This window comes from Amphiura filiformis, chromosome 5 (assembly GCF_039555335.1).
Source record: "Amphiura filiformis chromosome 5, Afil_fr2py, whole genome shotgun sequence".
Lineage (NCBI taxonomy): Eukaryota > Metazoa > Echinodermata > Ophiuroidea > Amphilepidida > Amphiuridae > Amphiura > Amphiura filiformis.
Window position 1 is genome coordinate 22,626,094 of NC_092632.1, and position 72,089 is coordinate 22,698,182.

Here is a 72,089-nt window from a genome sequence, read left to right on the forward strand (position 1 = left end):
TCTGAACTTTGGTAGTATTAAACGCCGTGTCACCAAAGTTCACGGACGCGAAAAGCTGGTGGCAGGGATTTCGCTGGTTTCAATATCGGGGTACCGTTACAGCGTAATAAAAAATCCATCGGGTATCAATATGGCTGCCGCCATGAATTGCAAAATGACCGTTCATCGTCGTAAGGAATTAAGAATTTCTCCTTTATTTGTAATGTATATAAGCTTGGGACTTTTTACTGTTTGTCGTTTTTATTATTACTGCAACTATATAGCCATTGATTAGTTTATGGTACAGATTTCCTTTAAGTTGAGAGTAATGCCATGTTGGATTTCAGTGGCAGATACGAATCAGTGCATTTACATGGTTGCGTCGCCTGCATACGGAAAAATCGCCTTCCTATACTATGATCAGCTCTTAATAGGCGGGAATTATTCGGTTTTTGTTACTGCGCGAGTCAATAAAGTTCCAACTTACGCACACGTAAATTCACAAAGCACACATCATTCACGCAAAGAGCTGTTCGCGTAGGTGCTGCGCTTAGCTGTGTGTACGCCATTCTGTATCAATCCACGATGTTATGAATCCCGCCTATTTAGAGCTGATCAGAGTATACATGTGTGCATACAACCCAGGGGATTAGATTAGCAAGCGTGATTCAAATCTGCCACTGCAAAATACATAATGTTTGTGTTTTTTAATAAACCTCTTTTCAGTTGTTTGAGAAAGACATTGTCCAATTTGTATTTTCTGGCAGTCAACAGCCCAAAATTACAAGACAGTGGCATATGGGGCATTGCAATACATGTAATTTTGCATCACTTCTTAATGCGATGTCAAAATCAACTGAAAAGTTTTTTTCATGGAGGAACCACACACTAAAAAGGTGGGTGCTAGAATCATCATTCAAATTTGATACTCAATTGCAGATGTCAGAATGTAATCCATAGAGATGACCTCCTCCAATGTGAATCAAGCATTGTAGTTCTGCTATGCTAACAGTGTAATGGAACCATTATCAGAGCCTACAAGTAATTGTTTGTTGAGGGGTAATACTTCCATAGCACTGATGACTCCCTTGCAAACATCAGAACGTAATCGGGTGCTGTAGTATCCAGCCTAAACAACAACACAAATTGTAAAGAGTGCTTTTGAATATTCAAACTACAATCATACATTTGCATTACTAACACTATCTCAATGTGCAAAGAGTGAAGGCAAAGCAATAATGAGATTGGTTTTACTTTGGCTCAAGGTGCAGCAATACTCAACTTGATGAAGATGAAGCTGGCTACCCAAACTCTATTTCAACTGAATTATGAAAGGAGGATGGTCTGAATTTGTCACATGCTATATCAACCTTCAATCTTGTGCAAAAATTGTGAGACGAGATGATGTTTTAAATATCAAATTCCTGTGAATTGAACATGAGGCTGAAAATACATGATACGTTTCATAGCTCAGGTTATGTACTTGCTTATTTCCCCTCCTCCCCCTGGAAACAATGTTGGAGCAGACATTGAGCGCAACCACTTTACTATTTTGCAGCATTCAACATTGAATAGGGGAGCGTGGATATGTGAAATAAACAAACTGTCCCAACCTTTATGCGCGGGATTGTTGGTTGGATCATCTTGTCCCCCAAACCTCACCTATGCAATATCACGACAGTATTTAAATTTCTTTTGATATCGGAATCAAATATGTGCATTTGAAGGCTCAATAGAATGATGTGGGAATAAGAATCTATGGGCATCCCACTTTTGACATATTTTGCTTACAAAATCCAAACACAAGCATCTTTCAGCCTAATATTCCACTGATACCAAAATCTCCATTTAGAAACAGCATGAATCATAGAGGATGTTGATCAGACTATTCTCCTTTTGCAGTTCTTTTGCTCATAATTCACATGATTTTATAAAGGATTCATGGCCTCATCAAAAGGGCCTATGACCCAGTCAAGCTTTCATTGTTTTTGTTTGCTCTCAGTTATCGTACCATTCTTAATTTTGTTGCAACCTGAGACTTTCAGCATAGCATATAATTAACACTTACACTGTAATTATCACACACAAGGAACTATTGTCATTCCTAACTTCAGACTGGATGGATTATACTCACATGTTGATCAAGAGAAGAGTGAATTCCAATCCTGTTGGCTGTTGTAGCTGATACAATCTGTCCATTACTAATCTGCAGGCAATGAACTGGCTCATTGGATCCTTATTGAGAGTAAAGTATGGAAAGTAAAACAAATTGCAGGTCATTAGTCGGAAGAGTCATTTGTTCGAAACCCAATAACTTTGTCATAAACCCTTACCCTAACAGTTCACCCTAACCCTAACCAATAACCTAAGCCCTAAAACATAACCCTAACCCTAATCCAAAATCTAACCATAACTCTGATCCTAACACATACCCTAACCCAACTCTATCAATAACACCAACCCTAATGCTTATCCCTAACCCTAGTCCTAAGCTAAAATGCCCTAAACCCTAACTATAACCCTTTTTGGACTAATGACCCTTTGGACTAATGGGCTGTTCCCAAAGGCACTGTCAGTGATCTATGTGTAAAACCTAATTAAAATTGGTTTGAAAATGGAGGATACATCTGAAGAAAATAGTATGAAAATATACAAAGCTCCATTGAATTGCATGTTTCATTAAATGTTTGCACTTTGCATGTATAGAAAACTCCATGATTGACAAAATGGCAGATTTTATCAATTTTATTGCTCGCCAGGGAAGTCAGGACACCTATGCTACTGAAAAAAAAATCCACTACCTATTGAGGGCTTGAACCTGGGTTCTTACTTGAATGATTTCTGCTTAGAAGAGTGTCAATCTGACATCAGCACATGTGACCATCTACAGTTTTATTTAGCTCCATACTTTGATCAATTTTATTGATTTTAAGAATATAGATATGGGTAAACAAGTTTTATCATTTAGTTGCTCTGAAGATGGCACTCACTAGAGTACCAAAAGCTCAACCCTCTAAAAAGAAAGAATCCTACTCATAATCTTATGTTTGCCTACATAAACCTTTGAATTCTCAAGTTATATCATATTCTATATCAAACATTTTATACCAAAAACAAATAAACAAAGATACAAAATGGATAAATCTGTTGATTCCATTCTCACCTCTAAAGGAGCATATTCTTGAGCCATCTTCTTTCCACATAGTGATGGAATGGTCTACTGAAGTTGTTATAAATGTATTATTGCTGCAAGATTTCATCTGGAAATCACAAATAGTAAAAGCAACACAAATTAGTTCACAATTTTTAAGGAATACAGACAAAGTTAATATAATTTCATACACTCTTAGAAAGCGAGAACCAAACAGAGCAAGCGTTAGCAAAATGTAAACCATGCACTGATTGTGTATATATGCACAGGCACGCACTCCGCATACTTCGTACAGTGCTTAAGGACGCATTCATTTTTCTTGCGGGTTGATGTATTTATATTTGCTTGTATTTTCCAACACTTTAATGACCATTTTGTTATAAAAATAGCACAAATTTTGGAATTTTTTTCTTGTGTATGAAATAGGTCAATAAATGTGCATCACTTCTTGCTCGAGAACTTGTACCAAATAATGCACTTGTACTGAGACGTTGATGTGTCTAATAATGCACTCACCCTTCGGGGCTTGTGCAGTAGACGCATCAACATCTCAGTACGCACGCATTATTTTGTACAATTTCACTCCTAACAAGTGATACGCATTTATTAACCTATAGGCTAATTATTGCCACAAGTGTTGAAAGTAATTTTAATAATTTTAGAAGTCAACCTGTAGAGAGCGACTAGGGTAAGCAAGAACTCTTGAGTAACCTAATTTCTAATGAGATTGAATGACACTAAAAGTGAAATATGTTCTCAAATGCATTGTCTTAATTGTTTTATACCAGGAAACTGTTCTAAGAACTATTAGTGAGCAATTTCACATAGCTTTTATTTGAGCAGTTGATTTAAAACCATTAATTTAGCCCAGGACAAATATTTTTCAACCATAGGGTTTAATGTTTAGTTATTTGAAACAGCAAAACTGCATAGAACTGTAGAAATTCCATAACAAATTATACCACTGAAATGCCTTGATATAAAGAATTGCATATGACTCGTATACAAAGTGTACGCTTTGCACAAGCCATCCAATGTGGTCAGTACAAAACAATGTGGTATGGTTGTAAGATGAATTGATTCATTTACCTGTAATACTTCGCCTTCATGTGCTCTCCATCCCCCTAGAAGTAATCCTGTTCTTATATCCACCATAGAAAGCACTCCAGATGACAGACCAACTCCTAGTGTGTTGCCATCTGGACTCACTGCTATGCAACGCACTAGACCTGCACAAAGTATTAAATTTAAAGTATGGCTTTAAAGGGGACGATTAGAATCTGTTATTTTTATGTGTGGCTTTAACAAAGCATAAAATAATGGCTTAACATGTAAACCATCTGGTAATATATCAATGTTGGATGGATTGGTGAATCAATTCCAAAGTTTTATCAGGGAGGTCAACTTCAAATAATTGCAAAAGAAAGGGCAAATTGCTATTTTCAATGTGAAGAAATTGCATTTATTACCTTGTGTAACATAGATATACCATAATTTATGGTGTAAAGCAATGTCAGCTATCCGCCTGATTTTTCTACTTATGATTTATAATTTTCTACTTATGATGATAGATGCACAACTGAGGTCAAAAAACAACACATTTATATCTAATTGCATGCATTTCACATACCTAATGGTCCAGCTGCTACTTTGAACTCATGCTGTACACTATGTTGCCTGGTATCAATAAACCTAACCGTTGCATCAGCCATGGCGGCTATTAGCATAGGACTAGGTGCAGGTAGCTTGACTAGTAGACTAGGAGAGCCACGAGTCAGGTCATATTGCCTTACTACTGCACCTGTAAATGGATCCCACACCTGCAAATCAAACCACAAACATTATATCAGTAATATGTTCAGTGCCCGTACTTTTTTCGTGCATTTTTCCATAGTGATAAAAGCTGCTTTTTCTGTTCTCTGTTGTGATTCTCAGTTCTCAAGCACAATATTTGGTTCTACGCTGTGATTTTCAGCTCAAATAATGAGCTTTCTTTATATTTAGTTTGTTCGTCTTCTCAATGTTTTGTCCCTACAGCATCTTTTTGCTGCAGTTGAAAAACAATTCCACAAAATGGCTACTGCTTTTGCTATTGCAAAAAATGTAGCAGCAATTTTAACACAGCATGAGGCAGCAAAACACACTTATAATGTTGACCTTTGTACTGGTCCTTATTCCTGTATTGATATACATGATGTTTAAATCATGAGGTACAGTACACAAAACAACATTTTGTGAAAAAAAATAATGTTCACCCTCCCCATAAATTGAACCTCACCACACAGGATTTCTACCAATTGAGGTGGCTAGTTCATGGGTGTTATGACATATTGAAGACTTTAATTTGACACCGCCACATTTAACTTGTCACTCCAACTGCACCACTGGTCAACAATTTAACACCAATGCCAGACCAATTGGCCTATAACAGGTGCATCTTGGATGAGGCATATTACTGTAGCCATCTTTAAAAGATAAAAATAAAATTAATATCCATCTTCCTGGATGATTGAGAACATTTACAAATTATATTCAAGATAGAAGTAATTTTGAAATCGGTCTTACATGTACTACTCCATCACAAGTTGCCACCAGCCTGGGTGCTTCCAAAAACGTTGCTGCAAAAACAGCCTTCCTGTGGTATGGATATGTGAAACGGCATTGCGACTTGTGTGTTCCATCGCCTTGGTTGCGAAGTGACCAGAGCTTCACCATTTTATCCTTGCTAGAGCTGACAAAGGAATTTTCATTACCCATGGTGCACAGAGCACGAACAGCTGCTGTATGACCTGAGTAGGCAATATCAGATATTCATCATCAAATAAAGTGGTGAGTATACATTTTACATAGTAATTTCTAATGAGGAATCTTTCCAGAATTTGTGAAACTTATTCTAAATAGTCCATGAATCTCAAAATAACTACCTGAATCAAATTCGGGCACATACAAACCAGCTTGAAAGGCCAAAATCCCAGTCATTGAGAAATTTGCCCCAGTTGGTAGTCCAATTGGCTCACTTTTGAAGATTTTCCTGCAACTTTTGACAATTTCCTGTCACATAGAAACCAATATTAAGAAAAATAATGGGCAAGTTTTCAACATTGGCTCCCAACTTTCAGAGTTTCCCATCCCATAGAAACCAATGGTTAAGTGAAAAATAATGTTTTAATGTTTTAAATTTGCCCCATGATTTGGGCTCAAAATATTTGGTGGCAACTGGTTGGACAGGAAGCAGGATCCAAAAAAGGCTGCTTAAAATTAATTTTCATTCTTTTAAGTTGATTTCACCTGAGAATATTTTTCTGAGGGAGCAGTTTGAACACCTTCTAACTTGCTTACTTTGCTTATGTCGACTCTTGTAGTCGGACTCCCATAATGGCTCTCCAAACTGCTCTGTCAAGCATACAATTCTTGATGTCCGGGCCTGTTAATCCTGTATCATCTGCCAACATCTTGATATAATCCTTCTTGGGTGCACCTCTTGTTCGCTTTCCATGTTTGGGCTGCCACATAAGAACACTTGAAGCTGCTTCCTCTTCGCTTCTTGCACAGTGCCCTGCAAACTTTAGCCTTCTAATCCTGAGCCTCTCAGAGATTGGTAACAGATTCCCATATAGTTCTTTGTTGGTGGTGTGAGTTTGCCATGAGATATCTAGTGCCTTCCGCAAGAGACGGGTATAGCAGCCATCCATAGCTTTTCTCATTTTGGTTGTTATTGTCCATGTTTCAGCACCATATGTTAGTACCGATTCTACAGTGGTGGTAAACAACTTGATCTTTAGATCTCTTGGTAGATTACTTTTCCAGATCTTGTCCATGCTGTTGCATGCTTTCCAAGCAAGTGCCTTTCTGATGTTGAAGTCCTTCTCGCTACTGGCAGTCCATGCACCTAGATATTTGAAGTCCTGTACTATCTCCAATTCGCTTCCGTCCAGAGTTTTTATTAAAGACGGTGTTTCCTTGTACAGCTAATCAATATCCTTCTAACACTCCCCTGATTATCCTCATCAAAAGATTGAATGTATCTTTGTGCTCATTTCAAATATAATAATGAAATTGTAAAAAAAAGTTCTAAACATCCTTAACAGACAAAAATGGGCTATTATAGACATTCAAAATACATACCCACAAATGATTGAAGTTTCAGTTGTGTAAACTGGAAGACATCATCAAGCTCTTCTTTTGCTGAAACATGAGAAAATTAATGCTGTAAATATAACAGTGTTTACAATGTTTCTCAGAGAAGTTTGTCACTTTTTGGTCAATGTAACCCATGTACTGCATAAAGTGTGGATATTGATTAGCTAATTGAATCACATCGTGACATAATTGACACCTCATTCCAGGGTTGCCAAACCCATGATTTAATAGCCCAATTGGGCGACTTTTGAAGACTTTTCCTCATGACTTTTGACAATTTCCTGTCCCATAGAAACCAATGGTTAGGAAAAAATTTGGGCGACTTTTCAACATTGGCTCCCGCGACTTCCGATAGTTTCCTGCCCCATAGAAACCAATGGTAAAGAGAAAAATTGGACGACTTTTCGATTATTTGACCCGCGATTTGGGCTGAAATCTTTTAGCAACCCTGCCTCATTCACTGAACAAGCTGTGTAGCAACACATGACCCTGGAGCAAATTTTGTTTTAATGTGATAAACAGGCCAGTGCTGAACTTCCCTGGTAGAAACTTTCATATATATTTGCAAGAAACTTTAGAGAGGATCATGGATGTAGCTTGTTACAATTACTTTTTGTGTACACCAAAGAATTATTCCTAATTAAGTGTAAGCTTAACTGCTGACTGCAGAATTCTGCACTTTGTTGCAGTTCATCATGATCTAGACTTAGGCATACACCACACTTCATCCAAGATTTGTGGCACCAGATACCTCAACAGGCGAGTAGCCTACTATGCTAACAGCACTGCCTCATTTCAAGTACTACTCTTGTCAATAAGTACTGTGTGCACAGCATGTTGTGACCACTTCCACCACAGATGCAGTGGCCTGTCTATGCAATAGTTCCACTCTCTGAACTCACTCGTCTGGACTTGCGTAACTTGTTCAAGTTCACTCCCACCATTTACAGACTCTTTCTTCGATAATTCTTCTGGTTCAAGTTTTTCAAAGTTTACCTTCCAGTTTCCTTCCATTACTGTTTTTATGAAGATCTTACTCATGACATTTTAAATGTGCTGGGTCTAAAACATTTCAAAGCAATAATCTATCCAATGGTGAAAGATGTGCCCTTCAGAGTTTGAGAAAAAACACCTCCATTGTTGTTAAACCGGCTGACAAAGGGGTGCCATCAACATTCTTGAAAAAAGTGACTACATCAGTGAGGGAAATAAGCAGTTGACCACCGACAACTACAAGTCCCTCAAAAAGGACTCCACTGAGAAACATAAAACAATCATCTCTGAGGAACCTGTCCATTAATGAAGAAACCAAAACTTCTCTCAACCCATAATGTACTTCTTACCAAAAATACATAAAGAGGGAAATCCTAGTAGACCTATTGTGGCTGGCTGTAATTGCCAAGAAAATTTCTTGGATATGCACCACTTGTTGACAGCTTACCCAGCCACTTGAAAGAAACCACACACTTCTTCAACCACATAACTCACAATTTGTTATTCCACAACACACCTTCATTGCACCTGCTGATGTCAACGCACTAACATTGACCATAGAGACAGTCTAACAGCTTGTACTAATGCACTAAATAATTGCACAGAACTCACTCCCCACCCCACACATCAACTGATTCATCTTCTGGAACTCATTATTGTCACTCTCATTCAACAACTTTCAATTCAACAGACCTCATTACTTGCAAAGTTGCAATTATGGGGTACCAGTATGAGGACCCCATGTGCCCCCAAATTATGCCAACATCATTATGGGGATCTTGAAGAACGCCTCTTGAAATCATCGCCAGTCCCGCTACTACAACTTTTTTAGAAAAGGTTCCTAAATGATGTTTTTCATAGAAACAATATATTAATTTTGCGAAACAAATGGATCACACTCAGATACTTTGTTACCAATCTGGAAAGCCTAACACCTGCAATCCACTCAGTCTTACCTACCACCCTACATGTAGCTTATCCAAAAGCATCCATCATACATGTACACACATACACTTTATTCCCTTATCCCTCCATTCTGGCCTTCTGTACCCCCTACAATTAAAAAGACCTTTTAGTCAATGCTGCTCTACCTCATGAGGAGGAAGACAATGAGTCAGAATGCAGATGTTCCAAATGTCCTACCAAAAATAAATTGTACACAAATTCATTGTTGAGGCTAAGAAATTCACCAGCACCACCACTCACAAATCCTACCACATCACTTGCAAACTTCATTGCAAGATGTCATGGCTGATATATTTAATCACTTGTAACCAATACAATAAACAGTACGTTGGTAAGACCACCACATCACTTTCCACACGGTTGTATAACACATGCTCTTGATGTCAAAATTTGCAATTCTAACAAAAGCAAATAATTGATGCTTGCATTCACCGGAGTACATTCCTGCAAGTACTTGTAACCCCCAGCCCATATTTTCTCTCTTTATGTTCATGCCTAATCTATATTTTTATATTATGTTTGTATATTTATTATAATATTATTTGTTATATTTTTTGCAAATATACTTTTTTTTTGTAATTATATAATTTTTTATCTTTTATTATCATTTATTTATATTATATTATAATATTTATTTGTTTGTTGTAGGACCTTGATAAAGGCTTGTGGCAGAAATGTTGGAAAAAAGTTTTGCATAATCAGGCCATCATATCTCTCTTCTGTATAATACAATTTGGACTTAACTATGTGAGTTGTGTATCATCTTTAACTCTTACACTTTCTATTAAAAATGACCTATATAATGCGTACCTGTAAACTGCTCCCAGTAGCTCAGCCATGTGCCTTTGAGTTGCCTCGTACTTTTGCCCATTTCAGAACTGTGTAGTAAATAAAATGTTTAAAATACAAATATAAACACTAAAACTTTTGATATTTCAAATTAATACTTTGTATGTACATGGTCATAGCCATAACCTGGGACAGGCGAATTGCGCGGAAAAAAATAGCAAATTGCACGGAGATTGCGCAGAACTTTTTTTTTTCAGTGCAAATCATGTATCCCTGCCCATAGGAAAAAAAATAGCCAATTGGGCGGGATTGTACGGAAAAAATGTTCCGCGCAAATCGCTTGTCCCTGGCCATAACTCGACAAAAACCATCTCAATTTCATTACAGCTCAACAAGTAAATCGATCACAATTTTGGGTATTGGAAGCGGAATTGTTAATCAATTTTTATAATTTAGATTCATAATTTTAAGAAAACAATGTGCAATTAAATTTCATCTCAGTTGAGAGTATGCAAAAAGCAAAAAATAGTATTCTTTTAAGATTTCTGCTACCTGTTTGTCAAGTTAATGCATTAAAGAAACCTTTCCTTCTTTCATAACACTAACAACATTGTCACATGAACAAACTTACCTCAAATTGACCTTCTTTTCAGATTGTGGTTTTGCTGAAGAACCTGTTAAGCGTTGCCGGGTCAACGTACCACCATCTTCCTCATCATCATCATCTGAGCTGTCTGAGTCACTGAATCCTGAGATATCTATACGGTTGCCAACCAGAGCCACATTTCTACCAAATTCACCACTGACCACATGAAGAGGATCATCATCTTCTAACTTTGCTGCTGGAACTATTCATATTCATAGGGTATGGTTGTGTTACAATTGATTTCATTTACGATGTCAATGTTTTATTCTTCTTCATGTTGACATAGTGTTGAAAACATTTGCATAACATCAAATACCTCAACTACCTTGTAAAATAGATTGAATTACCCAGTGTTTAGTGAATAATTGTACAAATGAAATAGACCAACCAATTCAAAGTTTTTACAGGTCTCAAACATTCATATTTTGAAATAAATTTGTAGACATAGATGAAAAGGACATAAAAATTGTTAACAACACAACTTTATAACTTCAAAAAAGGGTGACATTTTTGATCCACTGATTTTACTTAAAATATGACTTATATTTTCTTGACACTAAAATTTTGCATTTGGGTAAAAAAATGCAAAACACTTTTCTTACTTTTTTCCCATTTAGACTTACCTGATGCACCAATATCCACAAACCAAGAAGTCTGCCTCAGAGATGGATCATCTGTATAAGAACAAGCAGTTTAAATCATCATACATTGAACAAAATAAACAAAAAAATACCAGCATTCTAAAATGAATACAAACCGTAGCCCTGGAGTGAACACTTATATTATGAGTTAAATAAATGATTTCATGACTCAGGAGTTGATAACCGAATTGAGTCTCATCATAAAGTTGATCCGAGTTTCAAAGTTGGCACCTTAAATTACACTTTGTTTCACCTCGAATTGTTATGTGTAGCGGTATAGAATTGTGCACCCTTACCTAATCCAAAAGAGCACATACGTGTACACACAAATACAAGGACAGCATGTATGTACACTAGTAGTAGCATCACTTTCAATGCAGAGGTGAAACAAAGCCCAGGATTCATTATAAAGTTATTTCTTTTAGCTTAAAAAAAGTTGATAGGGCAATATGCCTAAACCATAAGCCTCGGCGCACTTTACAGAAAATTGCTGATTATGATGTCCATGAGACACACCATATCAAAAACCATCTAGCATTATTCAGGGATACAATAAGCAATAATTTCATTCTTTCAATTTCAAATTCAAACCAGCTCAATTCTTTCACAAGGGCAAACTGTTGGGACTACAGTGGCTCAAACTTGCATAGCCACACACTAATGCTATGGTGTGTGACACCTTATCGATTGAGCTAACTTCATTAAATAAGTTTTTGATAACATCACCATGTTTCTTAAAATACCTACCAGGATTTGCACCAGCAGTCTGTTGTGCTAATGCTGCAGTAGCTGCTGCCTCAGCAGCTAGTTCTTTCTCATGTGTACTTATAATACCTACCAGGATTTGCACCAGCAGCCTGTTGTGCTAATGCTGCTGTAGCTGCTGCCTCAGCAGCTAGTTCTTTCTCATGTGTACTTATAATACCTACCAGGATTTGCACCAGCAGCCTGTTGTGCTAATGCTGCAGTAGCTGCTGCCTCAGCAGCTAGTTCTTTCTCATGTGTACTTATAATACCTACCAGGATTTGCACCAGCAGCCTGTTGTGCTAATGCTGCTGCCTCAGCAGCTAGTTCTTTCTCATGTGTACTTATAATAAACGCATCCCAAAAAGAAAGTATCCAGTTTGATTTTGGTCCATAAATCAAAGATGGGGTCTTAAATCAAGACCTACCAAAAGTATGGTACAGATGACTTTATTCCGCACAGTTTGATACCTCATTTGTCCAAATCGATACAGAATTGATGACACAATGACCTTTTAAATGCAATCACCTTAATTTTAAAAGTTGCAGTAATCCCTATTGATGTGGTTTTCCTGCCTCTCAAGATTCTTCATAAAGGTACACAACGGTATAAGACTGTTTGACTTCACATCATGTGTTTTATTCGATACAGATGCTCTTTTACTCCTTCCTAAATGTTTTACCATTCACTCTTCACAGTCAACATGGTCAATATCTGGTATGTCCTCCTGCTGCATCAATGACTGCCAGCCAGACATCTGCGACGAATGCTCTCAGCGTGATGTCTGATGCGCCCTGGCCTTGATCTATCGCTGCCATATTGAGCATGTTGAGTAGCAGGACCAAATCAACATAAATTTACTGCAACTTTTAAAATTGAGGCGATTGCATTCAAATGATCATTGTGTCATCAATTCTGCATCGATTTGGACAAATGAGGTATCAAAATGTGTGGAATAACTTTATCTGTAACATACCTTTGATAGGTCTTGATTTAAGACCACATCTTTGACTTATGGACCAAAATCAAACTGGATACTTTCTTTTTGGGATGCGTTTACCTACCAGGATTTGCACCAGCAACCTGTTGTGCTAATGCTGCAGTAGCTGCCGCCTCAGCAGCTAGTTCTTTCTCATGTGTACTTATAATACCTACCAGGATTTGCACCAGCAACCTGTTGTGCTAATGCTGCAGTAGCTGCTGCCTCAGCAGCTAGTTCTTTCTCATGTGTACTTATAATACCTACCAGGATTTGCACCAGCAGCCTGTTGTGCTAATGCTGCAGTAGCTGCGGCCTCAGCAGCTAATTATTTCTCATGTGTACTTATAATACCTACCAGGATTTGCACCAGCAGCCTGTTGTGCTAATGCTGCAGTAGCTGCTGCCTCAGCAGCTAGTTCTTTCTCATGTGTACTTATAATACCTACCAGGAATGGCACCAGCAGCCTGTTGTGCTAATGCTGCAGTAGCTGCTGCCTCAGCAGCTAGTTCTTTCTCATGTGTACTTATAATACCTACCAGGATTTGCACCAGCAGCCTGTTGTGCTAATGCAGCAGTAGCTGCTGCCTCAGCAGCTAGTTCTTTCTCATGCGTACTTATAATACCTACCAGGATTTGCACCAGCAGCCTGTTGTGCTAATGCAGCAGTAGCTGCTGCCTCAGCAGCTAGTTCTTTCTCATGTGTACTTATAATACCTACCAGGATTTGCACCAGCAGCCTGTTGTGCTAATGCTGCAGTAGCTGCCGCCTCAGCAGCTAGTTCTTTCTCATGTGTACTTATAATACCTACCAGGATTTGCACCAGCAGCCTGTTGTGCTAATGCTGCAGTAGCTGCGGCCTCAGCAGCTAGTTCTTTCTCATGTGTACTTATAATACCTACCAGGATTTGCACCAGCAGCCTGTTGTGCTAATGCTGCAGTAGCTGCGGCCTCAGCAGCTAGTTCTTTCTCATGTGTACTTATAATACCTACCAGGATTTGCACCAGCAGCCTGTTGTGCTAATGCTGCAGTAGCTGCGGCCTCAGCAGCTAGTTCTTTCTCATGTGTACTTATAATACCTACCAGGATTTGCACCAGCAGCCTGTTGTGCTAATGCTGCAGTAGCTGCCGCCTCAGCAGCCAGTTCTTTCTCATGTGTACTTATAATACCTACCAGGATTTGCACCAGCAGCCTGTTGTGCTAATGCTGCAGTAGCTGCCGCCTCAGCAGCCAGTTCTTTTTCATGTGTACTTGATAACTTCCACACCATCTCATGATTATACAGCTTACTTTCCATATGTATACTACCAGTAAGTCGACACAATGGGATGTAGGCAGTGTGGGCTAACTCAGGGGTAAAGGCTTCTTGTAGTTCATTTCGGATGCCTGAATCACACCATCTGCCATCTTCCAACTGATCAAGGTGGTCTGGGACGGGAAAATAAAAATCACATGATACATATTTTTTTATTTTGATTACACCTGTAACCTTTTCACAAGAAAAAAAGGTTTATTTTTCTGATGCCAGAATTAATTTAAAATTAGACAATGAAAAAAACACCATGTTTTATGGGCTTACAGACTTTTCAAGTAGGGTTAGTCAGTCGGGATTTTTGTTTTAATTTTTTTTCTGGCCACTAAAATGAACCTATATCACTGAAAGCTTGAAAAATCTGGTAAAAATTAAATGCTTTTACATTTTTTCAAATATTATCAGTCAAAATCAATCCGTTTTAGTGAAAAATGGCTGATTTTATCAAAATAAAAAAAACCTCCCAAAACACAAAATCTGGGTCAGTCCGGCCCATAAAGTTGGTTTTTTTCTGTTGCCTTTTGTATTTGTATTGCTCTCCCTTTCTCTCTTTCCTTTCTTTGTCTCTCTTTCAAAATAATGATTACAATATCAATAATTAATGATGATGATGACAATGATGGTTTGGGCTATATCTATAAAAGCAAAAACGACTAACAAAACAGACAACACAACTGAACTGACATACATTAAATACTTAATCTTACCACCTGACAGTCTTGGTGACAGATTGGATGCTATCGGTGATTTAGCTAGATCCTCCCCAAACTCCCCTTTGAGATGTTCTAGTTTGGTAGGTGTACCAACTTTGTACTGATTACTGCTGGAATCTACCTTGATTTCACAGTACATCTCTTCACTATCTGTGCTATAACAACTTGTGTTCCTATCATACTCTGGGTAAATAGGAAAATATCAACAGTAAAAACAATTATATCAAAGATGATGCCAGGACAAAATCAGCTGGAATTAGAAATAGAACATGGACACAAAATTAGTTTGAAATTTAAAGAATCAAATGAGAATTGAATCAAAATTTGGATCACAGAGAGAGTTTGAATTCAATCACATTATGTTATTTATATTGAATAATACTACATCTTATGCATGATTTGTACAGTTTGTACACAGCTAAAACCACAAATCCCCCGGTAGTGGCATTGTAAGCAAACATCTAGGAAAATGCATACCAACCAATGATTTTCCTCTCAGTCATTGTCTACATATTTAATGTATAGTGTGATTAACAGAGAGGGTTGAGATAAAAGAAACAGAGCAGGAAACTGTAACCATGGAGAAGTACATATGTGACATGATCTGGTCCATGGGGGAAAATGTAGGCATTTTTGAAAATTGAGTTACTGTAATTATTACATTATACATACAATAGGCTATCATTTACTGAAAACATCAAAGGTCTATCATACTTGGTTCTAAGGTTATGAAGTTTTTTGATGTCTATTTTCTTATGTATTTTATTGCTTTTTTTACTCCATATTTTTACCGTTATCTCAGTTTCAAATTTGCCGCCTTTGGCCCCCATGGACCAGATTGTGTCACATATATGGTCAATGTGATCATTGCAAAAGGATTCCGATATATCTGATTCCACACCTTTCTTTCTACAGAGTGATTGAGAGGGAGTCAGCATTGACAGAATATGAGAATAAGAGCGGGAAAACCTAGCCGAAACCAAAAGGACAAAGGATATACACATACGCAAATGGACATATAAACACATACACACAGAAGGATAAGCTATCACAAGATCACAGTTCTTGCCTAAACCCAGGGGGAAATATCAATTTGTTTCATAACAGCACTCATTACCTGGTGAAAGAGAGAGACTTGCGGGTGGTCCATTCTCACCATGCACCAGCTCAAAACACACAAAGAACTGCTGCAGAACGCCAGTCATATGTTCACGCGTCATCTCCCGACCAATACGCAAAGCTATTGTGGTGATGATATCGACTAGTTTAAACGCAATCACTGACCTAGCTAAACCCCCTGTTGGGAAGCTCAGGTTTGAAGATATTATGTTGATAAGAGGTTGCAGAATTTTTCTGAATACCATCTGTTTATGACAAAGGAAACAACAAAATTGTAAACATTTCAAGCAAAGTGAGAAAAAAGTCTGGGAATTTCAATTTTGGCATTTTGGTAGTATGAGGAAAAAGATTTGTTTTAACTAGCTTGTTTTTATTTTGTTTTTGTAATAGTAAAACAGGCTGGCAAAATGTTGGCATGAAACAAGCCCATAGAAAAATGTTCATTTCAAATTGGGGGGGGCTTGCCCTCTGGTCGGTAAACCACTGGGTAACCATAATGCACAAAAAGTGGTAAGTAAGCTGTGCAAGTATTGCCTACCTTAAGGTTATCCATGAGTTGTGTGTCTTTGAGGTAGGGTAACAGATGCTTGAGTAAGACAACGCAGGCCACTAGGCTGGCCTCAGTTTTACTGTTCACTTTCTTCACCACTTTTACCTATGGCAAACAAAATATACAATGAATTAATTGATAAAATATGGTTAAGGCAGCTGTGTACTCTAGACATTGTTTCTTTCGCAAAATTGAGTTTTTTTGATATGTTTGTACTTTGTTATGTTTTTTATAAATAAAAGGAATGAAAATCCAGATTTGTAAACTCCAACTGCAATATTTTAAGGATTTTATTTCACTATTCCATTCGTGTTTGAAATTGAAAAGGAAAGAAAATCTTTGTTGTACCCAGCAGGGTACACGCAGCACAAGAACAACGCATCGCGTTGCGTATCGCGCAATTTGTTAACGCACAAATCGCCGACGCTTATCTGCATGCGCTGGCGCATCTTATGGAAACACTACGGAAGCACTGATTTCACAAAAACCTAGTGGTCAAATGGCTCCGCTTTAGCTGATAAAATGTGGGTTTTTTCAAGTTCTTTCCCGATTTAAATATCAAGTTATGAATGGATTTCGCTCAAACTTCTCAAGGGGCTGTGGATTTACCCGATGTTTATGCAACGTAAGGTAGAAAAATAAAAACTGCCGCATTCTCCTGCGAGATTCGATGAAAGTGCATAATGTGACCACTTTAAACTTCAACAGCCATTATTTCAATGTTCATTTTCTCGGTAAAATGACGATTTAGGTACACGATAACTCAATAAATACAGCATCTATAGGTAAGCAAATATGATCATCGTCAAAAGCATGATCGACTCAAGAAACGGTTTTCTCATTTTTTTATATTTTGGTCTATTTCCAATTTTAGGCATCATTTTGTGCAAATAGACATTTGTGAATTTTAAAAAGTTCAATTTGATGCCTTATATGGTCAATATCTCAAAAAATAAGGCCAATATCAAAAAAATTAAAAAAAAACGTCTTTGGAATGGAGCCTCAAGATTGAACTAAAAACAAAATAAAATATTTTGGAAAGAGTGTTTTTTTGTTATGATGTACCTAACAAATATTGCCAAACACTCACTTTTTTGTGATTTTCTTCATAATTGTTGTTTTTACCCCAAATCTGTATTTATATATATTAAGGTTTATTGATGTCTTGCCTTCATAAAAATGTATACTTTTATATGTCTTGCGCGAATAATTACAAAGTTATTGCACTTTTACTACATGCATGTCTGAGAGTACACAGCCTCTTTAAATATATAACTCGCTCTGACAAAACCAGGAACAAGTCGCATTTTTGACATTCCATGATTTGAATAAAAATGCATCCACTAGACAATGATAAAAATGTACGCACTAGACAATAATAAGCTTTAAAATTGTACCAAAATTATATACATAGCATTAATACTTTTCAAGATTTACTTATAATAAATGATACCTTGATATTTTTGCCAAATTGCTATTCTGAGTAATGGGCCAATTAGTTTCATGTCTTATACAGGGATTATCATAGTTCAACTATTTATTATTGATTAAATAAATCTCTTTTTAATAAGTACTTTCAAGGATTGGAAAGTCCACTTAGTCCCACAGTCAAATACCATGAAATTAAGAATTTCAAAATTTGAATATTTTTATGGGAATGTCATCTTCAGAAGCCAATAACTCAAAAACATGTCTGGCGATTTGTTCCGGGTTTTGTTGGTGCTGGTCACATATTTGATGACTGCTTATTTTCTACTGCAGACCTATACACAATGCAATACAATGCATTGCATTGCAATGCAATAATAACACTAATATATCACAACTAAAAAGATTTCTAAGCGCTTTTAAGTACACAATGCACCAGCTGTCTTTTAACACACTATCTTTTGAAATGTGTTATCAAAGTATAAAATCTAGACATTTTTTATAAAGTTACAGGTTGTATAGCTGAATGATGCAATGTGCACACAATATGCTGTTTCATCTTTTACTTTCTTTCTTTTGAAGTGAATTAGCCAGTAAACAACTGCCTTGTTTATGTTTGAAGCCAATCATTTAAATTCATTGAAAATGTGACAAAAATGTGTTATCTGTTTTATGCAAGTTCTCTTTAATTGCTTGCTTACTTCGGCTGGTTTTCCTGAACCATGGCAGCTTTCCATACCCTCCTGTCCAGCATTGCCATTCCCAGGTCAGATGATCTTTAATTAAAACCTGTTAAAAATATCTTTTGCACTATTGGAGTAATGCATATGAATTAAACTTGGCAACTATTGACTACTCACCGTTTCATGAATGAAAGGGAAATACTGCTGGAATAGAAACTGATCTCCATAGAGCAGAGCAATATCAGTGAGACAGCTAAGTACAGCCTTGGCATTCAGGTCTCCTTGTACAGTCTTTCTCTCTATGCTCACTCCATATTCATCTGAAAAATAAAATGAAGATAAATTGCACTGTTCATAAGCACATGCAAACATAATTTAAATTTGAATGTACTTCTCTAGATATATAATGTTCCTGAAAATGCATAAAGACTGACTAATCTGTTTTTCAGCAAGACACTAGGAAGCATTTAAGATTAAGATTTTCTCAACATTCATCCATATTTAAATTTCAGATGAGACTATATAGTTCAATGAACTGATAAAATTGGATGCAATTTCACCTTTGGATGCAATTTCTGTTTAGTCACTACTTTTCTGGCACTATTTCTAGTAAAATTTGAGCCCACATTAGTAATTTACTCACCATCACTACTTTCACTGTCACTGTCATCATCACTATTACTGAGTTGTTCTCTACCCACATAACACTCAGCAAGCGCCCTCAATAACTTGCCACTTAAATACGTTGCCGTGAGAGTAGGTCCAAGACGATGAGCCAGCCACATGACAGTTTCCACAGCTACATTAACCATGGTACTCCCTGGAGGCAGATCCAACAGAGAACTAACTGTTAACTCCATTGATGGACCATATGGAAGACCATCCAGTTCTTGGGTATCATGGGCAAACTGGACCTTTGCAGCAGGAAGTGGGTAATTGTCTTCTTCTGTGACATCCAGAGTACTTTTGGCATTGATGGTGCTACCTTCAGGAACTTTGACGGTCCGAGGTGATGATGTTGCAGCTGGAGATGACTGTAATGAAAGATCATAATCTTCTGTCTTATCATTGACATCATCTTTCGTCGCATCTTCAATTCTGCTTGTTGACTCTTCACTCGTAACACTTGCATCTTGGGTTAAATCATCTGTAGTTTCACCTACGTCTGATTTGATGATGGATGTTTCTTCGGTTTGACTGTTTCTCCTCTCTTCATTCAAAGATAATGCATCCAGGCTACTGCTGTCACCAGATGTACTCCGATCTTTCCTGGAATCAGATTCATCACCACCATCATCATCATCTGACACACCTGTGATCTCTAACCTAGGTGAATCTGCCCGGCCATTCTCAGCTGCCTTTTCTGGCATGAAAGATCTCTCTGGGAAGCTACCACCTTTGCTGCCAAAGAAATCAAAGGCATCTTGAGCTTCTGAAAGGAACCTAGTCCGTCCTGTTTCAGGCATCACACCTATCTGATCACCTTCGGCATCATCAAATCGTGGACAGTATTTCACTCCTGTAGTAGCCTTCACTATGAAATCCAGCAAGGACCTCAAGAACACCTTCAAGCCAAATCGAACCATGAGCTGTGATACAAATGATCTGTGAAACAGTAGTACTGCATTTGTTGATGTAAAATCCGAATCATACATTTTCATCAGTGGTTGCAAGAAGCTCTTCTTTGATGCTGCAGGTCCATAGTATTGCATTATCTTATTGAGTACAAGTAAGGATGCGTGCAAAGCTGTGTCTGAATTGGACAAGAGCTCTAGTAGGTATGGCAACAGCACACTCTTGCCTTCCAATTGAATACTGCGTAAGATTTGAGGAACCCATTTAGCAGCTATTTGGACTTTCTCTACAGCTTGTCTTCTACTACTGAGTCCATCACTGTAGACTTTTTCAATACTGCTGCTAGCTATATGTAGCTCACTCAGAAACTGATATAGAGGTGGGAAATATTTGGGAAATGGAATGATATCAGCAAAGGGTTGGAGAAGAAGACTTGGAGTCATCAGGAGCCAGGCATCTTTGAATAGCTCAGTGGTTGCTGTGGTGGTAGATGTCTCACCATTGTCTTGATTTAACAACAAAGTAATGACTCTTTTCACAGATCTGTAAAAAACAAAGTTATATTAAACAGCGACAGTTTCAGGAACTACCTATAAATTATGACTGAGTTCAAGACACATTGAGGGCTCAATGCAACAAAGTCTCATCTACATTAATGTTGTGTATAAATGCAATCATGCTCATGAATAACATTACCCAGACAATCTACTAGAGATAAGGCTTTGTTGCACTGAGCTCTTGATATTATGATTAGCTGAAAATTTCATCAAAATAATCCAAAATTTGTATTTGCTTGCAGACATATTTTAAAACGACTTGTAGCAACAACTTTACAAAGTTTATTGCTGAAGTGACAATCTGTATACAGCTGATGTTGACTGTTACTTAGTATCAGAGTTACCTGTTCAATTCTCTCTTGAGTATATTAAAAATGTCTAGTATTAAGCAATTCAATTTCTCTTAATTAATGACCTTCCTGTTACAAGACATTCAATGGGTAAAACCTTTTCCAAGCAGCAGTTAACATCAGCTACACACAAGTCATCACCTCAACAATACCATCGGCAAGCGCAAAATTATTAGTTTGGTAACAATTCCCTATTACTCATATCATGACCAGTTCTATAGTTTTATTAATCGGCAGGCCTTATAACATCACAAATTAATATCAATATATTTTATTTTGAGAATTGCCTTGTGATACTCGCCAGAAGTACCACAAATTATTAATTAAAGTCCTATAATTTGTCTACTTTATTTAACATGCACAATATAGACCAGACAGGTCAATTATATCACTCTTAGTGTGGGTCTACTTTTCGGCATAGTGGTAAAAGCCTAAGAATTCCCGCTGATTGCGTGCTGATCAAAGTATAGTGAATATCTTCAAGGCTATCGACATCCATTCACTGAAACACAAATGTTCACACATCAAGTCAAAATAAAGGTTCAATTTTCCATTAAAGGACACTTTTTCCATTAAAGTCAGCAAACTAACCCAAACCTAGAGTCCTTATTATATAAGGACTCTACCCAAACCAACCCACCTGGGTAAGTCTATGTTGTCCATCAGCATCATCTTCTGTAATATGTTGAATCTGTCTTCTAATGACGCTTGAGGATTTTGCATCCGTAGCTTGGGAGCAAGAAACAGCTCTGCGATGATGCAACCTACAGCACACATGTCCTTGCGAAGACATTCTTGACTGACATCGCAAGGTGCTACCTAAAATATAATGGAAGTGTACAATTATTTCAATGTCTGATCAGTTTTACAGGCCTGAAGTCAATTGTTAAATTGACACCTAATAGTAATGCAGTCAGAAGAAGTTAATGTTACACTAGTCCACATTTGTGACATGTTTTAAGACGTCAGGCTCGCAATCAACAATAGGTAAAGTCAAATACATGTAGGATTGATGTTGACGTCAGTATTGCGTCCATCTGCTAACTTGGAGATAAAATGTTAAGGGCTCAAAGGATATCATAAAACAGGCATGCAAAAGATGATTTAACTTAATAGTTATGACTACAGTTGCTGTCATTGCTCAAAGAGTAGCAAAAGAATGTGCACACACATTTTGATAGTGGCTGTTTGCTATGCACAAGGAAAAACCAGTGTTCATTAAGTACAAGTCCTGTAAAAATGTTCACTATGACCACATGGAAAATATAATAAAATTGTGAACAAACTACAATGCCAAAATAATAATGTTTGGACTAATTGTTCACATAGTGATATTACCTTTTCTGACACAGAAGGCAAGCCATGAAGTGCTTTGGAAGAGAAAGTATAGAATGTCTCCAGTTGATTGAGTGATGCTAGCGGATCATAGTCTTCTGGAAGGGCAATGATTTCATGCTCTGGGCGTGGCACGGATGGCTTGGTATCAACAACTTCACGAGATCTGTGTAAGGAAATAAAATAATTATTAGCCCTCAGCCGAATATACAGGTAGAGAATATTTGAAAATGATATGCAATCATTTGCAGAAGAAATCTGGACTAAATATGGATATGGAGTTATTGTAATCATGTGTCATCAAATTTCATTTTTTAAGCAGTGATCAGTTAAAATTTTAATGTTTTGTAACAAGTGATTTTGTTTCTTTTTACTCCTGATTCTGCCAGTATCACTGAAAAATAATGGCTTTATCTATTTTTACCCTGATCAATTTGCCTAACAAGACTCACCTGAAGAAAGGGAATTTTTTGATTGGGTTCTTGGTCTGCTGTGTATCATCAGTAGAAGCAGTTAGTGTACTGGATGTATCTGATGATGCAGATAAAATCTTTCCATTGGAATAGCTGCCCTCTATTGATATTTCACTCACTTGAGATTCTAGTGATACCTGATTAGAAAATAAAATATCAAAAAATAACGACAAGATTTCTTTACTTCCACAGAGAGCTGAAGAGAGTCTGTATTACTGAAATATCAATGCTGGTCTGCGATGTTTGACTGAAGAAATATGCAGCTCATCTTAAATAAACCTTACAAACATTTTCAGGCAAGAGAAAATGCTGCTTTTGTCCCTACAGTTTACTAGATAAAACAATAGGAATTCATTAATTTGGTGTGTAGCTCTCCAGCTAGTCCCAACCAGAAACCAGTTATATCTTATAGCCAGGTTGATAAAGAAGAAACCAAATGACCTTGCACACAGGATAAAACACTACCTGTTTTCTTGCTGTGATTTAAACAGCCCTGGAACTTCTGGAACAAGAGATGTATATTGTATAACACTGATCTCCTTAACACTCACAGAGGCACCCATATGTGAACTTTCTACCTAAAGAAGATCACACACTTGTGATCATTTTCCTAGATTTTTCCAAGTTTTTTTCCTTATGGAGCAAAATTATCTTCATAAGGTTGTACCTGAACCCATAATTGGCTCCACAAGGCATACCCAAGGACTAAACACCATAAAAACACCTACAACTCCACAGGATATACACCCTGGAGAAATTATAAAATTATTGAGGCAATCAATTTACAGCAATTTCTAATGCCCTGTGGAACATTTTGCCTTATATGGCACATCGTTTTGTGTCCCCACAAGGAAAATTATCTTCATAAAGTTGTTTCTTAACCCATAATTGGCTTCACAGGGCATAAAGATCATACTTTACAAATCTAAGTATTGGTTTCAAGACCAAGATGGCAACACTACAAATATTACCAACCTCTTTATCAGAGTCTGTCCCCAGACCTTCCTGCGTTGCTGCATTGAAGCTTTCTGCTTCTACTCCTTGTACCACAGCAGTAGATTCATTGAGGTCACTGCCCATTATTCCTTCAACTGATGCCACCAGACTACTGGATATGAAAGAAGGTGCTTCTTGAACGTGACTCTGGAAAGGGAACATAATAGTGATAGAACACATATTTATAGAGTAGCCTGCAAATAAAAAGGAGTAGTATTTGTTGAAGAAACCCACTTTCATAAAACAAAATTGTTGAACTAATCAACATTATTTTAAGTTATTCTCACATTTTTCCTTGTAATTTTACCTCATCTTTTTCTGGTTCCATTGCTTTGTTGACTGTGACATTTTCCTCCCTTTTGGGCTTCTTAGACTTTATGACAGGTGGTATGGATCCCATATATTTGGATTTGGCAAGTCTTTTTGGATGTGGTACATTGAAGAGTTGCACCACACCATGTGTGGTTGGATGAGTATGCTGGTCAACTAGATGTAGGCAGACATTCTTGGCTTTGACTGCTGCAGTGCCTGTAAGCTGTCAAGGAATAAGAAATCAAAAGTTGATTTGATTTGATGGCAATCTGGAATCCACAAACTTACTCTGCTGACTTCCATGGTTGCACCCTATATCTATCTGTGAATATCTACAAAGATAAACACTTGTACTTTCCTTAAAGGAAAACCAAAATCTTGCACACATTTCATGTTAATGCACAAATTGGAAACTTCCTATTACTTTGCAAATTGCAAAATATTTTTGAAATAAACATCAAAGGAATTTGATGGCCCAATTCTCGATGGCTGCCCTAAAATTTCCGACCTTAATATGGCCCTGACCTGCCATTTAACATGAGGTTTTAATATTCAGAACTTAAACCTTTGCCAATACAAAGGAAATAAATACACAACATCTTTATATTTACCTTGTAGCCAAATGTGAGATCAATCCACCTGTGCAATCTGTCCGACACATGATCACTTTCTAGCACCGCTCTATGCTTCTTAATGAAATCTTCCGTCCACTGCACCATGATGGTACCTCTAAATCAGCCATGTCTACATGTCTGGACACAAAAATATCTGGATCACTGAAAAACTCTGGAATGCATTCATCTGGAGTCCATTCTTGCAGCCTTTGCATACTGGAGGGGTACTCTCCCGGTACCCAGTTGGCTCGGACATGACTACACAGCACACTTTTAGGGGTCTTTCTGGCGTTATATACAAAGAAGGTTATTTCAGAAAGCACATCAGAGATATGGTGAGGAATGTGAATGGGCGAATCTATTGCACTACTAAAGGAACTTGCAGCCATGTTCAATGCTGCTTCATATGTCAAATCTAACTGACGATCGCCTTTGTTCAGGCGATATTTGGACTTGGTGAGATCGCGATAGCCACCTTCAGGTTTAGTGAAGTCCATAACCCAAGGAAGCACTGGATGGTAGTTGGGGTTGCCTTTGTTTCTCCCAACAAGGTGGTTGAGGATCATGAGGTAGTCATAATTACTAAGCTTGCCTGTCAACCATTCCAAAACAAGCTCTGGTAACGACTCAAGTTTCCACTCATGATGAAACTCATTCTCTCCTTTTCCACTACCACCTATGACCTTTTCTTCACTTTGTTCAATTTTACTACATTTCGTCATCTCCGAATCAGAGCTCTTAGTTTTACTTGCACACTTGAATAATGTCTCCCATCGAGGACCTCGCATACTAACCCATAACTTTGAATTCACTGCAAAATCTCTCAGACTCACATCGCCGCATGGTAAGCCAATCTGATGGCAATACTGAACAGCTTGTAGCAACTGGTAGACTACAAACAATGGCTTCGCGTATGACTGTCCTAACATTGCTGGGCTGAATGTCACACAGTCATGCAGCGTGTTCTCCAGGTATGGTTGTAGTATGTAGAATGCATTCTGGCATTCTATGATACAGATTGCTGGTGTAATGTTTGGATGTGGTACAGCTATTGTTGTGAAGTAGGATGCAGTTTGGGTGAAGTTTCGACTTCCTTTGGCTTGGATAATGGGGCACTGGTAAAATGCTTGCAGAACATCTTTCAAGTCTACAAATTGGTTCTGAAACAGTAATTATTAATACAAATTAGTCACAATGCATAGTGTATCTTTAAAGCAAAAGCATATTTCTATTTTAATTACTGCTGGGGTGAGTAACTACCCTCTGTTTGCATAAAAGCAAAACATTAGGAATTGCAGATCTGTAGGCTGCATACAAATCCATACCAAGACTGAACCTGTCATAAATAAAATTATGTCAAAAGGGTACAGTGGCTGGTTCAGCAGTACAAGCTGATTTTGATCATCGTGTAGTTGCCACTTTGAACCACAAATGTGTCATCACATTGTGTACTTACACAGGGCTCTTCATCTGCCTCTCTCCATAATGGATACCTGCACCTGCTTTCCTGCTACACACTCGCTAGGCAAAATCTGCACTGCTCGTCCTCCAGCAGCATATTATATTTTGCATGCTGCATGGCTTTGGTTAAGGTCTTTGCCTTTGGTGCAAGAGGTCCAGTGGCGGCGCCAGGAATTTTTTTCCGAGGGGCATTGAGGGGGCAAAGTGAATTTCAGGGGGCAAAATCAACAAATTTTGTGCAAAATTAACACAAAAAGGTGAAATTTCGTAATTTAGGGTTTTTACTGGGGGGGGGCAAGAATTCTGACTTGGGGGCATTTGCCCCCTCATGCCCCATTGGCACCGCCACTGAAGAGGTCCCAGGTTCAATTCCACGCAGGACAAAAACAAAATAATAATAATAATTTCCGCTCTCCCCGGGGCTCATCTGGTAATGGCGGGGCAGATGACCCACGATAAAAGACCTCGCTACAGTCGGTTCCGATCATGGTAACAAGCCCGATTGTTGGCTACACTTGACTGTCCTGCAAAAATTCCCCGACCAGCTATCTACGGAGACCCACTTCGTTCACCAGGTCACTTGTGCCTGGCCAAAGTTTAGTCAGCGTTATCTCCTAGATTTCAGCTGTTAATGCCTAGATATGCATGACATAAAAAACAATGCAGGGGGAATACAGCCCCAATGCTTTAAAAGAGAGATAGGTACTCCAGCCTGTGAACACAAGCATGAGCCTTTACCTAAAACTAAATCTTTGTAGAACTTCCAGTAAATCTTACCTTTGTGCTCTGTTCATTGTCACCATGCAGCACATCATACTTGGTATACTTATCATATGCTTTCCTCCAGATGGTCTCATAATTCTGCTTACCCATACAATGCATGAATTCCACAAAATTCAAATCCTGCATCATCAGCAAGTTTGCCTTGATTTTTGGTACTCTATGTATGAAAACATATTGAATGGTGATTTTGGTTATATTGGAAAAAACAAAGGATATGATGCTTTAAAAAAAAGCCATATTGTTACATTTGCTGAGCAGGATGCCCTCAATCAATATTTTTCAAAAATCTGGGTTTTTTTACACGATTGCAATGGTCTTTATTAAACTAACATACACTGCAATAATCAAGAATTTAGGTGTTGTAATTTTGTAAAAACTGAGATTTTGAATAAAGCGCAGGAACCATTGTTTAATTATTATGATGGAAATACATGCATTAGTCGAACATGTATACATTGTTCATAACCCAGTACGTACATGGTCATACACACATCAAAGGACTGTGCCGTAGTACGACTGACGGAGCGACACGCAGTGGCGACATCCCACAAATTGAGGCCGAAGGGGACAAGAACCAAAAAATTAGGAAAGTTAATGGAATTCATTGCTGGATGATAAGCACTGCTTAATTTTAGACACAGCTGGTATAAATCTGGGATTTTTCATAATACATGTACATACATTAGCAAAGAAACTCTATCATTTCTAGCATTGGTAATTATGTACATGTAAAGTGTAATTACAAATTAAAGGTTAGAAATCGATCTCTGATTATTACTTTATATTTATTTGATTTCTGCAGTAGGTGATCTAATTATGTGAACTTACTGTAGATTTGATCCATCACGGGGTTTAGCAATGGCTTGTACAACTAATTTCTTCCATGGTGATTCTATCTTGCCATTGTAGACATTAGGAGGAATCAGATCAGGTGAGGAGGTTCTCAAACTTCCTTTAGGTGGAACTAGGCCATGTCTTAACAAGCTGAACAACCATTCTTCTAAAACCTGGAATATAAAGTAGATAAAGGTTATGTTGCATAACAAGGATTTTAAATCATGGCCTCAAGATTTGCAAAATCTAAGTCGGATGTTTGAGAAGTCTAGCTTTGAATTTGCTCAAAGATAGCTTCAAATTTGTGGTTGCTTGAGAAGTCTAGCTTTGAATTTGCTCACCGATAGCTTCACATTTGAGGCTAGAGACCATTGCATTCAAAATCTAGTCGGATTCGCTGAAGCATGACACCATGTAAAGCAATGGAAGTTCAGAAGTAAACACAGCCGATCATGACCAGCGCTTGCATCAAAAATGTTGCTAAAATTGCACTTCAACAAAATTTTAGGCTGTTCAAAATTTTACTCAAATACAGGTGACTCATTGAAATAACTTTCATCCAAATGTCAACATTAACACAACAAATAACATCCGTTGCAAAAAATGTCAACGCTGTCTGCCCAAAAAACAATAGCAACATACTCTAGCATCGAATGCATAACTATTGTGTGCAAATTCAAAGCTAGATTTCTTGAGTAAATTCAAGGCTGGAGCCCTGAGCTCTTGAAATCTAGTATTAGAAATCAATAAAGTATGACACAGAAATGAAAGTTCAGAGTAAACATAGATAATCAGTGGCCGATTGCATAAAAATTGATGTTATTTAAAAATTGCACTTCAACTAAATTTTTAAACAGTACTGTTCAAAAGAGGCAACTATTGCTTAAAATGATACAGTTGACTCATCAAAATAACCTTCATCCAAATCAAAATAACTTTCATCCAAATTTAAACAGGCAACAAGTGTTGCAAGCAATGTCAACGCTGATCTACCAAAAAAAAACCACATAGCAATGGACTTGAATGCATAACAAATTAAAGCCAAATTATAACATTTGCTGAGGAGAACGCCCTAAAAAAATGTTAAATTCTGTTATTGGTAAATTGTGCTTTACAAATCCACTTGATTACTCATGTTTTTAAACGTTTCATCTTCCGTCGGAAGACTTCATCAGTAATGTGATGAACCAGCAACACTCCTACTCTCATCTCCAGAGGGTGTAGTTCTTTGTAATAGCTGGTCATATGATTGAGTGAGTATGTCCCTTCATCGCGGTTAATAACGTTTGCCCCCCATTTTCCGATCCACATTACTTACCATGTTTTGTTGTGATACATGGTCTGTGATGGCGGACTTGTTAATTTCATCGACCAACTCCTTTCGAACAGCGCGCATGAACTTCCTCCTGTTATCTTTTCAGATTCTTTTAAATGTTCTTTCAGTCTTACCCCGAAGGGTCTGCCGGTTTCCCCAATGTACCACTTCTTGCAGTTTTTGCATTTGCATGGTATTTCATAAACACAATCGCAAGTTTTGGTGGCTTCTATTTTGTCTTTGGGGTGCACGAGGTTTTGTTTTAGCGTATTGTGTGGTCTCATGGTTCAAGTGTTGCTGGTTCATCACATACTCATTACTGATGAAGTCTTCCGACGGAAGATGAAATGTCTAAAAACGTGAGTAATCAAGTGGATTTGTAAAGAACAATTTACCAATAATTGATATCTAACAGTCCTGATGAACTTATTCAAGATGTTAAATTCTGGTTTTTACACGATTGTAGTGTACTTTAGTAAACAAAGATACTCTGCAAAATTCAAGACTTTAGGTGCTGTAGTTTTGTCAAAATCTGAGATTTTGAATAAAACACAGGAACCATCGTTTTATTATTACGATGGAAATATTAGTCGAACACGTATGCGCTGTTTATAACATAGTACGTGGTACGTCGTACATGGCATACGGGACACACACACACACACACACACACCCCCAGACTATCGTACCGTCATTACAACCGCCGGAGTAACATGCATTGGCGCTAGTAGTAATTTCCAATTTTCTTTGCTTTCCCTCACTTGTTCGGCTCAAAATTAAAAGGGGACATATCTGACAGTAAAAGCTAACATTTTATGGAAAATAAATACTAATCTATTTTTAAAGAAAAGAATATGGCTTTAACTATCGTGTGCAAATTTGAAGCTAGAGTTCTTGAGTACAATGTGTTTACTTCCAAAGTTCCATTGCTTTACACGGTGTCATATTTTATCAATTTCTACTAGATTTTAACAGATTTGGACTCTAGCCTCGAAGCGGTAAGCAAATTCAGGGCCTAGCCCTAGATTTCGATGAGAATCACAGAATCGATTCTCGTATTAAAGGAGTATTTCATGATCCTAGCATCCTCTTTTTATGACATTTTTCAGTAGATATCCACGCAAAAAAGCTTATTCCCAAATTTTCAGTTGATTCCGATTTTGCGTTTGCGAGTTATGCATGATTATGTGTATTACACTGCTCCATAGACAATGTGTTATAATTTCGTTCTGGTATAACGAAATTCAAATTTCACGATATCTTTGCTAAACAAGTTAATCTGCAAGAAATTGTTTGTACATAAACATTATGATGTAGCCAGAGGTTTCCAGTGATATAAAAATCTCAACTTTTTTTGAGAAAAGTGGGGGGATGATGCTGTGGATCACGAAATACCCTTTTAAATGATTCTCATAAGATTCGGTTGCAAGAATCAACTTCTCTCCTTGTATCATCATACAGTATTGTGCAATGACTATGATGGATTTTGATTCTCGCAACCAAGACGAAATCTTTGCCCTGCTTTTCAAGTAATTTGGGATATTATTATATTAATTTCAATTAAAAACTTCCCAAGTTCAAGTTCCAACTTACCAAAATGACCAAATCCTTATCTACTGCTTCTACTTGCTTGGAGTCCAGGCACAGGTCATCCACTACATCTTGAATGATATGAGCCATTGTTTCTTGGCATGGCTGGTAAATACAAAACAAATATATGGAGTTGAAATTTAAAGTTACATTTCATTTTATCATGCAATTCAATTCATGAACAGTAAAACACTGTACTGACAAAAAAAACCTTAAAAAAATTATATTGGTATGGGTATGGTGTATATCTCTTAATTAAACAACTTGAGTGTAATACTTCCGTACCTTCTACAAGATTTTATTTCAAAATACTTTTTTTAGAAATCAGCTTACCGAAAATAAATGCGATAATAGCACTATTTCTGCCCCAGATTTCTGTACTCAGCTACTGAGATTTCCACAACATAGCCGTCTCTCCCACTTCCTGTATTGAATAGTGCATTAACCTTTGACCGGTTCGTCTACTTAAAAGAAAAGGATCAATTTGATTATTTATATTTGTGTGATAACGAGAAAATTGGATAAAATTTGTCTAATATGAACTATAAATAAAATAAAATTATGATCTTATTAAAGAAAGCAAAAACAATACCTTTGAGAAAATGTCATGTGCTGTTTGGAAAGAAATATTTTTGAACTTAGCCCTACATATGTAATAGACAAATCCAATACGTTGACCTCATGTGAACTTCTCGTCCCACGAGGTCATCAAGATTTGTTTTGTTTACAATCTGCCTACCCATGTTCCGCTCACACGTCATCTGCTTTTATTTATGACAGGTAGATGACTTGAAGCCAAAGCTGTTTTACTGAATGTAACGTGTTCAATGTGGCTTTTTAGGGGTTCGTGCTAGAAGTTAACTTGCAGGTGAGGGACAGGTGAGCTTCTCAATAGAATGATTTGTTTGAGTCTACATTGTCTTTGTCAAGAAATTAAGTAAGCTTAAAAAAATGATTTTTTTTTTCTAACATAACAATGACTTTTATTTATTTATTTATTTATTTATTTATTTATTACACTTTATCACAGGTATATACAATAGTTATAATATAACATCAAAATATATTGCACATGAATATTCAAAAGTACATACAAAAAAAAAGCTATTAGTATTAGCTTGATTCCGCAAAGCCTAAACGGATGTTGGCCAGTATCTAACAAGAAGAAGAAGAAGAACATCATCAATGAATACCGTAAAACCTCGTCTACACTAGCATATAGTGTGTTTTTTGATGAAAGTTAAATTAAAACGAGACGGTCGTAAATTTGCCAATACAATATAAATAGATCGGTCTTACAAATATATCATATGTTTGTATCGGTAATTAATTTGCTCAAACACCATATTTATAATTTTGTTGATGGATGGCGTCTGGATTAATTTAACTTTCATCAAAAGCATTCTATATGCTTGTAGATGAGGTTTTACGGTATTGCAACATTTCCATAAGACCATTTCTTTTCCGTAAAATGCTAATTTCAACTGTCAGATATGACCTTTTTTATTTTAGCCTGAACAGATGAGGCAAAACAAAATAAATCACTTTTTTTTCGAGTGCATATGACACCTATGCTAGGCATGTCCACATTGCATATAAAAAAATTCTAGAGATTGATCGACAAATCTATCTACATTGTACTATCCACGATGACATGATAGTTTACTGTGTGGATAGACGATAGAGTGTGGAACTATAACTATTAATTCAGTCACTCAATCGTCACCAATCGTCACCAAGTTTAATGTTACCGAAATTGATTTTGTCTTTTGATGACTCTTCAGTCCAGAGCAAAGTTTGCTAATGCTAACAATTCACCAATGTATCATCTCCAAATTTCAATTGCTTTCCACGGTGTCATGCTTCACTGATTCTACACGTTTTCAGGTAGCACCATGTTCTAACCTCATAGCCATCATCAGTTCAGTTGTCAGTGGCCTGCCAGAGGATAGACTTTTCGATCAAATTCTAGAGAGCTACCTTCAAAAAGTTGCAACCACACTAAATGGCATAACTGTATCATAGGGAAATACAAAACTTGCATGAATGGCATTGGCATGTATCATGACCCAATTTGTTATGCAAATATACCACCAATGACTCTTCACAAAAGAATGTCAAAGGTCATAAAACACCAATTTGGTGTCTTCCGCTCCCAAGAATATATACCTATAAAAGGCCTGTGGCTGGTCACAGCTCATAAAAATAATGAAAACAATAATGGAAAAAAGCCATTATCACACCCCAAAGACATGTAGGAGAGTGGAGTAAAATGAATTTTTTCGAAAAATAAAGATGGTTTTCTGTCAATTTTGAGGCTAGGTTAATGTAAAGAAAATAGCATCATTTATCATTCTCCATTTATTTTCCACTTTTGCAGGTCCGATGGGCTTGACGCTATACCCGAATGGCAGTATGGTGGCATCAAATATGTTATGTAATAATCTATGTAGCAGCAACTATCACCAACAAATATGTACTATCTGTACTCAATTTCACCTACCCAACACTGTTCCAAGGATGGCAGACATTAGTTGGCTTTGTCATCACCAGAATTGCTGCATCTCTAAATCAAATACACCTGTCTCCTCTTGACAGGACGAGTCTAAGAAATTGGCTTCCAGCAAGTCTCTTATACATCATAGTCATTTACTCAGGTTCCAAGGCGTTATCCAGAATACCAGTGGCAGCTTTTGTGGTTCAACATAACACCATCGAGATACTTGTATTTCTTGGAGAGTGGTTGTATACAGGTCGGTTACCGAGTTACCTCAACCAATCAGGTTTACTGCTCATTATAGCATCAGCTGTAGGAGTGTGGATTAGTGACCCACAACTCAGTCCTATTGGTTACACCTGGATGCTTATTCATGTCATCTCATCAAGTATCTATACCCTACAAACTATAATAAGACAACCGCTGAAAGAGGTCGACCAAGTACATTTCAATTATCTTACTAGCGTTTTAATTCTTATCCCAGCCAGTTTTGTAGAAGGGGATATCTCTGCTATGGAAGAATATCCACACTGGACGTTATATAGATTTCAAACAGGTTGTATTATGAGTGGCATATTAGGTGCAACACTGATGATGATACACCTTGCGTTAAAGCAACAATCAGGCACAATAAGTACTAATATGGCATTGACTGTAGCCAAAGCATTTCTAGTAGTCACATCTGTTTTTGTATTTGATGGTGTCATTTATACAGCTCAGTTTACTTTCAGTATAGTTGCTGGATTAGTTGGACATTGGTTGGTTTGTTATACCAAACCACAGTTTGATCCTGATAGTGCACATGTACCTCCAGAAGATAAGGAGGTCAAAGAATTGCAATAGAGGTAAATTATATTTTTCCCATTCAAGGGACTATCTGTAATCCCCGAAAAGGGGTAAACATATTTTTACAATTGTTATGTGTTTTTTTCATTATGAAAAATATTGACAAAAAAGGAAGAAAATGGCAGTGTTGATAAATGAAGCTTATTCAGTTACATAGCAACAAGTGTCCATTTGCACAAACTCCTCAAACATAGATTTAAAATGTGATCTTTCACATAAGGTCATGTAATATGTCTCATCACTTGCAGGGTACCCTGGTATTTAAACATCATTTTTCATGATTTTTGTGATTTTCTGATGTTAATAGCGAATCACAGATTGTGTCTTTAACACGGCTGTGTACTCAAGACGTTGTTTCTTTCGCAAAATTGAGATTTTTTGATATTTGTTACTTTGTTATGTTTTTTATAAATACAAGGAAAGAAAATCCAGATTTATAAACTCCAACTGCGCTATTTTATGGATTTTATTTCACTATTTCATTCGTGTTTGCAATTTTAAAAGAGAGAAAATCTTTGTTGTATCAGCGAGGTACGCTTGCGCAACAACGCTTGTCGGGCTGCGTGTCGCGCAATTTGTTAACGCACAGATACGCTTACGCATACGCCGACGCTTATCTGCATGCGTGGCGCATCCTTTGGAAACACTAATTTCAAGTGGTCAAATGGCTCCGTTTTAGCTGATAAAATGTGGGGATTTTCAAGTTCTCTCCCTCGATTTGAATATCAAGTTATGAATGGATTTCGCTCAAACTTCTCAACGGGCTGTGGATTTACCCGGTGTTCACGTAATATAAGGTAGAAAAACGAAAACTGCCGCATTATCCTGTGAGATTCGATGAAAGGGCAAAATGTGACCACTTTAAACTTCAACGGCCATTATTTCAATGTTCATTTTCTCTGTAAAATGACGATTTAGGTACACGATAACTCAATAAATACAGCATCTATAGGTAAGCAAATATGATCATCGTAAAAAGCATGATCGACTCAAGAAACGGTTTTCTCATTTTTTTATATTTTGGTCTATTTCCGATTTTAGGCATCATTTTGTGCAAATAGGCGTTTGTGAATTTTAAAAAGTTCATTTTTGATGCCTTATATGGTCAATATCTCAAAAACTAAGGCCAATATCAAAAAATAAAAAACCGTTTTTGGAATGGAGCCTCAAGATTGAGCTAAAAACAAAATAAAATATTTTGGAAAGAGTGTTTTTTGTTATGATGTACCTAACAAATATTGCCAAAAACTCACTTTTTGTGATTTTCTTCATAATTGTTGTTTTTACCCCAAATCTGTATTTATATTAAGATTTATTGATGTCTTGCCTTTATAAAAATGTATACTTTTATATGTCTTGCGCGTATAATTACAAAGTTATTGCACTTTTACTACATGCATGCCCATTATTACAGTGTAAAATTTGTTAGTTTTTAAGTTAAGTATTACAATCAAAAAAGAAGTTTGTTGACGTCCTATAAATGGAAGTGCTGGAGGCTGGCCCCTCCCTTCCTCTCTCAAACGTAAGTGTGAAATGATTGATATTTAAATTATTTTTTACAAACTTAATCTGACTTTTGACCCTCCCCAACAAATGGATAGTTTGTCAATTGTCATGAACTATTGATTTGTTGACTTACCATGATACCATCCGTAGCTTCCAAAGAGTGTGCAATTAGTCTTCATGTAATTATACTCAGAGTTGCTTAGTATCAAGACAGGTATTATACACAGCAAACACAAAAATGTTTTTAAAACATTATAAATGTGTCAGAAACACATTTTGGTTTTTGCCAGAACATTTTAATAACATTTAAATGTCAGGTTGTATAATGGTTGTGAAAATATTTTATATAGTTTTATTTGAATAAAAAAGTTGTGAAAATGTTATATTATAAAACAACCATGGCAAACATTTTTGCAAAATATTTTGTCATCACTTACAAAACATTAAATAACATTGTTATTGTTAGAATGTTTTGCCACAAGTTTTCAAAAATGTTTTTCGAATGATATTAAAACGTTTTATACCCAATATATAACCTGACATTTAAATGCTTTCTGTAAAACATTTTGTGTTTGCTGGGTACAGCTTATAAAATAAAGCTGTTTAATCCCTCAATGAAGTCTTGACAATAGGCTAATCTGGGTAGGCTTACATGAAAGATATAATCAGAGTTAGCCTTGTATCAAGACAGGGATTATACAGCTTAGAGAATAAAGCTGTCTAATCCCTCAATGAAGTCTTGACAATTCAGTATCAAAGTTACGTAATGTTACTATGTCAACGGGATCACGCTCTTGAGTAATGAACCACGATCGAAACGATCACCACACAAAGTATATGGCACTCGAAGGCATACCAAAAAAGCGTGATCCGGTAACCAAGAGAATTACGTAACCACTTCGATGCTGAATAGGCTAATCTGGGTAGGCTTACATGAAGGATATAATCAGAATTAGCCTTGTATCAAGACAGGGATTATACAGCTTAGAGAATAAAGCTGTCTGATCCCTCAATGAAGTCTTGACAATAGGCTAATCTGGGTAGGCTTACATGAAGGATATAATCAGAATTAGCCTTGTATCAAGACAGGGATTATACAGCTTAGAGAATAAAGCTGTCTAATCCCTCAATGAAGTCTTGACAATAGGCTAATCTGGGTAGGCTTACATGAAAGATAGACTGTGCAATGTAGATATATGTTGTACCCACAACCATATTGTATTACTACCCTTCATACTATAGTAAGAATTCCAATTGAATGAACGCAGCTTTCAATAGCGTGATGATTTTTTGCGTACACTGCGCGATGTACGACAGCGTGTGCGACTGTGCGTGAGTAACGCGGTAGTGAATCCAACCATGCCAACACACTCGTGAGTGGTTAGCATTGTATCCAAGGTTGTGCTTTCGCGTTGTAGTTTGAAATACGCGATATACGATCGCGGTTGTATCAGTGCAGCCGTTGAAAGCTGCGTTCATTGAATAGGAATTCTTACTACAGTCCAACCTCTTTTATCCGGCCATGATGGGACCAAGCATTGTCCGATAAGTGAAAAAATCCGGATAAGTGAATTACATGTAATTCTGTATTGAAAGTTCCAAGGACTGAAATTGTGACAACAAAAGATTGGGCTAATATGGGATAATAGCACTAAAAGATGGCTTTAGAGTGCTTTATGTAACATAGATATGCCATTCTAAGCATTCAGAGCATGGAATTAAGGTGTTAAATCATCAAAAACACATTTTCCTGTGAAGATTTCACAGCCGGATAACAGAGAGATCCATATAAAAGAGGTCCGGATAAGAGAGGTTGGACTGTATAAGTGATTACATGTAGACACTAAAATGCAGTGGCGGGGCCAGAATGTTTTTTCGGGGGGCATTGGGGGGGGCAAAGTGAATTTCAGGGGGGGCAAAATTTGCAAATTTTGCACAAAATTGCCGCAAAAAGTGGAAATTGATGTGATTTGGGGTTTTTTGCCTCAAAAGTGGCAAACTGGGGGGGCAAGAAAAATATTTGGAGGGGCAAATGCACCCCCTTGCACCCCCACCCCGTAGCGCCGCCACTGCTAAAATGATGGATGCAAGCAATTTGTTATACTTGTGCGTTAACTTGATTGGGACCAAATAGGTACTTGAACTTCTAGCTATAGTGAACTCACTTGAACTTGTTACATTCCGTATGATATGGTTTGTAGAGTGTGTAACATAGTTGCAAAACTGAAAAAAATATATTATAAAGAGAATGGTGTATATTATATATTCTGATTTCTTTCCAAGATTGTGGAAAAAGGTCATCAAAGTCCAAAGTCTATACAAGGGACACATTCATGATTCAAAATTGTTCTTAACTTGTTGAAAACCACACCAATGTTTTTCTCTGGTCATGTGGATTAAAAAAAACAAGTTTGACCTGTCTGTTTTGATACTTTTAGGGGGAAATGCACATTAGTTTCTGCATAAGTGTGTACAATACGGTCACGGTGTGACCATATATTTTTTGTAGCTTCTGTTACAGGGTTGAAAATTTACTAGGAAGCACCTGTATTTCCCATTCTGGTAAATACTTGTACAACAAAATATAGTGGAAATAAATGCATACCAGAGACTTGATTGAAGTTCACTGGGTTAATTTGTTGACCATTTCACATAACAACAATATCACATGTGATGTGACATACACATATTTTAAGTGAAATGGACAACAAATTGCTTTGTGTGTAGGTAAAACGTTTTTTTAACCTTATTTATGAACACTTTTTTGGTTTGGTTATAATTTGGGATGTTATCATTAGTTATAAACCATATGTCATGATTCTACCCCCTCCCCTGTCCCCTACAGACCTTAGTCTATTTCTTATGGGCCCTAACTGAAAATATTTAGCTTATCTTACAAATAGATTTTAAAGTACCAATAAAAGGAAACCAACATTTTCACAGGTCATTAGGTCATTCAAATGAAATTTTATATAGTTAGTGAGTCCTCAACTCATTGAAATCTCAACAGTCAACAATTAGGCCTACATGAAAGATAAACCATTGTTATGTCATTATCATTAATTAATTCTCATATCCCCAGTATAACAGCTTCAGAAGGACCTACATTTTGGCATATTTGTGTAGATGTACAATTGTAAAAACTCTTGTTTTGTTAGAATTTCTAAGTGATATTTGGAAGGCAAATTCATTCATGTATTTGATGCATTCATTTTCAGATACTATATACATCGTATTTTTCAAATAAATTTAAAAGCAACACCAACAAGTTCTCCTTGATGTGTATTTTGTATTGTCGAGAACTACAGGCACTTCAAAGCTATAGCAAAATATGTACACATGTCACCAGACAGGATCTTACCTAGGATTTAACAAGTGCCTGTCAGCTTCACCAAAACTCTCTCCATGTCCAAACTTTGAGCTTGAAGCATAAACCAGACCTCTGCACCTTCTGGGAGTTCAGTCAGTTCGAATTAGAGAAGGAGAACCGAGACTCGATCACCATCTTGATACAGGCATGGAGCAAAAATTGGGGGTATTTGGTTTCCTACAGAATGCACTTGAGGCATTCGTTGTCATGCAAGTACCAAGACGCTTCAGGTTAGACGCAGAATTGTTTTCGTTCGTCTCCGTGTACCGTCGGTAAGGGCCCGAATACCCCCAATTTTCTCCCCATAGCCGATGGCGTGATTGTACGTGGCGGTATAGGAGTCCTTCTCTACTTCTGTGGTGTTAATTGATTTTGCCTGTCCCAGGAGCAAACTGCCTGCCCAAAATGATAGGTGGCTGGCTAACACCCTTTCACCAGGCCCATCAACAAGGGGTCAAGTAGGCAAGTAGACCTATATTGAAACTGAGTGAAATTGTCTATTTTTTCAAGAGCCTGTTGATCCCATCATCACTTGCTTAGATAGGCCAAATGAGATGTATACCACAGGCCTTGCCGTTTGAGGCAAGCCCAAACTCAATTTCTAGTGAGCAATTTTCCACTCGCCATAGACACTTAATATTGCTTGCTGTGAATCGCCCAAAATTGACCCAGGACTTTCAATGTATTATATTTATCATAATAAATTAGCTGATAATCACTGAAAACAAGGTGTCAACAGTGCGTAAGTGGTTCATATTTGTACGAATGATCTTTCAGACCTAGAGTGATTCAACTGCTCGCCAAGCACCATGCTAGTGAGTGATTGACTAGTCCACTCGCCCTTAAAATCTAGATGGCAAGGCCTGATACCACCAATTAAATTAAAATTTTCCGCAACTCCAGTGTCCCTTCTCATAGAGTTTCCGGGCACTTCTTGGTGCAGCGTTTCTGGAAAGGGATTTTTTAGAAAAAAAATTTGACCTTTTTGAAAACGGAAAACTTGCCACTCTACAGTAACCACATTATGGTAGAACACAATTGTTTACCATTATGCAGTAAAATTGTTCTTGGTTCAGATGTCTAAAAACTATGGGTAAAATAAACATAGGGAACATTCAGTAAAAATGAAACTCATACAGTATTTTCCTGTTCCTTTTCTTTATTTTTCTCTATTTTATTTTTAAAGATATTTACATTTGAAAAAAAAAATGATACAGAGAATATTTACAGGCCAGGCTTCAGCGCCATTTAACTTGAACATATTATCCACAGACATAATGCATGGCTATCCAATATGTCTTATGCATTTTCAGTTTATTTTAATAATACAATCATGGGCCAATTAATATGGTCAAAATTCCATTAGAAGGAATCACAATTCCACAAAGAGATTTGTTCTTGTTGAGCAGTTTAATGGTTTGGGCAAGAGAACACCACTCTCAAATCTCAATACAAAGTTACATTATCCAGTTTCTTGTTGACCCAATTTAACAGCAAGCACATGTGAGATTCTGACCTACATTATACAAGTGCTCCAGGATGCGATACTTTTTTTCCTACATCATTTTTGTAACACATGTAGTAAAATCAGTTAATTTTTCAGTAAATTTTGCTTTATTCAGTGTTACTTTATGAAAAAAAAATAAAAATTTACAAAAATGATGTACAACAAAAAATATTGCCCATTAACTAGTCGGAATGGCAAGTGAATGATCAAAATGTGCCATTTTAGACATGCGTGAATTGCACTTATCAGATGCATCCAGTAACCTCCCTGTGGGTGGATTGAGTAAATTTCACTTTTTTTCCGCTTTTTTATTTTATCTTGACTATAGTGAAACCTCCTTGACAGATGAAAAGGTGGTCTATTCTTAACAAAAAGCTTGTCTCTCTGATAAAAAAATACAAGTAAAACAAAAAAACAAAAAATGCATTCCGCATTAGGTTTTCAAACTTAGAGGAGCATTATAAGACTAACCATTAAATTAAGATGGCCTAATCAGAAAATTTTTATTACGGGGGAACTTTTTTGGCTACTCTGTAAACCAAGCCATGCCAGCCACAACATTTACCCTGAATTATTCTAATTTTAATTACATTATGTGTATTCACCATAAAATGTTAAAAAAAATGAAACAAAGTTTGCTGCAGAAAGCAGCAAACACAATAAGAAATTTGTAAAATAAAACATAATTAATAGATGCACCAAATTAAATTCTGTAAAAAATGATTCAAAGAAAATACACAAATATATACCAATCTTCGACAAGTTGCTATTTCTACAGTCTTCTAAAAACTAGGATATACTGAAATATACACTTCCTTATATTTATGATATTGTAAAACAATATTTACAATTGTGTGAGAGGTTCCAAATACTTGGTTATACCTCATCTTATCTGGTTATACTTTGCAGTGTCTTTGAATATATATTCCCAATCTAAGCAGCATGTTTATTTGAACCATATCCACAATTTGATGTTATTCCTATGAACACAATGATACGCACTTCTGCAACCATGTTCAAAATGACTTGCATGCTGGTACCTACAGTAAGTCTACTCTGAAGTACAAAGTACAGACACGGATGCACACATTTGTGCCGACTTTGAAGGCACGCATACCTGCAGCAGAGACGCAGCACTACGCACTGTTAACGCGCTGTATACACACGCGTTGTCACTTTGTACTTCAGAGTGGACAAACTGTACTGTAGTTTCAAGTTTCAGATGGCTTGTGCTCCTTTGTCACTACACATACCATCTGGTGACATGCTCAGTAGTAACATCTATGATCTGCCAATATTAGCACTTATAGAATAATCCAAGTATAATTACTTGGAGCTTGGAATTGGATACTTATCTAGCAGCTGGCAATGATAAGCAATCATGATATATTTATCTGTACAAGTAATTATTTTGTTCACTTTCATCAAAAATTACGATGGATTTTAGAAATAGAAGAACTTTCTCTTCAAAATTGGAACTTTAAATATCATTGGTTTTTTTTACGAGTACAAATTCCACTTTTGGGTTTTCAAGTTGGCCAATGAAAATCTTACCACAGCAAAACACCCATGAAATTGGCCAATCAGAGGCCTTGCTCCCAACCATATACCATGAAATTGGCCAATCAGAGGCCTTGCTCCCAACCATATACCATGAAATTGGCCAATCAGAGGCCTTGCTCCCAAACATATACCATGAAATTGGCCATTCAGAGACCTTGCTCCCAACCATATCACCAGAGATTTGTTAAGGGATGAAGGAACATAATGTGTCTTGAACCGAGACAGCTGCTTCAGTGCAACTTTCATATCTCACCACCTCGCTCTCAATGACAAAACATTCCATTTTTTTATAAGCCTTCATGTACAGTACAGGTACCTGCAATCTTGGTTGACCAGACCACTAACAATACAATGAATATACCATGTACTAAAATACATGGTACATCACCAATGTAACTTGTGTTATATTTTAAAACCTAGAAATACTTCTAATAGGACTTGGACACTGAAGATGCATTGTAAGCCTTTGTGAAATTGGTGCTGGGAAAGGGTCTATTTCACCAATCTGGGTTTACTTAATCATGTCTATAAAAACCCAATGACTTTAACTTTCACTTTCTCTTAAAGGTGGGTAACCTGATTGACAATCTCATCCCCCACTTTACCTCATCATAATGCTGATTTTGGTATCAGATGAAAGCTTATATTTTTCTCATAAACATATTGAAATTTGGTGTTCCAAATCGGTATATTTCTGAAGAAATCGTTAAAAAACTGCTGAATTAGTCCCAATATGGTATACCATATTTGAGACTAATTCGCAGTTTTTGATGATATCTTCGGAAACACTGACTGAGTTGGAATTTGAAAAATAGGGCCTTTCACTTGAAATCAATATATTACACGATCATGATGATTATCATTTTAAATAAAAACACTGTAGACTACCGACATCACGCTGTATAAATGTCGGTAATTCCATTGGGAATTAGTCACATTTACAAAAAACATTTACATGTTCTTTTTGCATGAGTGCTTGAAAGGAATGACATTTTATGTTATACGTAAGTTTTAAAGAATTTGATTTTCCAAATATATCAGGTCACCTTCCTTTAAGGAATGGTCTTGCCCATAGGACTATCTTGAGTCCATAAATAGAGACATTTCATCTTTCGCTTCATTGAAATATAAGAGGCATTCTACAATCAAGTTACTCTTCTTTATGACCCTCACATCTTATAGGAAACATAACAGATATTATATCCCATTCCTAAATCTTTCAGAGTTTTACTGACCATGTGTGTCAACATGATTTCAAAGTCTCTGTGAATAACTAAATCAGGTCATGGCAGATTAAGGTTCATCAGCTTAATGGCTAAGAAAACAGTATGTCCCACTCATGTTATGCCCAGAAATAAAACATACCTCATCACACTTTGACTTTCTAAACATGCAGGTGTCTGGTGAGCTACGCACTGCTCTCCTTAGGATGTTTAGGAGAAACTGTTCAGAGACTGATGTAAATTGATGTTTATTGAGCATCATTAAGTTCTATAAATTGAAACAAGTGCTTCATCACTTTTCTGAGAAACCTTAGGAGAGTGTTTCATCTTGCTCACCTATAAAATCCGACATATATCGGCAGTGTTAGAAAGATTTGGAAAAAGACTTAACAAAAGTTTCACTTGTTGTCATGTGTGTTTGATGGTATATTTCCCGCGCTGTAGATTGGATATGTACAATTTGGACTTGGTTCCGTCAGGTCTCTTCACCCACACTTCACCAGTATTGATTGCTGTGACAGTGGCACTGCAGGAAAACAACAGTACAAGGGACTTGTATGAGTACAAGTTATACATCAATATACCAAATTAAAAACTTTACACAAGTAACACAGATACCACACCAATGACACAAATATTTCCCACCTTGGGCAACCAAGTTCTACATGTGGACAGTTTTTCCAAGTAGGGTATGTCGGCTAGTTTTTTTTTTCTTGAAGAGGCTAAACAACCCTAAAAATCATAGAAAACTTGAAAAAATCTGATTTTTTTTTGCAAACATATTTTAAACATGTTCAGATTTTCCCCAAAATATATTCCAGTAAATATCAATTAATTTTGGTCAAAAAATAGCTGTTTTAACTTGCATAATACAGCTACTAAAAAAATCCACAAAATGCAAAACCTGGGTCGGTCAGGCCTGTAGATCAGTTTGGTTTTTTTGATCACCTTATCTACAATGTAATAAAAATCCCTTTAAAAAGGGATGTACCGGCAAAAGGATGAATTACAATGAGTAACATTAGATTTCGTTTTTAAAATATAAATATTCAGTAAAAATGATTTTTAAGTGTAAAGATTATATGGTTGTATTTTGAGCCAAATTCCATTTGTTGCTATTCTCTCAAAATCAGTCTTTATGTTGTTACATAAATTTGAAATAAGATGAAATATATTCCAAACATTTAATAACATTTAGCACCAACTGTGATCATTTGGTACCAAATGTGATCATTTGATGTGATCCCTTCTACATCCTTAAGAATTTCGGAAGCTAAATCATTAGCGTTTTGCCCAATAGTTTATGTATTCTTCTCTCACTTACGTCAAAACTGTCTATATAGTATAATTGTGATTGCAGAAATGAAACTTGTCAAAGCAAACAACATTCGCATCTTTTAGTATATAGATTAATTCATAACAATCTAGTTTTGAAAATTTAAACACACAAAATATTAAACACTCTATCAAGAATAATTATTTTTGGAAAACAACAAATATATTATAGGCCTACACATACTGAAACCCAAAGCTATTGTATTAATTTTGTTAGCATGGTTAAAGACTAGTGATATACATTATATGAACATAATTCGTTACATTTGCATTAAAACTCCATTTTTCTAATTTATATCATCATTATTATAGACCAAAATATATGAAGTTAATCAACTTATCCAAAAGAAGGTAATTGTTTATCATGTGTGCAAATAGGTTTTGATAGCAGACTTTTGATTAAGGGCATAACCCCGGGGGGATCACTCACATAAATGGTCTGCACGCATGCATGACCAAAAAAACAAGTAAAAGGGGGTGTTTTTTTAGGCAAGGCAAGTTACGCACGTGACGAGTTTAGGGTCTAAAAAAAGTGATTTTCAAGAATAAGGGTAGTTTTCTGAAACTGGACAACTTGTTTAGGGTACCTTTTCAAATTGTTGGTAAATTATGAGTCCAAAAAGGGCACATTTGTTGCATTTTCACCAGCCAAAAACTCATTAGGGGGTAAATTCTACACTAAATTACCTTATTAAGGGGCTAAATTTGCTGGTAGGGTAAAACTTCGTTTAGGGGTGTTTGAAAAAATTTGGTCACGCATGCGTACACTGTCATATTTGAGTGCCCCCCCTCGGGCATAACATTACACCCTCTTCTATCATAACATCTAATTATTACCCAGTGAAACTCCTATTAAAATGTAGAACCAATTGTCCTGCCAATTATTCTCTCCCACCAATTACCAATTAATTTTCATGTGTAAGTTTTCTGGAATAGATGTGTAATGACATCAAAACAGTTTCATTAACTTATAGCAAGATCGCTGCTAGATAACCTTGACCCTGCTTGAAGAGCACTATCAGGGCCGTCGCGAGAGGGGGGGGGGGGGTATCGGGGGGTGTGACACCCCCAATACATAATTTTGTCGTCAAATTTTGACTGCTGTCGGCAAAACCATGTGACTGTCGGCAAATGTAGTCAAAGGTATGTGTGATTGTCGGCAAATTGTGAGAGCCATATAACAGATTAATGTGTTACGAAATTGTGTTGTTGTAACGTAATAGACATACTGTGAATGGTATAGTAGTTACTAGTTTACAAAATGTTGACTCCTACCCCCCCTCCACTTTTTAGATTTGTGAGCGCCGTCCTGGCTAAAAAAAATTTGGGTCAACAAATTACAAAAAATTTCTGTCGGCAAACCATACTGTACACCCCCGAATCATATTGGTCTAGTGACGCCCCTGAGCACTATGACCACAGACTGACACACAGACGGAACTTGTACTGAGTATTATATTGTCCCCTGTGCTTTATACTCTAATAAGGTCAACGTGCATGGTAAGAGGACCAGCAAATTGGCCAAATTTTCAATTTAAAAAGAAAGTTCCTGAAATATATACTGATTTTACCTTAGTAATGCAAAATCAACACAAAACTTCTGTTGTCTTCACACACCAATTTGGGTATTTCTATTTGCCTTGACAACTTGATAATGTTTTGACAATATTTTCTGTTTTGTTCATACACTATCTAATAGAAAGTTAGAAACAACAACAAACTTGAGCCAATTAATAAGTACAAAAATCTAAAAATAGCAGATTATATTACATTTTTCATTCTAATATCTTGGTTCAAGCACTTATACACAATGGATGTGTGAACCATTCCCTGAGACCTTTGGTAGTTTTAATACAATTATTGTACAACCTAATCACTACTTACTACACTGGTTGGTCATCCCTATTTTCAATAATGATGCGGTCTTTTCTGTTGAACCATACGCCTTCATAAAACAGCTTGCCATCATCATATCTGGCAGTGTATGGATTCTTCTCTTGCTTCAGATCTACAACATAATAACAAAAGACAAAGTTAAGAATGCACATTGATACACAAGTATCATATAACCTCACAAAGAAGTCAATATTGCTGGGTATAAATAAACTCCAACTAAAATCCAATGGATATTCTGTTTGATATAGACAAAATATCTTACAGATAAGCGACATAGTATGTCATCGATGATACAGATCTCTCCAAATATTGCATCCACTCTAGTATTTTACTCTCTGTGAATCAAGAAACATCAGAGCATATTCCGATTGTCACAGCTTTAAATTGAATACATTTGCCCAAAGTGCTTGCATATATGCACATACATCAATATGCACGGAAAACGGCTGCCTAACAGATTGACATCACTGAGTTCCTGGGAGTAAAAATACTGTTATTTTCAAGTTGGCAAGTGAGGAGAGTTACACATGCCTTATGCTTATTGGTAAACTCTCTTGTTGCAACTATACATTATAACACATTGCTTAATCACTGATGAAAGATTGAAAGATCAACTTCAATTTATTAATATAATCAAACAATCAGGATTTAGAATTTTATATTTTCTGATTCATAGACTACTTACGGTCTTTTCTTCTTGAAAGTCCTTTAGCCTGAGATAAAGAATAACAAATTATATAAATTATCATTAGTTTCAGTCAAACATGACACATCTATCATATATTGAGGCTCTGCGCAACACTGTCTCGTCTACATTTTTGAAAATAGTGGCATTTCCAGTGACAACATAGATATTTCCAACCCCATGGATGCAACAGAACAGTGAAACATAGCCCTATATATACAATATTTAACCACATTTTATTGTTCTGAATAACATTGGCGGTTCTACAAAAAGGCGCCGGTAGTCAACCGGTGGTTGGGTTTTGAATTCTTAACACAGTTACTTTCTCACCGAAAGCTGTGATCCCACTTTCTGTCTATGCTAAACATTTATGAAATAATCTGTTTGAGCCTCTCACAATGTATAATCTCATAGGTTTGTAACACTCCTCCAATCTTAGATCCTAATGAAATGAGCTAAAAGTATGATTACACTTGTTGCTGAGAAAACCCAGCACTTGATGGTGTGCGCACTGTTTTGTTATGTAAAAAGAACAAGGTCAGGCCAGAATCACACAATGCTATACAACTTTGCTAGCAAATGAGGGGTCAATGCATTATGTAGTATTTTCATGACATAATTCAATCACCCAATCAGAACCCTGTTTCTGTGTTTACGCAGGGTATCTGCCAGTGCCCAAAAAGTGCTGAACTTTTCTAATATAAACCAAAGTGCTGAGTCACATGGTAAAATAACCACCAGTTGTTGCCAAGTCTTGGGATTACCTACCTTCATGATCGCTGTCCAGTCATCCAGTATTTCATGGTCCCTCAACATGTAAATGATATATGGACGTATACACTTGTTAAGGAAATCATAATGGGATCAATCTACTTTTTATTTCACAAATATTTAAACAAATCATGGTTTCAACTTTATTATTTCATCACCCTGAATCCATGTATCTAAGTCCCTGTTACTCTTACAAGTTTAGAATCAGAAAATAGATCAATGGGAGTCTCAAAACAGCAATTAATGTTATATCTTGGAATAGATTCATCAGGATTGTATAAAAGTTCGTTAATTATATAGTCTGTTACGAAACTGTCTAAAATTGTGAGCAAAAAATTGGATTTGACTTCATAATTAACAAACTTTATCAGCAATTACTGTTCCTTTATATCAATCATTTGTGTGTTTCGATTCTGTTGGAAGGTCTTGCAATGTGGTTTACTCTATAGCAGTGTGTCAATTTAAGTTACACCATAAATGGGTGGATATTAGTGGTGGTAAAGATTTACACCTTGTTATACTATCCATAAAAAACATGCATGCATGTATATTATCATAAAATGAATAAGGATATCTGAGACAGTGACTGGTTTCTTCTTTCTGTCAGGGTGCAGTGAATCAAATTTCTTGCCTTTCTGTTTCAAAGCTTGTGATTCATTCCATAATTCTAGTAAAGGAGACAAAAAGAAACACAATAAATACTTCATTATAGAATACAAATCATAAATCTAATATCCATAATATACCTAAAATAACTTAGTTACTTTTTACGCCTAATTTTTAGGCTTACTGTTCAAAATTTAGTTAATTGTTATACATGTGGGTAAGGATTACAACGTTAGGACAGTCATTTACAATCACTAAATGTAAATTAATACCCCTGTAACTAGATTTGTGGCCAATTAACTGAACTGTTCTTTCAACAAATCATGACCCATCATATTATTCAGAACTAAATTGGTAACTGCCAGCGAGTATTATTATTGGACATCCTGAATAGAACATCTTCATAAATACTGCACATTAACATTACTTGTGTAGCCACTTGCAATTTGATACTTATCACAGTTATTTCTGGTAGAATTCAAGCAACATCTTTTACCTGTTGTAAGGTCAATATTGTGTCTATCTTCTTCCAGCCTTCTGATCTTTTCTTCCAGTTCAGCACGCAAAGCATCTTTCAACAACATCTTTTCACTCTGTATTCAAAACAAATAATATCCTTAAATTTTAACAAATATGTTTTGTCACCTTATCACCTTAGTTATCTTACACACAACCTGTACTATCGGGCACTAAAGTAGTAAGTCATCTAAATTATACATTATGTAACACAACTTACATTAATTAAGCTGCAAGTAATTAGAAGAATGGATTATCCATGATTTTTTGCTGGGCTTTGATCTAGCTCTATAACAGCGTATATTCCTAACTGACTCATGTTTTGTTCTTGCACAATAACTTGTTGGTCTTGCCCAATAGCATGCAAAAGAGACCTTCAATCTAGCTTTGTCCAAAAGTGTATTCCTAGTGATGACATCGATTTCTGGGCCTCAATTGCTCACGAATGTTATGAATGATTCTTGTTTTATCTTCAGTCAAAACAATTAGCAAGGTGTCTGATATTGTCTGATTTTGTTAAGTGGCAGTGTGCTGAAAATCTTGGCCTGCTTTATAACATCATCCCAGCATGCATTGCTGAATACCAGTATGCCACGATACTGCAAAAGCCCTATAGTCCTGTTATGGTGCACAGAGCATCCTAGTTTGATACATTTCATAGGGGAACTATATATGTCTAGTCTATTACTATTTGTAGTCTCTTACAAAAGAGCAAAATAAGTATATCACAGAGCTTGTGAAGATTTCAATTTCCCTTTTTTTTCACCGAATAGGTCAAAATAAGCTTAGATGCTTAAAACATATTTTTGTTAACAAAGGCAATTGGGAAAATAAATTGAATCAGTCAATTTCTCTTAGACAAATGCACACCAAAACAAATGCATTCATTTCATTCATAGAAGCAGTGCATGTTTGTCTACAATACCTACCTCATGATTCTCATGAGCTCCTTTGCTTTCACTTTCATGTTTATTATTAATATTATTTAGTCTCAGTTCTCGTAATACACCAGCAACATGTGCCCGCATTTTGATACTTTTCTCCAGATCAGATAATGGAATTAGATACTCATGTGCTCCGCCTTTTTGTACTTCTACAAGTCTGTGTTCAACCTGTCCAATCCTTTCAAGATACAACCTACAGAGAAAGCAATGCACAGAATACTCATCAGCAATAATTATTATCACTTTGAATCGAAATTTTCTTTATCAATCACAGATTTTTAAATGAAAACACAATTCCTTTATTCTACAGGGCTTATTATGGGCATGTTACATTCTGTGTATTTTCAGTGCAACATCGGCGTAATTAAATGCCCACAACCTGATCGACTACCTCAATCCCCCCGGTTTATCACACTGTTGACCATGAGATTTTGATATCAAATATTATATCACTCATTAATATATGGTCTTGTGTCATATGGTAGGACCCCAAAATAGTGGGAGGCATTACATTTTTCTCTTCTCTTCCAGATTTAACATGTTGCTACAGAGCTATTTTTTGTCTAATTGCATAAAGTTTGGGCTCATTAAACAGCTTGATTATTCTACTTTTCAAATATGTTTCACAATTTGAAATTATCATTTGTTTAAGGGATACTATACCCCTGCTCAATTTTGTGCCTATTTTTGCATTTTTCTCAAAAATTATAGCACATTGGTGACAAGTAAGATATTTATATTATAGGGGCAAGGATTACAACTACTGTACTGAAAATTCAGCAACTCAAAGCAAGTAGTTATTGATTTATTGTTCAAATATTGGTTTTCCCTCATTTTTGACTGTAACTCCACAACTGTTGTCTTTGCTGAAATAAAATTTCCAGTGCAGTAGTTGTAGTCCTTGCCCCTATAATATACATATCTTACTTGTCCCCAATGCACTTTTATTTTTGAGAAAAATGCAAAAATAGGCACAAAATTGGGCAGGGGTGTAGTACCCCCTTAATTAGTGAAAAATGTTAAAATGTTAATGAGGATAAACCTGGAGGATAAGCAGTGGAGGAGTATGTGCAATCTCTATGAGAAATGTTGTGGCAACAAGATATCTTTTTGAATTTTAAATTTTATCATTGCCAAATTCTGTGCTATATACATGCAAATCATATCTAAAATCAAATCTTGTTCATTCATTATTCATATTCAACTAATGATTTGATATTTTTCATGTTTACAAGTACTCACTGAGAACCGCAAGTCACAAGAACCACAATTTTTCCCTATTCACTACACACAAATGCCAAGATTTTTAGTCACAACATGCGTTTTAGCTTTAAATACCTTGTTGTATCTTGAGATTTATACACCCTGACATAGGAAAAGTATATATTTTTGGAAAGCATTTTTCTACAGGAATCCAAATATGTAGTTAGAATAAATTTAGGATACACTCTAAAGAAATTATTGTCAAAAATATAACAAACATTTGGTGCATGAACTTAATTACTTTTTCGCACCCTGTATCACCACTTTGGTCAATCTGTGTATATTTACAATTATAATTGCTTATATGCTTATTGATATTATGAAATGTGATGTTCTAAACTCATTCTCCTCGTCGCTTCATATGTGCCTTTTGTCGTGCCTCCTCGTTTGCTTTTTTTTTTTTTCTAAAGAGGACATTTAGAGCTTTCAGAAACTGAAAACCACATGTTGATATGACATTTCGTTGTGAAGTTACGTCAATTTATCAACTGCTGAAAACAATAAAACAAACAAATTTTAACACTTTCTTTGCCAATATCTCAAAATCAATATTAGCGACTCATTTCCCTTCGTGTCACAAATATGGCATACCTTCGCTAGTTTTGCTGTTTACAATGATCAGGACTACAATGTAATTCGCGTACACTTACCGATGTACATTGGCTTGCTATTGTGCTAATTAATCACATAAGGGGTACAATATTTTACATTGTATGCAAGTTTGAAGAAAATCCATACCCTAAACTTATACTAGAGTCAGGTGCCTCCCTGGGGAGTGCAACACATTATCAGGCCATTTCATCCAAATGGCAATAAATGGGTAGGTTGAGGGTCATCTTAGGGTTAAATTAAAACTTGCTACATGTACATATCACTTACAGTTCCCTCAAGTCTGTGAACTGCCTCTCCAGCTCATTCATAAAGTCCATGCATTCTTCACGTCTTCTTTCACAGTCTTCTTCATCATACTCTGTCAAAATAAATGTACACAAACCAGAAATTAAACCTTAAGATTGGAAGGCTTCATCAAATATCCTGCCAAGGTACGAGGGCCAGTCAAAAAGTTCGTAGAACTCGGTATGCTACTTTGTCGCACGGTATTGAATTTGGTCTCATTTGAAAGCTTGTTCCTTCAAACCATTACTGCAAAGATATTAGATTTTTGCATCACTGTATGTGGGCAGGACACTCTTCAGAGGAAGCCTACCTCCATGAATTCACAGGTACTACCAGAAGTGAATACAGGGTCATTATGGAAATTTCTCCGGACGGCGGTGAAAAAACGCATAAATAAAATTTAACAATTTACAGTTGCTGTAAATGGTAATGAAGTCCTTGATATTCAACAGCAACGAAATGGTTCTTAGAGTTCAAGAATGGAATGAGCGTCCTTGAAGATCATCCAAGGTCCAAAAGACTTGCTGACGTCACCGCTAATGATATACATGCTGGTTCAGTGGCATTGATAATGAATAAAGAGCCAAATAAGAAAGATGAGATAGCCACAAAATATGACAACTCTGATTAATGTGTTTTCAACATTAATCCATTAACATTGGGTATTCCAGAGTGTCTTCTGGATGGAGTCCCAGAATCTTCATGTACAAAATTGATACCAATTGACATATTCAGGTCCACACCTTCTATACACTTAGAATGAGGACCGAGGCAAGTTTAATCTTTATGTGGCTAAAGGTGATAAGACATACATTAATCACTGGAATTACGAGTGCATTTAGTGGACGCACCTGGGTCTCCCACCCCTAAGAAGATCATCACTTTCGGTCATCATAGTGCAAGGTCTTCATCGCTGTTTCTGAGATCCAGGGAGAGTCGTGATGTCAGATCATTTGCCAAATGAAAGTACAATCATAGGCATATATCATACAGTTTTGATAGCAAAATTGAGGCAAGCCATCATGTGAAGAAGGTTGATGGTAGGAATGTGACTGTTCTCGGATTGTGTCCTGTACGCTATTCTCAGTTTGTCAAGCTGCCATTCACGACAGAGGGGTCAGTTAACTAAAGTAACCACATTGTAGTTCAGACATGGCCTCCAGTTAGTGAAACCTACTTTAGAATTTTAAGTCCTACCTTCATAATATCAGGTTTGCTGGTGATCAATGCTGGTGAGCCTTCACTGAAGAGTGGCTCAAGGAGCTATCGGAAGACTTCCATTTTGTTGACATAGAAGGTTTCAAGAAAAATTGCGACGGGTGCATTAAGGTTTGTAGTGACCATGCTCAAGAGAGAGATAGAAAGAATTTGGCTAGTACTCTTTCAAGTACCTTGTTCTACGAACTTATTGACCGCCCCTCGTAACCAACCATTAGAAGCCAAGGCTCCCGCAAAATTGTATTTTGGATGCAATGTTCAACAAATTTCATCAACTCATTGCGTCCAGTTGGGTGCAAGTTGATTCAGCCCAAAAATGAGTGATTATAAGCTTACCAAATTGTGTTTGCAATGATCCTATTTCGTAACTTCTTCATCATAAAAAGCACGAAAAATATGTTGACTGATCACTCCTAATTCTCCTAATAAAGCTTAATTAATATTCATTACCAATGGACCAATCAGTAAACGACTAAATGAGTTATTGACCTTTCATATTCAACCACTTCCATTTGCGAACAACTTCCGGAGTCAACCAGTCAATAGTGCCGTCGTCGACATGCCTTATGTCGACATCGGCAGGTATCCCGACATGTCGACATAAAAAAAAAACCATTTTTTTTAATTTTCAAAAAATATTTTTGGCCAGAAAAGCAAGTTATAGGCCCAAAATTACTTGTTATTCAAGGTTGGAAACCAGAAAAATACTGCTTCTAAAAACAAGAGCACCAATGGCGCTGTGGCTTTGCGCTTTTTGGTGACAGTGAAAGTAATTGTTCTTGGAGTCGATTGTGCAATGTGACAGATCACATTCAATGGGTACATCTGGTTGGTTGGTAGCTATCTCATTTGCAGAGCATGTACAAGAATACATAATCAATTTAGGGAATTACTATTTAGCGACATGAATCGAATCTGGTGGAATTGGATAGAAATGGGTCCAAATGGACCGAAACTGATCAAAATGTATCAAAATACATAAGCCAATGTCAAGAATAGTGTTGTCTGAATAAGGTTTTGGCTATAATTAATTAGTGACTGTACCCACCAAGTTTAATACCTATACGACAGTTTATACTAATTTGATCTCAGTTGACCCCAGGTCACCCTGAAATGGCCTTCCAAAACTTTGGCTCTAAATAGTGACTGTACCCACCAGGTTTCATGCCTATCCAACAGTTTTTACTCATTTGACCTCAGATAACCCCTGGTGACCACAAAATGACCTTCCAAAAATGTGACTGCAAATGTTGACTGCATCCACCAAGTTTCATGCCCGTCCAAATGTTTTTACTAATTTGACCTCAGATGACCCCTGGTGACCCGAAATGACCTTCCACAAATTTGACTCCAAATGTTGACTGTACTCACAGTTTCACACCCATATGACAGCTGTTACTAAATTGACCTCGGATGACCCACGGTGACCCTGGAATGACCTTCCAAACATTTGGCTCTAAATGTTGACTGTACCTACCATGTTTCATGCCCATATAACAGTTTTTACTAATTCGACTTTAAATGACCCCTGGATAACCTCAGGTGACCCTGAAATGACCTTCCCAAAATTTAACTCCAAATGTTGACTGTACCCACCAAGTTTAATGCTCATCCGACAGTTTTTACTAATTTGACCTCAAATGACCCCTAGTGACCACAAAATGACCTTCCAAAAATTTGACTCCAAATGTTGACTGTACCCACCAAGTTTCATGCCCATGCAACAGTTGTTATTAATTTGACCTCAAATGACCCCTGGTGACCCCAAAATGACCTTCCAAAAATTTGAATCCAAATGTTGACGGTATCACCATGCAGGGCAGCGGAAAATAATTCCCTTTCTGGGAACGTGAAGTGCTGTTTGGAATATTTTCTGCCAGCACGGATTTGGAGCGCGAGTAAGAACGGGTGGGGTCCAGGGCCGAAGCCCCAGCGGAGGTCCAGGCAGGGGCCGGCCGTTGTACGAAACTACGAATTACAAGCAGGTTGCAAAAATTTATACCAAACATCTGAAAATTCACATATGAAAAAAAAATCAGTCAATGAGAAAGTACTATACGGTGTAGTACGAAACGTCATTTATACCGAAATACTTTTGGATTTGTACACAAGAACATTTGCAAATTATGAATTATGGATAATCCTGATGAATTTATTTAAGAAATTTAGGTCTTCTTTTTGAGAACATTAGCGCCATATATAAAGGCCAGATTTTCCTGCGTGGCATCCGACTGCTAACCATGTTTTGACCTTGTCTGTTGTTCATGCGCACATAATCGTAAATATCACTCAAATTGTCGTGTTTTCATTTCAAATTTGTAGAGATCACATTCACAAGTTCTAGCAAACATAATTTTCAACACTAAAATTGTTAATATTGTACCGATTTTGCACAATTTTTATGCAAAGTTGAGACTATATAGCGGATTTAGTGGTATGAACCCTTGAAAAACAAGATGACAGTTAGACTCTACCGCATTTACTTTCTGGGATCCCAGCGGTGTCGTCTGGTCTGGAGCTCTTGTTGGCGCATAAGGGAGACTACAGGGGATCGAGCCATACAAAATTTAAAATCAACAAATTAAAAGGCATCTGTTTATTTTCATATTTTGTTTACAAATATTCCTCGCGTTCAATTTTATTGATCAGCTATGAGCTATCCTCAAAAGCTCTCAAAGTTCGCAGAAATATATTTTACAAGAGGTGGTTTTCACAGAATATTTTCAGATCTGAAGGAAAATGGTATTAAATGATTAGGATATTAAAAATATTTTTACCGTCTTGTTATTTTTTTTTTTTTTCTGCGACTATGAATTTTTCTGGGAACGCCGGTACCACGATACCGGTGATTTCGTAGCCCTGTCACCATGTTTCATGCCCATACGACAGTTTTTACTAATTTGACCTCAGATGACCCCTGGTGACCCCAAAATGACCTTCCCAAAATTTGGCTATAAATGTTGACTGTATCCACAAAGTTTCATGCCCGTTCAAAAGTTTTTACTAATTTGACCTTAGATGACCCCTGGTGACCCGAAATGACCTTCCACAAATTTTACTCCAAATGTTGACTGTACGAGGGCTGTCGAGTGCAGATCCGTCGGACACGCTTTTCAATACGGAATAAATGCTAACCTCATTGTGACATCATCCAAGCAGCAAAGTTCATTTCCCATTGAAAAAGCGTTATCCGACGGATCTGCAGACAACCATTCTGGTACCCACCAAGTTTCATGCCCATACGACAATTGTTACTAATTTGACCTCAGATGGCCCATGGTGACCCTGAAATGACCTTCCAAAATTTGACTCTAAATGTTGACTGTACTTCAAGCACATATAACAGTTTTTACTAATTTGACCTCAAATGACCCCTGGATGACCTCAGGTGACCCTGAAATGACCTCCCAAAAATTGGGCTCTAAATGGTGTACCCACCAAATGTCATGCCCATCCGACAGTTTTTACTAATTTGACCTCAGGTGACCCCTGGTGACCCTGAAATGGCTTTCAAAAATTTTGACTCCAAATGTTGATTGTACCCACCAAGTTTCATGCCCTTTTGACAGTTTCTACTAATTTGACCTCAGATGACCCCTGGTGACCCCGAAATGACCTTCCCCAAATTTGGCTCTAAATGTTGACTGTACCCACCAAGTTTCATGCCCATACGACAGTTTTTACTAATTTGACCTCAAATGACCTCTGGTGACCCCAAAATGACCTTCCCAAAATTTGGCTTTAAATGTTGACTGCACCCACCAAGTTTCATGCCCATACAACAGTTTTTACTAATTTGACCTCAAATGACCCATGGTGACCCCGAAATGACCTTCCCAAAATTTGGCTCTAACTGTACCCACCAAGTTTCATGCCCATACAACAGTTTTACTAATTTGACCTCAGATGACCCCAAATGACCTTCCAAAAATTTGACTCCAAATGTTGATTGTATCCACCAAGTTTCATGTCCATCCGACAGTTTTTACTAACTTGACCTCAGATGACCTCTGGTGACCCCGAAATGACCTTCACAAAATTTGGCTATAAATGTTGACAGTACCCACCAAGTTTCATACCCATACGATAGTTTTTACTAATTTGACCTCAGATGACCCCGAATTGACCTTCCAAAATTTGACTCGAAATGTTGACTGTACCCACCCCAGTTTCATGCCCATACGACAGTTGTTACTAATTTCGGAAGCAATCGGGTCAAATTATTATTTTTTTTTTGTAACTTTTTTCTGATTGGGGAATATTTTTTAAGTGATCCCCCCCCCGGCTGTCATTGATTGCTTGTCTTGACATTCCTTTTGATTTCTCTCAAAAACTTAGCTCAGGATTAATATTGCACAGCCTAGAGCAAAACATTAAACTTGGCAACTTTCAATCAACATGATCAATGATTTCTGAAACCACTAATTTCAGTCACATTTTAATTCAATAATTATGTACATTTTATTTCAACTTTTCTATTTCTGCCACCCCCTTATGAATTATTCATTCATAACTGTGATGACCTTGGGACCGTCCAATCAGAATCAACATGATCAATCAATACGCCCTAAGGTCATGATCTGTGTGGTGAAACCAAAATAAACAGTCAAAAATGGCGTGATTGGTCGGCACAGTCGATGTAACATCGATCAAATAAACCGTGGTCTTGAATTTCGTAAGAAGTCCTGGCCTAAAAACTATGTTGTTTTTCAGGAGAAAACATATTAATCTTTGATATTCTGAAGTATAAAATTGTTGGGCAAAGCGGAACATCATTTATTTAGACTGTTTTTGCTATAGAAAAATACGAAAAATTTTCAATTTTGCGAAGAGGGGTAAATCCCATTGAAAATATAATTTTTCCTCAGAATCATGTCAACAATAAAACGGGTTTAATTTACTGTTTTTAACTATATTCTAACAATTAAATCTACAAAGAGCATGACGAAATACGAACAGCTTGCATGACTTTTCGGTCTGTGTTCAGATAACAGGTGCACTTGACTTGCCAAAGAAAAATAGTGCAATCCGTCTATTTCCGTCATCTTCTCACAACTTAAATTATACAGACCAAAATAATCTCTAGCACACACAGGGAACCAAGCAAAGCGATTGAAATTGCTCGTTTCTCATGACGATTTCGGACTTTTCTTTCATAAAATAACTACTTTTCTCACCTCATTTCAACCCAATATGGAGTGCAATCGATTGAAAAATAACTGTTAGAAAGTTAGAACTCAATTTTAAAAGCACATATCGCACACAGAAATAACCTTAGCATAAAAAGCACCATCGGAAGTGGCGAAAAATGAAGCAAAATACACCGTCCACTTAGCGCGATCACGATGGCTCGTCAAGCAAGCTTGGAGCCAAAAAATGGCAATTTTTTTTTACAAATTTGGATAAATTTGTATATTTTGATTACATTTGCTTCTATTGAACAGTCAGGAACACATTGAATTAGTATGCATTGCTAGCTGTTCAATAGAAGCAAAAGTAATTAAAATGTACAACTGTATCCAACTTTCTTTTTTTTTTGAGTAGTATTTCTCTGGTTTCCAACCATGAATAACAAGTCATTTTGGGCCTATAACTTCTTTTTTTAAAGAATTTTTTTATGTCGACACACTGTCGACGTCGGTATACGAATTATATCAACATGTCGACATTAAAAAACGGTGCCGACAACAGCACTACCAGTCAATGAAAATTTTTACGGCAGCGGAATGTGTGGACAGCTGTTTACAAGCTTTCGCTCAAACACGAGACCAAAAACATAACTTTCTAAACTATCGTACAGTGTCAGCAAGTTTGCATTCACGTAACTTTGTTACTGAGAATAATATTACATAAATCTTTAAAATCTCATCAGGAAAATGGAAAGAAATAGTCAAATATTTGCATCAAACTGCGATGTAATGTAATTGTATTCCCTGTTGCCCAACACGTCAACATGTACGGACGCTTTACACAAATTTGTGGGATGCGCATTTCTCGACCAGGTTTTATAGTTGTGCGTCCGATCGGACGCAGAGTTATTGAAGGCTAGCGTTTGCTTTCGAGAAGTCTAGCCAAGAATTTGCTCACCGATAGCTTCACAAGTTCACATTCTGGGCTAGAGACCATTGCATTCAAAATCTAGTCGGATTCACTGAAGCATGACACCGTGCAAAGCAATGGAAGTTGAAAAGTAAACACAGCCGATCAAGACAGGCGATCGCATCAAAAATGTTGCTAAAATTACACTTCAGCAAAATTTTAGACTGTCCAAAATAGCCAAATCTTGCTCAAAAGATACAGTTGACTGATCGAAAATAACTTTCATCCAAATTTCAACATTAACAGAATAAATAATCTCCGGTGCAAAAAACTACACCGCTGTCCGACCGAAAAACCATAGCAAAGCACTCTAGCATCGAATGCGTAACTATCGTGTGCAAATGCGAAGCTAGAGTTCTTGAGTAAGCTAGCTAGCGGGAGCCTAGTTATTACAACTGGACAGTATTTTACTAAATACTTAACTTGCCAACAAAACACTATAGGACACCCTACCGAAGGTTCCTACAACTTGACAACAAGTCCTCAAACGTTCAAAATGTGGAGTTACTACAACCATCGAGCTATTAGGAGCTCGATGCTACATCTGTGTCTCATGACTAGCCCGAGGTACTCACACCTCCGTCACTACAATTTCCACTGGCCTTCTCCATAACACAGATCTGGTCCAGGGTACACAGTATCAAATTATATTAACAAAATATCACTTCTACCATTCCTCACGTGAAAATAAGACTTAAACAAAACATATTTGGTGCATGTGTGTGAAAATTTGGAACATTTGAAGACTGTAAATGACCAAATTTGTGACCGTGAGCGATCGTCACCATAACAAAAATTAATGTCTCATAGTAATAGATAGTTCACCACGTAAACTTGTATGGCTCAAAATTCGGACCGCTTTCGCCATTAAGTTTACTGTCATTGCATATTTTGAAACGGTTGACGTTTTAATGATCCCTGATTCCCGTCAATTATTTTAGCTGTGTCAGTGTCCGAATGTATGATGCTGGTGGGCAGTGGCGGCGCCACAGACAGGGGGGGCAATTGATTTTCAAAAAGAGGTAAAAGAGAAAGAGATGAAGGAGAGAGAAAAGGGAGGGGAGAGAAAGAGAGGTGGGAGAAGAAGAAAAGGAGCAATTCCCCTCCGCCTCCCTGGCCATGGTTAGGAGGAAACTCCCCTTTGGACATCTTGCCCCTTGTGGAATGCTGACCTACGCGGTTTTAAAGTTGTTGGTTTTTATCTTTTGGGCCCATTTTTGGCAAATTTTCCCCCATAAACGTCACATGGCCTCTTCTTGCTTTTTTCCCCAACTACTTTGGAAAAATCCTGGAACGCTCACTTTCCCGCACGGCAACACATGCAAGTCTGCACTGCCATGCAGCAATTAATCATTATAAAGAAGTTTACTTTCAGTCCGATATCACACAACTTTTACGGGGTTTCATCACATCCAAAACCTATACTACATTTTTGTAGAACGCCTCTCTCAGAAATAGTGTACAAATTATGCACCAATATAAATAAGCAATTGGCTTCATTACGGCCGGCCAGGATTTATTGGGGGCTGATTTTGAAAAGGTGGACCTGTTTTGGACCTTTTCCTAAAATTTTGACCAAGAAAGCATAAAGAACCTAATTTTTTTACTCGCTATACTCGCGAATGGGCAAATTTTGCCCTTTTCTGTCTGAAAAAGCATAAAAAACTGTTTTTTTTCGCTCGCTACGCTCGCAAAGTGGACCTTTTAGCTTTTCAGCTTTTAGTGATCATAGGGGGCGACTACCTCTCGCCTACGGCCCTCATTTGCAACCTAAAGACGCCCACCATTCATAAAAAAACGACATATCATATACAATGCAACTGACTTAATTATACACACGTTGCGACTAGAGGCGAGATCCGACCGAGTGTGGGGTATAAATCCCCCAATATTTTGATAGGGTAGATGGTCCATACAATCATTCCCCAATGTTGACGCCTGTATGTGGGTTTTTGACCAAAGTAACCTCATATTTGGCCATTTTAGCCAACATGTAAAAGTGCAAATTTTTTCGCTTCACACGATTTTATTTAACATTTCAACCATATTTCAGTTCGTGCACATTTGTACCATGAACTTATTTTGTTGCCAAAAGGTACTGGATTTACTAATTGAGTAGGTCCATGCCTAAAACCAGCGGGCTGAAAGTCGGGCCTGTGAATGAAATCCATAAAAATATGCCGTTGGAAAATAAATTTTAAAAAACCCAAAAGGGTGAAAATGATGCATCAAATGGCTTCATTTGTGCTTTCATTTTGAAAATTTTCCAAATTCTGAGGGGGGGCACTTCCCCCCTCAGACACCCCCCTGCGTCACGCAAGCGCGACGGGCAGCGCTGTCACGCCGCATAACAAATTTCTAAAATTGTTTTGCCCCCTATCAAAATACCCTGGCGCAGCCCCTGCTGGTGGGAACCAGCCAAACTTCAGTAAAAAACATGATCGCTGATAACGATGTGATGTGGGACTTGCATAGGATTGCACAGCGATTAAATTTGGCAAAATTTGACCTTTCTAGACAAGTTGACATAACTTTGTGTGCGTAATATAGGCACCGGAGTTGGCAAAATGCGCTGGCCACTTTTCAAAATGCGCGAAAATGCGACAAAAAATAGGTCAAAATGCGCTAAAATGCGTGATCCCCTGTTATCAATGCAAAACACGAAAAAAACATCGGTAAAACGATGGCATGTCAATCAATTTGGACCGACTGCCGGTTCATCTCCGTGTTCATTTCCAGGTTCTGGAAAAAATAAAAAATAAAGATGGCGACCATCACAAGTCGTCGATCGAAATGTCGAAAGCAAGGGCAAATTTCCCCACATTATGCTTGGTTTAATGATCGTTATTTGTATTTTGATGTACATAAGTGAAGTTAGAACCAATATTGCGTGAATTTTCTTGTAAATGCTGCCGATTTGGGGCATAAAATCGTAAGTTTTAACTTTAAGCTTATCGATGGGTCAAAATCGTGAACATTCTCGATGGAACCCAAAATGCGCTTTGGACACCCAAATGCGTGAAAATGTGCGCTTTTGCGCGAACCGCGCAAACTCCGGTGCCTAGCGTAATATGATCAAAGACAGTCTTGACTTTTAAAGTAATATGTGCATCGCTTTTGGTGTTTTGATGTTTTGGGAGACTGTGAGGGATCCCAAACAACGGGTGACGGAGCCTATTCTTGACGGTCTGTGTAATATTCCTTCCACACTCTGCCGTACGGTAATAGCCTGATATTATACGTTGGAAAGATAGTATCAGTTTGTTAACACGGTCTGTGTAATATTCCTTCCACACTCTGCCGTACGGTAATAGCCTTATATTATACGTTGGAAAGATAGTATCAGTTTGTTAATGAGGACAACGTAGTTCCTTGTACTAGCATCAGTGTTTACTCAGTCTCAGAGGCTACATGTCTTAATTTTGGCCCAGTGAAAATTATTTTTGGCGCACACAAATTTGCAATGCTGTATTACAATAAATTAGTCAATTTGGGGAATTACTGAGCCAAAATTTGGCCAATCTGGGAAGAAAATGTCTCATTTGGCGCACCCAATTTCCAGAGAGAGATAACACGGTGGCTATGGTGGCGAATAAATTTCATTTTTTTGCTGTGAAATGCAGATTTAATGAAGAAAAGAGATCCCAGGAAGTCTTCATAGTATTATTTTTAAGGATTATATCACAAAAACTGAACATGTGAGTACTTCTTTTATGAATGCAGGGTGAACCTTTTGAAACTGTGTGCAACATGATCATGAGTTCACGGTCCGGTTGCCTCCGTGTGCCCCGTGTTTTCCAATACTACGGAAGTCATGGTCCTATGGCGAGGAAGGAACCAATAGGGCCATGATGTGTCGGGCTATCTCATGACAAATCGATATAGACGTTCGCTTTTCGTATCTCTTTCCTTGTTGGAAAGGTACAATGTATAACGTTGAGGAGATAGGAACATGTACCAAACATCCGGGACCTACTCTGCCATTTTGGCTGAGTAATGGTACATGAACACGGTCTTTTGTTCCTACAGTATGTAAATTAGTCATTATGTAAAGCTGTGTTTATCCAGAGATCAGTGGTTTATACCCATGGGTTACTCATCATGCATCATCAGACTGAATCATTGTCGTTAATTGCACAAGTTATGTGTGCAATTCTAGAGAACAGCGAATCGTGCGCATACTCAGCAGGCAAACGCGACGGCGATTTAGTACACTGATCATGCGTCCGATTCAGGTTTCTGCAAAAGTGATTGAGTATAAATATGCATCTTTAGAAATGACCGGCGATTGTATGTTCTCAAGTGGGTTTTATCATGTTAAAAGGGCATTTCGTGATCCACAGCCTCATCCCCCCACTTTTCTCAAAAAAAGTTGAGATTTTTATATCACTGGAAACCTCTGGCTACATGTACAAAATATTTTTTGCAGATTAATTCGTTTAGCAAAGATATCGTGAAAATTGAATTTTGTTCTGGTGCACCAGAACGAAATTACAACGCATTGTCTATGGAGCAGTGTAATACACATAATCATGCATAACTTGCGAACGCAAAATCGGAATCAACTGAAATTTTGGGAATAGGTTTTTTTCGTGGATATCTACTGAAAAATGTCATAAAAAGAGGGTGCTATAATCAAATTCAGAGTGGCGAGTGGAAATTTATGAATGAACTGTGCGCCGTGCGCCTTGTTACCGCCAATTTGCAACATCACGGTAGTCGCTCGTCAAAGGTTTGCTGCATTTGACTATAGAATCACGAATACTCCTTTAATTAGTGACCTGACACACATTTGTATTGGTTCGATCAAGCATTGAAATGCTTTCATTTTTTGTACTGGATCGTTCAAGCATTCCCAACAAATTTTTCAATGTAAGTGCCTCTGGCCCTAGTGGAAGTAAAAACGGATACTATGGTCAGAGTTCTACGGCTAAATCGACATGACATTCATTGTCAATCATGATTTTTTTAAGCTTACCTGAACTGTCTTCTGATCCAGAACTTTCAGATTCTGTTTCATCTTCATCAGTCTTTTCACTATCAGGAGTACTCTGATCTTCTTCCATATCTTCTGGCTCACTATCAGCCGTATCCATTCTGTCGTTAAAAGAAGAAATCTTGGCGAAAAATTGACCCTACGGTAACCAAATATGAAACAACGCTGCCGAATTTGTAGCTTTGTGATTGTCAATTGCGCATGCGCAGCACAAAGCGGTATTTTTTTTAGTGTTGCAAGTAGTGTAAATCGAATTAATGGTGTTGCCAAATCAAATTTTACGGTGTCTGATCTCCGCCAAACTCCCCCTTTTATAATTCATCTCCCCAAATTTTCAGTTTTCCCCCTTTTTGCGAAACTGCTTTCCCCCTTTTTCAAATATTTCCCCTTTTTAACTTTCCCCTTTTTCAAATAGTTCCCCCTTTTGTACTTCCCCCTTTTCAAATAGTTTCCCCTTTTCGACTTTCCCCTTTTCAAATAGTTCCCCTTTTCGACTTTCCCCTTTTCAAATAGTTCCCCCTTTTCGAATTTCCCCTTTTCATATAGTTTACCCATTTTCGAATTTCCCCTTTTCATATAGTTTCCCCTTTTCGAATTTCCCCTTTTCATATAGTTTCCCCCTTTTCGAATTTCCCCTTTTCATATAGTTCCCCTTTTCGAATTTCCCCCTTTTCATATAGTTTCCCCCTTTTCAATTTCCCCTTTTCATATAGTTTCCCCCTTTCGAATTTCCCCTTTTCATATAGTTTCCCCCTTTTCGAATTTCCCCTTTTCATATAGTTTCCCCCTTTTCGAATTTCCCCTTTTCATATAGTTCCCCTTTTCGAATTTCCCCTTTTCATATAGTTCCCCTTTTCGAATTTCCCCTTTTCATATAGTATCCCCCTTTTCGAATTTCCCCTTATAGTTTCCCCTTTTCATATAGTTTCCCCCCTTTTCGAATTTTCTTTTCACCTTTTACATATACCATTTTACAGATTTTTCCCCCATTAAAATAGTTTCTCCCTTATTTTTTATTCCTTTTTTTTACTCCTTTTTTTTATTCCCTTTTCACGATGCGTAGGCACGGACCATCTCTCTATAGTACCGTGCATTCACGTCCCATGTACTTCGATATTGAAATAGGTCCGGCCTACACGTTGAAAGCACGTGATTGTCTGATACAAATTCTTGAGCTAAATAAAATGAATAAAATGATACTTATTATGTAATTTATGAATTCTATAGGATATAGATCTACATTTAAGAAAAATCATAATCTGAATTATATCATGCAACTAAATAAAGACCCAGGAAAAGGCCAGGAGATTGGAATTCGAATCAATTAGATTGGCTTATTAATCGTTATTATTTTGGACTTGTCTCGACTTTTAAAAAGACTAGGCTTAAGGGGTACTACACCCCTGTCCAATTTTGCGCCTATTTTTGCAATTTTCTCAAAAATTATAGCACATTGGTGACAAGTAAGATATGTATATTATAGGGGCAAGGACTACAACTACTGTACTGAAAATACAGCAACACAAAGCAAGTAGTTATTGATCAAATATTGGTTTTCCCTCATTTTTGACTGTAACTCCACAACTGTTGGCTGTGCTGAAATAAAATTTCCAGTGCAGTAGTTGTAGTCCTTGCCCCTATAATATACATATCTTACTTGTCCCCAATGCGCCATAATTTTTGAGAAAAATGCAAAAATAGGCACAAAATCATGGGCAGGGGTGTAGTACTATAAAATGGGGGTAACTTTGGGCACTTTTCAGAGTTTTTAAACCACTGCTTCCAAACAAAACCAATTATATTTCTAATTAACTCTTTTTTTTTTACATTAGGGTTCCCTTTCTACACCTTGAAGTTGAAAAAGATTTTTTAATAATTTTGTAAGGGTGCCCTAGGGGTTAAAATGACCTGACCAAAGTTACCCCGCCTTTGGGGCAACTTTGGTCACAGTATTACATTCCATGAAGGAAAAAAATCAAAAAAATTGATCTTCGCTGAATATGGGCAAGTTGTTGTTTTTTTTTGTGACATTTGACACATTGCAAAATTAATCAAACACACATACTTGCTCACAAATATCGATTTTATTTTTCTGAAAAAATGTAAAAAATGCTGATTTTGGTCAAAATCCCGCTTTTTCGTAAATTTCAAGGAAATTACACATGAGCGACTATTATTTCTTCCAAACATATTTCTTAACAAATTGACACCAAATATGATTAAAAACAATATTGCTGTACGAAAATATGACCATTTAAAAAATATTTGACCGACCAAAGTTACCCCGCTGACCGAAGTTACCCCATTTTACGGTACCCCCTTAATTGCTACTTAATTCTTCATCTAACATATCGGGCCTACTAATTCTTTTTGGATTTTTGAGGCGTGCACCACTGACCGAAGTCCCTGGTTCATTTGTCTGGTCAATTGAATATACGCCATAGAGCCTTTGATTAGAAAGCACATTTTTATTGTTAACGGGATTGTTGACAAACAAAGAATAGAGAAAATTACTCGGAACTGGCTTAAAAATAAAGTTGCGTAAAATCACACAGCCACACTTGTCATAAATATGCAATGCCCATTTTGTCCAGGCCCGTTTTATAAATGTATGCTTTTATTGTCATTTCACTGTTAAGACCGCTTGTTTTAAACTTTGGTGCTAACTTTTAAAAAAAACTTTTGAATAATTATATAGCACAAACAATTCTTATTATCTAGGCTTCTGTAACAATGGCAGCCAGTTGTTTGTTGTCTCTGACATATCCCTGTTTATAGACAAGTTCGGCACAGACTTTCAAACATCATTGCTATGAATTTGACCAGCATAAATATTTATGCATGCCATTTCACCCGTTTAACATTCTGAACATCATTTGGTTTATCAATCATATCGGATTTGCTCTTTGTACAGCCCCTCTATAAACGTGCATAAAAGTTGACGGATCCCTAACCCATTGAAGAATTTAGCGGCGCTTGCACAACAGGCTATAAATCTACCTACGTTGGTATCCAAATTCATGTAGAACGCCTTTCCAATAATGGATGTAGCGAAATGAGCTCTAGTGAGTGCACGGTACTCTCCAGGGTCCAGGCTTACTGGTAAAGCCTACGCACGGAAAACGGGGAGTACCCAAACAAAAAGGGAGTATTAAAAACAAAAAGGGAGTATTATTTAAAAAGGGAGAAACTATTTAAAATGGGAACCTATTTGTGAAAAGCGGGAGGAAAGTTAAAAGGGGATTATTTGTAAAAAGGGGGCACTATTAATTTTACAAAATGGGTGAAAATAAAAAGGGGTATTATTTGTAAAGGGGGTAATTCGAAAAGGGAAATTAAAAAAGGGGGAAACTATTTGAAAAGGGGGGATTCGAAAAGGGGGAAACTATATGAAAAGGGGGGAAAGTCGAAAAGGGGAAACTATTTGAAAAGGGGAAAGTCGAAAAGGAGAAACTATTTGAAAAGGGGGCAAGTCGAAAAGGGGGAAACTATTTGAAAAGGGGGAAAGTCGAAAAGGGGGACACTATTTGAAAAGGGGGGTAAGTCGAAAAGGGGGAAACTATTTGAAAACGGGGTAAGTCGAAAAGGGGGAAACTATTTGAAAACGGGGAAAGTTAAAAGGGGAAATATTTGAAAAGGGGAAAGCATTTCGCAAAAAGGGGAAAACTAAAAATTTGGGGATATGAATTATAAAAGGGGGAGTTTGGCGGAGATCAGACACCGTAAAATTTATAGGCCTACTAAAATTGGTTTATGGTGGGGACCAGACAGTGGCGCAGCAACCTGCAGCCGGGGGCAAAGGACAGCTGTTTCCTGTGAGAAGTCTTGCATCCCTCTTGCCCCTCCTTTGAGAGAATTTTTGTAATTTTAGCCCATATTTGACCATTTTCGTCAAAGTTTTCCCCCCTTGCTTTGTATTCGGCCTAAGGGGCTGGCATTTTCTTCGGAAGGGGGGGGGGGGGTCCCAAAAATACAGGGGGGGTCACAGAATTTTCAGACCAAAAATAGGGGGGGTTATCATTTTTTAACACCCAAAATAGGGGGGTTATAGAATTATTAAGAGCTGGTGACTCAAAATTTTCGCGAGCTGCGTGCGCATTCTTTAACTTCGCAATCGAAATGTGCGTACAATCTATGCAACATTTTTACGCGCTACGCGCGACTTCTTGACACTTGCGATAACAATTTTAACGCGCTCCCCACACTTTCTTCACTTTTAAGTTTGGGCACGATCCGCGCCTTAGTTCAGCAATAAATAATTTTTCTTGAGTCTGTGTAGTTGGAAGGGGGGGTCATAAAAATTTTCGACCCGCGATAGGGGGGTCGTAAAAAATTTTTGCCCGCGATAGGGGGGGTCATAAAAAAATTGACTCCGGTCACCGACATATTTGGGACCCCCCTTCCGAAGAAAATGCCAGCCCCTAATGCCGATTTTCTTCTAATTAATAATTAGTTATTATTAAAAAAATCAATAAACATAAAAAATAGAGGTATGAATTATTTTCTTTGAATGCCCTAAATGCTATCTACAGAAGATAACAAGCAAAGCAAAAAACATGCAAAATAATAATGTTCCAAAAAACATTGCCTAACACGCGTTCTAGATGATGATGATTCAGTACGCAAAATGTGAGGATTTTTTTTCTAGGCGCGCGGCAAATAATCGTTTTACCGGCCCCGGGATTTTGCGCACTGAATCCTCACATCATCATCATCTAGAACGCGTGTTAGGCAATGTTTGTTTGGAACATTATTATTTTGCATGTTTTTTGCTTTGTTTGCTATCTTCTGTAGATAGCATTTAGGGCCTTCAAAGAAAAAAATTCATACCTCTATTTTTTTTCTATAGGCCTATGTTTAATGATTTTTTAATTATTATCATTTTAACTGTCTACCGAAGATGGCAAACACGGCGGGTTTATAGGGGCCTATGAGACAAAAGTATTTTTGCGTACCGAATCACCATTGTTTTTGTTTTGTTTTGTTTTGTTTTGTTTTGTTTTGTTTTGTTTTGTTTTGTTTTGTTTTGTTTTGTTTTGTTTTGTTTTGTTTTTGTTTTGTTTTGTTTTGTTTTTGTTTTGTTTTGTTTTTGTTTTACTTTTTTGATTTGTTTCTTATTTTCTTTCCTTCGTCCCAATAATCTCTGCTATATAAGTGCCGTTTTAAATTTTGGTCAGCTTCTTCATTTTAACATTTCTTTATAACTTTGCATTCGGCCTAATGCCGATTTTTTTTTCTAGGCGCGCGGCAAATTATAGCCGTTTTACCGGCCGCGGGATTTTGCGCACTGAATCCTTACATTTTACGTACTGAATCATCATCATCTTGAATTGAACGCGCGTTAGGCAATGGTTTTTTTGGAACATTATTATTTTGCATGTTTTTTGCGTTGCTTGCTATCTTCTGTAGATAGCATTTAGGGCCTTCAAAGAAAATAATTCATACCTCTATTTTTTTTTATGTTTATTGATTTTTTTAATTATTATCATTTTGACTGTCTACTGAAGATAGCAATCACGGCGGGTTTATATGAGACAAAAAGTATTTTTTTGCGTACCGAATCACCCTTGTTTTTTGTTTTGTTTTGTTTTTGTTTTACTTTTTTTGATTTGTTTCTTATTTTCTTTCCTTCGTGTTCCCAATAATCTCTGCTATATAAGTGCCGTTTTAAATTTTGGTCAGCTTCTTCATTTTAACATTTCTTTATAGCTTTGTATTCGGCCTAATGCTGATTTTTTTTCTAGGCGCGCGGCAAATTATAGCTGTTTTACCGGCCCCGGGATTTTGCGCACTGAATCCTCACATTTTGCGTACTGAATCATTATCATCTAGAACGTGTATTGATATTGACGTCACAGATTCGATTTGTCACGTGATCGTCAAACCTGTAGGCGAAGGTGTCAGTTCTTCAGGAACAGACACAAAAATATTTGGCAGACCAAGGTTACCCCGCTGACTGAAGTTACCCCATGTTACGGTATAGGGTCTACCAGGGCTGTTGGAAATTTTGAGTAAAAACTTTTGACCCCCCCACACACACACCTCCAGAAAACCTGAAACTTTTTTGAACTCCCAAATACCTATTGGTATAAGCCAGTGGGACACTTAGGCCCAAGGATTAGATATAAAACTCATATTGTGGGATAGGCTTTTAGAGCTTTTTAGTAGGCCTACGACGGGAATTCATGAATTAGTGGGTTTTTAGCGGGTTCGCCGTCGGACAAGTACAGAACTGTCAAGCTTTCGTCAAGAGTAGCTCTGACTTCTTCAGGACAAAGTACGGTACCTGAGAATGAGACATGTAAACCGCCCCTTGCCTACTGTTTGTCTGCTTGTTTCAGTAGACAAGGGGCAGTCTTCAGTGAACGGCTCTTTTCAGAGCCACCAAAACCTTTAAAGCTAGCAGATAGGCGAGATCTGCTTGGTCTCTGTTGACAAGGGGCAGTCTTCAGTGAACAGTAACAGTAACAATAGGCAAGGGGCGGTCTACATCTCTCATTCTTAGGTACTTTGTCCTAAAGAAGTCAGAGCTAGGGTAAGATGGGGGTAAGTGGGACACTTAAGGATATTATTGGATATAAATCTCATGTAAGTGAATAAAGATTGGACTTATGTTTTTTTTATAATTCAAGTATAATCCTAGGACAATGTCTAGTGTTAGTTTTGGGGCGATACTCTAATTCAGTACAGAATGGCGGGGCCAATTATGTAATGACTCAGCTGTTCCACTTACCCCAACACTTTGGGGTAAGTGGGACACATAAGGGGTGGGGTAAATTTGACACATATATTTATGATATTATTACATTAAAAGAACATATTTTACAGCAATACATATATTGGAGCATTTGGGCATTATTAACATAATTATACCCAAAAAAATTGTAATATTATACTATAAATATGTTTTTTAATTTCATACATGAGGCAATGTGACAAAACACCCCAAAAACAACGATTTGCGATTTTCAGCCACAAATTCAATAATCAAGTCATTCAATAGGCCCATTCTCCGATAAAGTGTTCAACTTTGGTCTCACTAGGAATGACAAAATGACAATCATGAAGAATTCATGAAAATCATTCAGAATCGTAAACTTTAAAAGTTTCAGAACACAAAACAATGCATGGGTGATTTTCAACAATACTTCATTTTTGAGCAATATTACTTGTACATAATGGCGGTAACGTATCTGTGGTAACGTATCTGTGAAGCCCTTTTCACGTGCAAGTGTAAAAACTTCCCGACTTAATACCCATACTTGTTCAGTCATCACCCAATGTACTAAAGTCTGGTATGGTATTTGGCTTCATTTA

The 72,089-nt window shown here is 37.1% G+C and overlaps 3 protein-coding genes across 4 annotated transcripts; 1 reads left to right on the forward strand and 2 right to left on the reverse strand.

Annotated features, from left to right (window-relative positions):
- Positions 1-299: 299 nt before the first annotated feature.
- On the reverse strand, positions 300-31,453 carry LOC140152071 (WD repeat-containing protein 81-like). Its single transcript, XM_072174370.1, is given in 30 exon segments — positions 300-1,108; positions 2,114-2,214; positions 3,143-3,239; positions 4,220-4,359; positions 4,761-4,950; positions 5,696-5,919; positions 7,256-7,315; positions 10,040-10,107; positions 10,650-10,866; positions 11,288-11,338; positions 12,053-12,139; positions 13,116-13,202; positions 13,389-13,475; positions 14,208-14,462; positions 15,054-15,242; positions 16,177-16,423; positions 16,717-16,833; positions 19,017-19,159; positions 19,483-20,957; positions 21,962-22,140; positions 22,660-22,822; positions 23,109-23,266; positions 24,105-24,272; positions 24,433-24,660; positions 25,049-25,143; positions 25,146-26,211; positions 27,290-27,452; positions 28,124-28,302; positions 31,038-31,139; positions 31,368-31,453. Coding segments are annotated over 29 exon segments (6,450 nt in total). The 5' UTR covers positions 31,125-31,139; positions 31,368-31,453; the 3' UTR covers positions 300-979.
- A 310-nt stretch (positions 31,454-31,763) lies between these two features.
- On the forward strand, positions 31,764-34,701 carry LOC140151826 (UDP-N-acetylglucosamine transporter TMEM241-like). Of its 2 annotated transcripts, none has more exons than XM_072174152.1 (2): positions 31,764-31,913; positions 33,415-34,701. In XM_072174152.1, exon 2 carries the CDS (start codon positions 33,442-33,444, stop codon positions 34,372-34,374), a length of 933 nt encoding a protein of 310 aa, XP_072030253.1. In that variant the 5' UTR covers positions 31,764-31,913; positions 33,415-33,441; the 3' UTR covers positions 34,375-34,701. The 2 variants fall into 2 exon arrangements, with proteins under 2 accessions (XP_072030253.1, XP_072030254.1); XM_072174153.1 differs by having other exon boundaries at positions 31,764-31,902.
- Positions 34,702-40,402: 5,701 nt separating this feature from the next.
- Positions 40,403-64,971, reverse strand: LOC140152807 (breast cancer metastasis-suppressor 1-like protein-A). Its single transcript, XM_072175307.1, has 9 exons — positions 64,755-64,971; positions 52,442-52,532; positions 50,285-50,492; positions 49,336-49,432; positions 48,808-48,900; positions 48,231-48,295; positions 47,463-47,490; positions 46,766-46,889; positions 40,403-44,072 (listed from the first exon to the last, which is right to left on the reverse strand). Exons 1-9 carry the CDS (start codon positions 64,870-64,872, stop codon positions 43,955-43,957), a joined length of 942 nt encoding a protein of 313 aa, XP_072031408.1. The 5' UTR covers positions 64,873-64,971; the 3' UTR covers positions 40,403-43,954.
- Positions 64,972-72,089: the final 7,118 nt, after the last annotated feature.

What these genes read in the sequence shown, in the direction of transcription:
- LOC140152807 (XM_072175307.1), bottom strand. Translation starts at nt 64,872, where the DNA reads ATGGATACGGCTGATAGTGAGCCAGAAGATATGGAAGAAGATCAGAGT. An exon ending in GAAACCAGTCACTGTCTCAG is followed by an intron (nt 48,296 to 48,807) that starts ATATCCTTATTC and finishes ACAAGTGTATAC; the next exon opens with GTCCATATATCATTTACATG. An exon ending in ACTTTCAAGAAGAAAAGACC is followed by an intron (nt 46,890 to 47,462) that starts GTAAGTAGTCTA and finishes ATTATGTTGTAG; the next exon opens with ATCTGAAGCAAGAGAAGAAT.
- LOC140151826 (XM_072174152.1), top strand. Translation starts at nt 33,442, where the DNA reads ATGGCAGTATGGTGGCATCAAATATGTTATGTAATAATCTATGTAGCA.